Source organism: Notolepis coatsorum (genome assembly GCF_963971535.1).
Source record: "Notolepis coatsorum genome assembly, chromosome: 13".
NCBI classification, from domain to species: Eukaryota; Metazoa; Chordata; class Actinopteri; order Aulopiformes; family Paralepididae; genus Notolepis; species Notolepis coatsorum.
In genome coordinates, this window is record NC_140177.1 from 42,923,547 (window position 1) to 42,995,635 (window position 72,089).

General features: G+C 43.6%; 1 protein-coding gene across 1 annotated transcript; it reads left to right on the forward strand.

The window, feature by feature from the left end:
- Positions 1 to 1,096: 1,096 nt before the first annotated feature.
- On the forward strand, positions 1,097 to 27,360 carry LOC311239343 (V-type proton ATPase subunit d 1-like; the record flags this gene model as incomplete). The annotated part of the gene is made up of 8 exons (XM_084327649.1): positions 1,097 to 1,226; positions 3,936 to 4,107; positions 12,937 to 13,115; positions 19,235 to 19,314; positions 25,286 to 25,363; positions 26,416 to 26,592; positions 27,027 to 27,104; positions 27,199 to 27,360. 8 exons carry the CDS (start codon positions 1,097 to 1,099, stop codon positions 27,358 to 27,360), a joined length of 1,056 nt encoding a protein of 351 aa, XP_084183775.1.
- Between the last annotated feature and the right edge of the window lie 44,729 nt (positions 27,361 to 72,089).

Genomic DNA, 72,089 nt, shown 5'->3' on the forward strand with positions numbered 1-72,089 from the left:
CCACAATGCGTTTCCACAGATTTTCCATCTGAAACACAACTTTGTGCAAGACATTCCAAAAGGCGAAGGCATTCAGAACATTCTCCATCCGTGGTTTGGCACTTTTCAGAAAGGAAGTGGGATTATTTTAAATTAAATTATTTTATTTTATATGACATATTCTTTTTTACGCATGTCCCTGTGCAGGATGGGTGAATGACAAAATGTTACCATTTTACAAGTATATAGCAGACTAGTATATAGTATGATATATATATATATATATATATATATATATATATATATATATATATATATATATATATATATATATATATATATATATATATATATATATATATAGTGTGAGAGTAAGGATAGTGCTCAAAGATAGCTTTCTCTAGCTCCAATCTCAATACATATCAAGGTCTTCATTCTCATTCAATCCACTCAGAAATTCAGAAACTATAGAATAAATTATTGAACAATATGTAATATAATAATAACATGATATAGAATGGAATTATGATATAATAATGTATTTTTGATTTGTATGTATACAATAAGGGCGACAGTGGCTCGGTAGGTAGAGCAGTCGTCTGGTTATCCAGAGGTTCCCAGTTAGATTCCCGCTCCTCCCGGGCAGTGTGTCAAAGTGTCCTTGAGCAAGACACTTAACCCATGCTCCCAATGAGCAGGTTGGCACCTTGCATGGTTGCCTCCGCCGTCAGTGTGTGAATGTGTGAGTGAATGGGTCAAATGTTAGGAACAAATTATAAAGCGCTTTGGATAAAAGCGCTATATAATTGCAGCCATTTACCATTTACAATATTTCCAGGGACATGAGGTAACAAGATAGAAAAGTAAAGTAAGTTCCACTTCACAGGATCTTTCATGCCCTTGACACCATGGATTAGGACCCAAACAACACCGTCCTTGATTTAACACATGCCATATATAAATAGCTACGAGCTATGGAATTTCTGAATTTGGTCTAAGAGGAAGGAGGACAATATCAGTCAGAAAATACAGAAGTTGAAACAGACTTCTTGAAGCACACTTGCACAGAGAGGCACAGCTGTATACAGCCTAGTGAATAACCTTGACATTTGGGATCATGTCTGTGTGTCCAGAGCTTGCTTTCAATGTGGACCATGGCTACCTGGAGGGCCTGGTTCGAGGGATGAAGGCTGGGATTCTGAATCGCACCGACTATCACAACCTGGCCCAGTGTGATACACTTGAGGGTAAGAGATTACAGCCCAGACACTGTATGTCACAAAGTGTCATTCTAAAATGAGCCTTTTTCAAGTTTTGCTCACCAACTTGTCTCAGTAATTCACTGTTGCTATGTGATATTTTAGGCCAACTGTAACTCACTACAACTGTAGCTCACTACAACTGTAACTCACTACAACTGTAACTCACTACAACTGTAACTCACTACAACTATAACTCACTACAACTTTAACTCACTACAACTGTAACTCACTATAACTGTAGCTCACTACAACTGTAACTCACTATAACTGTAGCTCATTACAACTGTAGCTCACTACAACTGTAACTCACTACAATGTAACTCACTACAACTTTAACTCACTACAACTGTAACTCACTACAACTGTAGCTCACTACAACTTTAACTCACTACAACTGTAACTCACTACAACTGTAGCTCACTACAACTGTAACTCACTACAACTATAACTCACTACAACTGTAGCTCACTACAACTTTAACTCACTACAACTTTAACTCACTACAACTGTAACTCACTACAACTGTAGCTCACTACAACTTTAACTCACTATAACTGTAACTCACTACAACTGTAACTCACTACAACTGTAACTCACTACAACTGTAGCTCACTACAACTGTAACTCACTACAACTGTAGCTCACTACAACTGTAACTCACTACAATGTAACTCACTACAACTGTAACTCACTACACTGACAGTAGTGATAATAATATTGTAGATATATAAAATGTACATATTTACTCAGTAGCTTTGTTATATATATTCCAATAATCACTTCCTCATTACCGGTGTGTGTGTGTGTGTGTGTGTGTGTGTGTGTGTGTGTGTGTGTGTGTGTGTGTGTGTGTGTGTGTGTGTGTGTGTGTGTGTGTGTGTGTGTGTGTGTGTGTGTGTGTGTGTGTGTGTGTGTGTGTGTGTGTGTGTGTGTGTGTGTGTGTGTGTGTGTGTGTGTGTGTGTGTGTGTGTGTGTGTGTGTGTGTGTGTGTGTGTGTGTGTGTGTGTGTGTGTGTGTGTGTGTGTTACTCATCATTAGCTGTTCTCTACAGTGGAGGCAGGCAGCTATGACCAGTTCATCAAAAAACAAGAATAGTAACTCACTTGAAGAGGGTAATAAATGCAGTAGGAAGAGGGATATCAGCCACGAAAATGAATAGGAGGCGATGTCCTGTCTGAAAACTCAACGCACTTCATTCACGTCATTAGAGAAATGTACTTGTGCAATAGTAATCAACTGCATATCCCAATTCCCAACGAACCCAATTTCATAAAATATGTTCTCAATTTGATGTAAAAACTAGCCAAATCGTTAGCCTAGCTTACCCTTGTTGTTTGTAATTAATCAAAAAGGTGAAATACATCATCAGTCTGCACCCAAAATATTACAAAAATCTCTTTTAAAATAAGATCCACTGAATGACATAACAAATTTAAAATGCCAATATGTTTCTAAGACCCTAAACATGGAAAATCTGTTGCTCAATCAAATAAGCCTCCTCTACCTTTACTGGTATAAGCAATTTTACATCTCACTCCATTAATTTCAAGCAGTCCAAGGTCTGCTTCTTTTACCAGAGCTGGTGACCAAAGTAGCGTCACGATTCCTCCCTGTCTCTGACTCACTGACCCTATGTATGTGATGTCCAGACAGGGCCGGCCCAAGGCATAAGTGGACTAAAGGCCTTCTTAGGGCCCCTGTGGCACAGACAGGGCCGTCCCAAGGCATAAGTGGACTAAATGCCTTCTTAGGTCACCTGTGGCCACCTGTTCTTTTTTTATTAGACATAAATCAATACAATTATACAGCTTTACAAAGACAACAGGATACAGGCAAAACAAGACACAAAGGAGATACAAAACACAGCAGCTTGGGAGCTTCCTATGCATTGTGTTAAATACAACTATTATTACCATGTTACCACCTACTATGCTAATATGTCTTTGTCTTTACTACTATGCACTCAAGACTGTAGCACCCAAGTTTCAACATTGTTACTCAGCTGAAAGAGTTGTACCCTTCCTGCTGACCTGTTGTACAGAACTATTAAGTCGCTTTGGATAAAAACTTCAGCTAAATGACAACATTTAAATGTTAGCAGGTTCCTTTCATCTGTGGCTTTATTATCTATGTTCTCTAAATACATTTTCATTGTGGATATAATCTTTTTATGTGAATTTATGCAAAAGAATTTATGAAAAATTGCAAAGGAGAGTAAGGGAGAGAGAGAGAGGCTGATTAAGAGGTAAAGTTAACAGCACAGCAAAACACAACGGATAAAAATAGTCAGCGGGGATCTGCAATCGTTTTGTTTGTGAGCTATTATTAAGTACAAGTTAATGTGAGGTAGTTTGGATGGTTGTAAATTTGGTATTTTGGTATTACAACCTATTAAGCAGTTTGATTTCTAACACGTGGCTTGTGAAAATCTCTGAGAATGCTTGGTGAGCTATTTCTCAAAAGCAGGCCAGGAGCTACTGGTTGAAGCTGGTCTCGAGGCAACATTTTAAGTATGCATGCTGCTACGAAAGTAATCTTGGCTTGATTTGAGTGGCCCAAAACCTCTCTGTCTCAGCATCCACTGCACTAAGGGCAACGCATGTTAGGTAGGCAACGAGTGGAGGACAAACCAGACGTAGAGGTACTCATGCTCTACTCTCTTCTTCTCCCCGTTTCTTCTTCCCCTCTGTGCAGACATGAAGCTGCACCTGCAAACCACAGACTGCGGCAGCCTCCTGTCCCCTGCTGGCGAGGACCTGACGGTGTCTCTGTTGGACAACAGGCTGAGGGAGAATCTGCAGGCGGAGTTCAGCTGCCTGCGCTCCGCTTCCCTGCCCCCTCTCTCCACCTTCCTCGATTACATCACGTATGTTATGTCGATCAAAACATCAGATTCTTCATTAGGAATTCCCTTTAACTGACACCATTGTGGCCACTGTGGTCTTCCTGGGGGTCCGACATATGCAACACAAAACTCAAGGAGTGGAGAGGGAATGCGTACTTAAGGAGGCTCAAAACTGGGACATCAGACCTAATCTACAACAGTAACACTGTGCCAAGAAGGAATAACCCTCTTAGCAAGGCAGTTAGTGGTCTCTAGCAGTCACCACAATAGCCTCACCATACAAGAGAGTTTGTCCTCAATCTCAGCGATGCCCAAGCAGCTACGATCAGACTGCAGGCAAAAGTGACCCGAATTAGATTTAATTTTGGCTCATACATGACTCAGATTTATATGATTTATTTTCTTTCATAACAGTGTGAACAACACAATTTGATTTGGGCCACTTTCATATGTGGTCCTAAATCAGATACAGGTCTGATATGTAGGCAATGTATGGTATGTAGTGCAATTGTTTCTGTTTTTGTAAATAGAAAAACGACGAAATCCTACTGTGTCCACAGATAAACTCAGTGCTCAAAGCTAGCTTTCTCTAGCTCCAATCTCAATAGGCCTACATATCAAGGTCTTGATCCTCATTCAATCCACTCCATTCAGAAACTTCACTTTATCCATTCTTACTCTCAATTGTACAGTTTTTAAAAAGAATGATGGAACATGAGGCCATATTTGTTACATCCCACCTATCCATTGACTGTTCTGCCCTGCTCTACCTCTCCCCCGTCCCTTATATGTGTTTCTCATCTCTCTGTCCCTTAGTGTTCTTTCTCTTCTCTTGCTCTCTCTCCCCTTCTCTCTCTCTCGCTCTTCTTCATGTCCACCTGTTAGTCTAGTCTAGTGTTACTGTCTTGAATTGGTTCTTCTGTTTGGTGTTTGTAGTCTGCTTGTTTTGTCCCAGTGTCTAGTGTTTGTGTTCTGATGACAACAGCAGAGAGGGTAGGATCTTTTAACTGAATAATACTGTGTACATCATTTTGAAGTGTGTGACTAAATTGTGTTGTGGAAATTGTTTGTAATTAGTTTCACCCAGCTGACAGAAACTGGAGGTGTGGCCTTTGTGCATGTGGCATTTTGCTGCAGGTGTCACTCATCAGTAATTAGTGATAGTGATTTAAAGACTTGCTGGCTTAGCGTCAGCGAAGCGTCGAGAAACGAAGAGGGACAAAGAGGAGGAGTTTTCCTGGAGTTCTCCACCGAGTGCTAAGTACACCATAATCCTATATTTCCCTCCCACTCTGCTATTTCCCTACTATCTCGCTTCCTCCCTACAACCTTCTCCCTGCCACTCTTGACACCACAATCTGCTCCTACAGAACAGATTCAACCCATCCACGCCAGTTTGCTAGCAACCCGGCTAATCTCTCCTACCCTCCTACAGCCACTAATACACCTGTCACAGTACGGGGAGGCTTATGGAATTGTCAATCAGCAGTCAAGAAAGCTGACTTCATTACTGCCTACGCCCATAGTCAAAATCTGCAGCCCCTGGCTCTAACTGAGACCTGGATAACCCCCAATAACTCATCAACACCTGCAGCATTATCTACAAACTATAACTTCACTCACACACCTCGACCCTCCAGACGGGGTGGAGGCACTGGCCTCATGACATCTCCTTCATGGGCTACAAACCTAACACAACTCCCAGAACTGTCACTCTCCCTCGAATATCACGCAGTATATGTCTCTAATCCTTTCAATCTCACCATTGTTACACTCTATCGCCCTCCAGGTCCCCTCGATCACTTCACAGATGAGCTGGACATGCTTCTAAACTCCTTACCGGAAGATGGTAACCCTCTCCTTCTATTGGGCGACTTCAACCTGCCTGACTCATCTCAGTCGGTCCCAGTGGTCTCCCTCCTACAACAATTTGACCTGACTCCCACTGACATGCCTCCCACCCACAAAGCAGGCAACTCCTTGGATCTCATATTTTCCAGTAACTCCAGCATCATTAACACCACGGTAACTCCCCTACATGTATCTGACCATTCCTTCATATCCTTCTCACTAACGCTCATGCTTAACCGAAAGGTCTTCACCCCAACTCAAACCGTCTCACTCAGACGCAACCTGCCCTCCCTATCCCCCTCCACCCTCTCCTCTGACATAATATCCGCTCTACCTTTGAGTGACACCTTCTCTGCTCTCCCCACAGAGATGGCAACCTCCACCCTCCTCTCAGCCCTTGCAACCTCCTTCGACAAGCTCTGTCCCCTCGTTGAGAAACCTGCCCGCCATTCCCCACCCAGTCCATGGCTGACGGATGCAGTGAGAGAACAAAGACAGGTCCTGAGAGCGGCTGAGAGGAAGTATAGAAAGTCACGCCTCACTGCTGACATCGACACATATCACAACCTCTTGTTAACATTCTCCAAAACCATTACTAATGCCAAAGCTTCTTTCTTTCACCATAGGATCGAGGCCTCTGCCAAGAATCTTCGCAAACTGCATGCTACCATGTCCTCACTCCTCACTCCCCCCCACCCCCTCCTTCCTCATCTTTTTCTGCCGAAGACTTTGCGATCTTCTTTGAGGAAAAAGTGGAGAACATCCGCAGCTCCTTCTCCCAACCCCCACCCATTCCAAACACTGAACCGAGAACCTCATCCTTCACTCTGTCATCTTTCTCTCCCATTACAGAAGCGAAGACCCTGACACTGGTAACGTCGAACCGTCCGACTACATGCCAGCTGGACCAGCTACCCTCCCCACTCCTCCAGACCATAGCACCGGACATCCTCCCATTCCTAACTGCAACCATCAACTCCTCACTCAACTCGGGGGTGGTCCCCACCTCCCTAAAACAAGCCAGAGTTACGCCCCTCATAAAAAAAAAAACCTGAACCCCACCATCATAGGCAACTATCGTCCTGTCTCTCTTCTCTCCTTCCTTTCTAAAACACTTGAACGTGCTGTATCCAACCAACTTACTGCTTATCTCTTACAGAATGACCTCCTAGACCCCAATCAGTCTGGCTTCCGGACTGGCCACTCCACAGAAACGGCCCTCATTGCGGTCACAGAGGCACTTCACTTAGCAAAAGCGAAAGGCCTCTCCTCTGTCCTGATTCTCCTAGATCTATCTGCAGCCTTCGACACAGTCAACCATCAGATCCTCCTCGCGGCCCTCGCAGGAATGGGAGTGGCTGGATCTGCGCTGACATGGCTGACATCATACCTCAACGACCGCTCCTACCAAGTGTCATGGAGAGGGACTCCCCCAGGGCTCGGTCCTAGGACCCCTTCTCTTCTCCATCTACACTAAATCACTGGGTAACATTATCACGTCTCATGGCTTCTCATATCATTGTTATGCCGATGATACTCAACTCTTCCTCTCCTTCCCTCCCTCAGATATCCACGTCTCTGAGCGGATCTCGGCCTGTCTGTCCGACATCTCCGCCTGGATGACGACCAACCACCTCAAACTGAACCTAAGCAAAACAGAATTGCTCCACCTGCCGGCCAAATCCTCCCCCCTGACCGACCTCTCCATCACAGTCGAGAATGCAGCTGTGACCGCGTCCCAGACCGCCAAGAACCTTGGTGTTGTCCTCGACGACCAGTTGAACTTCTCTGCTCACATCGCAGCGACAACCAGAACCTGCAGATTCCTCCTGAGCAATGTCAGAAGGATACGCCCCTTCCTGACAAAAGAAGCCACCCAACTCCTCGTCCAATCAACAGTCATCTCCCGCCTCGACTACTGCAACGCACTGCTAGCTGGCCTCCCGGCCACTGCCACCAAGCCTCTTCAACTCATTCAAAACGCAGCGGCCCGCCTGATCTCAAACCTACCGAAGTCGGCCCATGTGACCCCACTTCTTACGGACCTGCACTGGCTCCCCATTGCTGCACGTATCCGCTTCAAGGCCCTCGACCTAGCATACCGTGCGGCAAAGGGAACCGCTCCCGCCTACCTCCGGTCAATGGTTTCTAACTACACACCCTCAAGACCCCTACGCTCTGCATCTTCTGGCCGCCTCAGACCTACTCCTATCCAAGCTCCCGGAGGGTCATCAAAGAGAAGCCGCGTATTCTCAGTCCTTGCCCCACAATGGTGGAATGAACTACCCATCCCAGTTAGGACAGCCGAATCCCGTCCAATCTTTCGCCGTCGACTAAAGACTCACTTCTTCAACCATTATCTGAAATGATAAAAAAAAAAAAATCGAACCATGACTAACCTTACTGTCATGCAGTGGCGTCCTTTCACTAAAAGGCAAGGTATGGCGGGGGGGGGGGGGGGGGGGGTGAAGGGTGAGTTGTTTCTATACAATTCAGTTATATGACATTTAGGTATGACACAGGACTACACAAGCATTTTTAGTATAGAAATGTGTCAACAGACTAAAGCAGGGAACCACAATATTTTGCATACGAATTATGCAGAATGTAATATCATAACTGTCTATTACTTTTCTTGCAATTGAGCCAATTTTCCTTAGGTACGGTTTTGAGGTGTGTGTTCAACAGAATGTAGTGTCAAAAACACATTCACAAAAAGTATGTTACTATGTTACTGAATGCTGAACTGCACTATTATAATCACTAAGCCATTGTAAGACCTTACCTGTGTCCCTGTATCACTTGTCTCTGCTGCCCTTTGATTAAAAAACGTCCCTATGTCCATTTTCCTTTTTTTTGGGCATATTTCAGTTAGTCACAGCAAAAGTCACCTAGTAAAAGTGAGATAATTGACAATATCAAAACATCCTAGGGCTGTACCAAATAGTTTGAAGCTTCGTTCATAATGTTGACATTCGAATTCTAAATCAACATAAAAAAATTTAAATCTTTTTTTCTTTTTTTTACATTTTTATTTGCCAAGGTATGGCGAGTGCCATACCTTGCCATACCAAATGGACGCCTCTGCTGTCATGCACTTGTCCTAATAAACTAACCTACACTGTAACACGCAACACTTTGATAAACATTGTTACTCAACTGATAGAGTTGTACCCTTCTTGCTGTCTTGTCGTACAGAACTTGTAAGTCGCTTTGGATAAAAGCGTCAGCTAAATGACTAAATGTAAATGTAAATGTTCGTCTTGTCGTCCATAGTTGTAGTTTCTTGTGTTGTTTCTTGTAGTTCTTTGTCAGTCTGTTTCCCCTCCCAGGTGTCTCCAGTTGTAATCATCCCAGGTGTTTCTCATTTGTTTATGTGTATTTGAGTTCCTTGTTTCCTGTTCTCTGTGTCGGTCCATTGTCGATGTCGAAATAATTGTCGAAATAAATGATGATGATGATGATGATGAAGTAAGTGTTTCCTGTTTTAGATGTTCTGGTTAGTGTTTAGAGATAATTGTTTCGTTTTCCATTTTTTTCCCTCTTCCAGTGTTTACTGAGAGGTTTTGTTTTGTTGTTAGTTATGTACCCTCGTTTCTGTTTGAGATTATATGCTATTAAAAACCCTTGGACATCACATTGTACCAGAATCGACCGACCCAGAGAGGACCCAGCAGACAGGATGGGTGAGGCATTGCACTTTATCTGGGACTTTTTGGTTGATTACCACCCAGCCTACAGTTTGGACAACTTCAGTTGGTCTACTCAATAATGGAGTAGAGTCCTGAACTAGCCCCACAGCTAGAGGAACAGGATATGAGGAGTATGATCAAGGTACTTTTCCAGGATCCCCAATCTCCAGTCCCCTTCCTAGCCTCTATAGCTAAAATGACCTCTACTGCTAACACAGCCTGGGAGCATGTCTATGTTCCCCGGGTTCTATATACCCCGCTCCCGAAAAAGCGACAGAGATGTGTGAGGGCCGACCATGTCAGCTTGCTTCATTTCTCCGTCATTACGGTAGTGTTCTCAAACGTACACGTCGCGACTAAAAAAAGGTCCTATGTTCCCCGCTACTCCCGAAAAAGCGACAGAGTTGTGTGAGGAGGGTGTAGATAGATGGTGCAACATGTGTAATTGTGTGTGTTCTGGATGTAACAGTACTGTATATCTACTCCAGTGCCGTCTGACAGATTCTGCCATCAGACGCTGCATGCTTGCGTGTAACAGAGATGTATGTTATTTAGTTAGGCCTACTGGACATTTTCGTTGACATAAGTAGATTTTTCATTTTTGTTTATTTATTAAGTTAATATAAAGCATGTTTCGAACGTTTTTGAGGTTGTTAAATACACGCTTTTGATTTCTTTAAGTGGCGAGTGATGACTTTTTCGTTGTCCATTGGAGAATATTACTTTACTATTTCTCTAATATATAACAGACCGACTATAGCTAGGCTATATATTTCAGCTATAATGTCATAACAGAGAAACTACCACCACCTAAAACATCCTTATTATACCTTGTTTTATCCATAGGCAGTAGCGCTTTGAAGGTATAATAACTTCGGTGGACAGCGCCTTGGTGCTGAAGTGTCATTCAAACTATCCTTACTTAAATATGACTGACGGGCGACGACGGCACCACACATGTGAACAGGAACAATGCAATTAATTAATGTCTTGTTGTAATTAGTATATACCCAATGTCATGTGTCTTCTTGAAGCGGATTCAGCTTGTTTTGCTCCGATTTGACATCAGTTTAAAACCCTTCTACTCCTATGGCATATTTAATTCCGCCTGGATCTTTTATTTTTATTGTGCGCTGTAGCATTCTCAAAGAGTAATTGCTTTTGCCCTTTTCCCGTTGTAACTTCATCCTTTATCTTTCAATATCTTATTTGACGTTACTGTACGATATAAGTGTGTATTAAAAGACGGAACTGTTTATGCGTATTGAAGGTTTGTGTCCCCGGGCAAGCTGTATTCACATAACTCGCATAATATATCCTCAACTATCCTTTATCTTTCAATATCTTATTTGACGTTACTATACGATATAAGTGTGTATTAAAAGACGGAGCTGTTAATGCGTATTGAAGGTTTGTGTCCCCGGTCAAGCTATATTCACGTAACTCTCATATATCCTCAACTATCCACAACATCACGTAACTCTCATGCGGGGAACAACATAGGACCCTTATTTCAGCGGGGAACATAGGACCCTTTTTTTGTTCGGGAGTGGGCAGGACTGGGGAGCATAGAACCTTTATTTCGGGAAGGGGGAACATAGGACCCCCTTTTTTTTAAGCGGGGAACATAGAACCCGGGGACCATAGGGATGACCCCCACAGCCTCTACAGCTAGCACAGCCTCTACAGCTAGCACAGCCTCTACAGCTAGCACGGGCTCTACTGCTAGCACAGCCTCTACAGTTAGCACAGCCTCTACAGCATGGAACTGCTGAGAGGTTACCCTAGTGTCCAGTCGTTGCCTTTTGAAGGTTCTCGTCTGGCCATTTTCAGGGCTTGCCGTGGAGCCTCCAAGAAGAGACGGGGTTCCCGACGCCGCAGGCTCTCTCAGCAACCCAGTGCTATGGACTCTTCACTGCCCAGTGCTACATACTCTCTCCACTGCCCACTGTGCCCAGTGCTACAGACTCTCCACTGCCCAGTGCTCTGGATTCCCCACTGCCCAGTGCTATGGATTCCCCAGTGCTACAGACTCCCCAGTGCTACAGACTCCCCACTGCCCAGTGCTACGGACTCCCCAGTGCTACAGATTCCCCACTACCCAGTGCTACAGATTTCCTGTCTCTGTGGAACTCCCAGATCCTGTCTCTGTGGAGATTCCAGATCCCGTCTCTGTGGAGCTTCCCGCCCCGGTTCCTGTGGAGCTCCCTGCTCCCTGTTCCTCTCTCTGTGGAGCTCCCCACTCCTGTCCCAGAGGAGTTCCCAGCTCCTGTCCCTGAGGAGCTTCCTGTTACTGTGGAGCTTCCTACCCCTGTTCCTGTGGAGATCCCTGCTCCAGTTCCTGAGGAACTTTCCACTCCTGTCCCTGGGGAGCTTCCCATTCCTCCTTCTGGGGAGCACCTGGCTTCTGCCCCTGGTCCCGGAGAGCCACCAGAACCTCTGGCTTTTCCTCCCGTTACAGAGAGACCCCCTGCTATTGTCTTAGCCTCCGGGAGTCTCCCGTTTCTGCCCCGGCTCCCAGAGAGCCCCTTGAACATCCGGCTCATCCTGCCCCCAGGAGCACGCCTCTTCCTCCTGGTTCCTTTCCACCACCCTTCCATCGGCAGTCCCCTTCCTGGTTCCTTTCCCCAGCCTTCGTTCTACAGTTCCGCTGTCCCTGGTATTTTTCCCCAGTCTTCCGTCTCCAGTCCCCTTCCTGGTTCCTTTCCCCAGCCTTCTGTCTCCTGTTCCTTTCCCCTGACTTCCTTCTCCAGTTCCCTTCCTGGTTCTATTCCCCAACCTTCCATCTCCAGTCCCCTTCTCCCTGGTCGTTTTCCCCAGCCCTCTGTTTTTTCAACAAGATGGATTTATTAAGACTAATATTGAGACAAAGAGATGCAGAACTGCTGTGTCACTGTGTTGACAGAAACCTGGCTCAACAGCAACATGCCTGTTTTGAAGCCACAGAATGGCAGATGTTCAGGGAAGCAGCAACAGAGGGGGACACTGTGAACCTAGAGGAATATACATCAGTCCTGGCCTGTTTACTGAGAGGTTTTGTTTTGTTGTTAGTTTTATGTACCCTTGTTTCTGCTCAAGATTATATGCTATTAAAAACCCTTGGACTTGCTGCCCGCCTTCGTCTGCTCCTGGGTCCTGTTGCACCACCACACCACATTGTAACAATATTTAGCCTAAGGAAGGCTCAAATACAACAGAACATGTCATATTAAAGAGGAATTACATTACTGGTTGAATTACTTATTAAAAAGGAATTAAACTAGTTGAATTACACTGATTATTTCCCACTGTACATCTTTTGTCATAGCTACAGTTACATGATTGACAACGTTGTGATGCTGATCACCGGAGCCCTGAAGCAAAGGGATGTGGCAGAACTGCTCCCACGGTGCCACCCGTTAGGGGCCTTTGATCAGATGGCAGCCGTGGGCATCGCCCGCACCCCTGCAGAGCTCTACTCTGCCATCCTGGTGGACACACCTCTAGGTAAGACAACTCTGCCATCCTGGTGGACACACCGCTATAAGACAACCATCAGCTCTTGTCATCCTGGTGGACACAGGGGCGGACCTAGCACATTTGGCGCCCTAGGCGAGCTTCACCACTGCGCCCACCCCCAAAATTCAAAACATCTTAACCCTTTCACTGCCGCGCTACCAAACTGTTAACCCTTTTCCCTGCAACAATACACAGAAGGTTAACCCTTTCACGACCGTCGGTTGTGTGATAGTAAAGGGTTAACCCTCTGTCGTGTGGCAGTGAAAGGGTTAACAGTTATGCAGTAAAGTACTGCACCTTAATTTTTTACAAGTAAGAACAAGAGCTAAGAATAAATGTAAAGTGCACACTAAAGAATTAAAACAAATAAACAACTTAGCTAACACACAATAATAATAATAACAATAACAAACCATTAAAAGAATGTGCAAATTTGCTTTCAAAGAAAATTAAGAAGAAATGTAAAGTGCACACTAAAGAATTAAAACAAACAACTTAGCTAACAATCAATAATAACAATAACAAACAATAAAATAACGTGCACAGTTGCTTTAAAAGAAAATTATGTATTGTAAAATATGTTACACATATATAATCAAAATATAATATGCTAAATAATCAAAATATAATATGCTAAATAAACAAACAAATAAATAAAAATTACAAATTCACTTTGTCTGAAGAACTATTTACATTCCACTCCCTATCATCACACTTCAAGGTTAGCCTGTAGCTCCTACTGGTTTCCATTTACAGTGCAATCCTTCTGGCCTTCCTCGCTGCAAAGTCATCAATCACATCATCATATGAAATCTGACCACCAACCTCATGGTTAATACTGATTACAGTCAGACCACTGAGGCGTTATTGAGCCATGGTTGACCTCAGGTATGTTTTCAAGAGTTTTAATTTGGAAAAACTCCTCTTGGCTGAAGCTACTGTTACTGGTAGCGTTGCACTGATCCGCAGAGCAATACACAAGTTGGGATATATTTCTGTGAGCTGCTTTGTGTGTATGAATTTCAACAAATTTCAAAAAGAGTCGGGGCGGCTAGGTGGTGTAGTGGGCAAGGCGCTCGCCATCAACGCTGGAGTCGCTGGGTTCGAATCCAGCTCTCGGCGTTGCTATCAGCTTGGCTGGTTGTTCACACTAACACAATTGGCAGTGTTAGGGGTGGGAAAGCTGATGGGTGGGTCCTGGGCGTTGTGGACAGCGACCCCTACAGTTCGGTCGGGGCGCCTGCACAGCGAGGGTAGGATCTGGAGGGAGATAGTGTGACCTTCCACACGTTACACTCTCCCGGTGAGAATCTGCGCTGCCAGGCTGGCTGCCGGCTGGCTGCACATGCGTCGGAGGAAAGCATGTGACAGTCTCCGGCCTCCCGGACCAACAGTAGGGGGGAGTGTGCAACAACCAGGAAGGGGGTTGGGAATTGGCATAACGACTAACAGTGGGATGGGAGAAAAATCGGAAAAAAGGAGGGGGGGAAAAGATAATAAAAAAATTAAAACTCAAGAGTCGTCATGCTCTTTGATGGCAAGTCAGGTACATTTTCCTTCTCATCCAAATCAGATTGCCCTCCATGGTTTGAGGTGTATAAGTGCCTCTGCTTGCTTCATCAGCTTTTGGTGTGGCAGGTCTTGGAAGTTGTACAAAATTGCATACCTTTTACCTTGGCACGTTTCTCTTCTTCTTTTCTTCTTTTTTTATACTGTGACCCGGATGGCTTTTGTCTCTTCATAGTTCTCTAACATTAGTCTTTCTTTCCTCGACGCTCAATTCTTTTTTTTTTATCCACTTTTTCTCCTCATTTTTCAATTGTTCTCCCATCCCAATTTAGCCGTGCCAATTCTCCCCTGTCTTGAACGTTGCTCGCATGTGCCCCCCACTGGCCGATTGTAGGGAGGATAGAAGCCTGTCACATGTCCCCATCGATACATGTGGAGGCAGCCTGTCACATCTTTTCACCTGCCAGCGCGGACTCTCCTTTTGGCGAGGAGTAACGTGTAGGAGGCTCACACTGCCCCCGCCATTTTCCTGTCTCTGCTGTGCAACGTCCAGATTACCACCCATCGACTATACCCACCCGCTAACTCTGCCAATTGAGTTAGTATGACGGCCGGTCCAAGCCGGAGGAAACGCCAACAGCCGGATTCGAACCCGGTGTATCTTGCGTTGGTGACGAGCGCAAAGTCCGCTGCGCCACCCAGCCGCTCTCTACGCTCAATTCTATAAACACTTGACCGATACCCATCAATGCACAGCGCTCTAGCATGTTCTAACTGTGAACACCTAAAGCTGAGGCTCAGACCGACCGACCGTTTTAGATTTTTGGCTAATTTCCCCTTATGTTAGAATTTTTTTTTATGTAAAAATAATGGTTGCAGATATAGAGGGGGGCACCAAAACTGGGGCAAGCAACAACAAAAAAATTTAAACCCTAGGCAACCGCCTATATCGCCTGTAGGAAGCTCCGCCCCTGGGTGGACACACCGCTAGGTAAGACAACCATCAGCTCTGTCATCCTGGTGGACACACCGCTAGGTAAGACAACCATCAGCTCTGTCATCCTGGTGGACACACTGCTAGGTAAGACAACTATCGGCTCCGTCATCCTGGTGGACACACTGCTAGGTAAGACAACCATCAGCTCTGTCATCCTGGTGGACACACTGCTAGGTAAGACAACCATCAGCTCTGTCATCTTGGTGGACACACTGCTAGGTAAGACAACCATCAGCTCTGTCATCCTGGTGGACACACTGCTAGGTAAGACAACCATCAGCTCTGTCATCCTGGTGGACACACTGCTAGGTAAGACAACCATCAGCTCTGTCATTCTGGTGGACACACTGCTAGGTAAGACAACCATCAGCTCTATCATCCTGGTGGACACACTGCTAGGTAAGACAACTATCAGCTCTGTCATTCTGGTGGACACACTGCTAGGTAAGACAACTATCAGCTCTGTCATCCTGGTGGACACACTGCTAGGTAAGACAACTATCAGCTCTGTCATCCTGGTGGACACACTGCTTTCTGGTGGACACACTGCTAGGTAAGACAACTATCAGCTCTGTCATCCTGGTGGACACACTGCTAGGTAAGACAACTATCAGCTCTGTCATCCTGGTGGACACACTGCTTTCTGGTGGACACACTGCTAGGTAAGACAACTATCAGCTCTGTCATTCTGGTGGACACACTGCTAGGTAAGACAACTATCAGCTCTGTCATTCTGGTGGACACACTGCTACAACTATCTCTAGACCGACCGTAGGGGGTAGGTGCGCAGCGACCAGGAAGGGGATTGGGAATTGGCATAACGACTAACATTGGGATGGGAGAAAACGGAGGGGGAAAAAGATCAAAAAAAGAAAAAGAAAAAAATTAGAGGTATTCAGGATAAGCCCCTTGAAATGCAGCATCTTATTTTCGAGTGGATCATAAAAACACAATACTGAGACAACTGACAACAGTAAACGACAACAATACAAACAACCTCAACAAGACAAACGATGAGTACATCAGGTGCACTATGTAGTTTTGTGAGTTTCTATGGTATATATGATCCCTGGACACCTGAAGTTAAAAAGCTCCCTGAAAGGTTACTCTTTAATTGCTGTTGTTTACAAAGACGGGCCCTCAATTTAGTTAAAGGAACACGCCAACATTATGGGAGATGGATACCAATTTCCTCTGTGCGTTCAGTAGAAGCAGGATACGGATCAGTTAGCCCAGGGGTTCCCAAACCTTTCAGGCCGCGACCCCCAAATAACGGTGTCAGAGAGCCGTGACCCCCACTATTATAGGAGGTAATAAAAAAATATATAATCTTTTTTTTATTATTATTTTTTTTTATAAATGGAAATGTATGGTTGAAACATGCAAACGTTCAAACGCACACACACTAATAAGCATTGGAGGCTTTTAACCAGGGCCGGACTGGGGAAATCATTCAGGCCAGGAAATATAGCCCCAGTCAGGCCACTTTTTAAGCAGGGGGTCTGGGGGTCCCCCACCAGGAATTTTGTTACAAAGACTTAATTTCCTGTATTCTGGTGCAGGAATTTTTTAATTTGTACCCTTTAAATGCCAGTGTTTGTGATGGCATCACAAATTATTGTTAAAAAACAAGCTAACATATGTATGATTAGCAAGAACACTGATTTTGATGGATTTTCAGTTTTTTTGTAATGTCAGATGGAAAGAAATACAATCTTTTCAACTTCAGCCCTGATCATAAAACCACATATTCATTTTATAATTCTAACCCTTTAAATGCCAGTGTGTGTGATGGCATATATTTGCAATATATCAAATGCAAAGTATGCAATTCAAACTGATGTATAAGGAAATGATGTTCACAAGGTACAGGGATGAGGAAGGGACTTGATATTCACGGGTGTTTACATTTTTATTTTATTTCTTTCATGTTTTACATATATAGTTTTTGTTTTTTTGTTTTGCATATATATATATATATTTTTCTTTTTTTTTATGTTTTAAAATAGTACACTCATTTGAGTAGTGGAAAAGGGGTAGGATTAAATAAGTGTATACTTCTTCCTACTCTTTTTCGAACATGTAGATTGAGTTGTGTTTTGCTTTTGTTATTGTTTGTTTGTATTCATTGCATGTTCGAAATAAAGATTTCAAATAAAAAAATAAAAATAAAAAAAAATCTGGGGGGGGGTTATTACAGGCTAGCATGTGTCAATGATTAGCAACAACAGTTTTTTGTAAGGGTCCCGCCTCCACCAATCACATGTGGCTCCCTTTGTGTGTGTGTGTGTGTGAGAGCGAGAGAGAGAAAGAGAGATAGTTCTCCAACTTGTGTGAGTTGCAGTGATCTCCTGGTTGTTCCCCATCTAGGTTATCTAACTATTGCGCTGCTGCAACTAGAAATACTGGCCTGGCCTGCTTCTAAGTTCAGTGGCCTGACTGCATTAAAAAAAATTATGTTTTTTTTGGAATATATATATTAATCATCTGGCGACCCCCCCCCCCTTAAGTCTGGAGAGGTATTTTTGGCCAACAGCTAGGCTAGCTGATCCGTCTGACTCTGGAGAATAAATTGAACAGCTGCTTCAGATAACAGTGGTAATTGAAGTAAATACACTTAAAGATGAATAGAAGCCAATGAATGTGTCTCCTAGTATAAGGACGTTCAGTTTAGTGCATATAACATAACAGCAATATCAGCATAGTCCGAAATAGGCAATAGTAATTGTGTTTTTTTTCTTAACTTGCCATTCAAAGTAAAGCGATTTTGAAAGTCAAATGGATAGTTCTTATTTCAACATGTCACTGGGAAGCAAAGTAGAAGCCATTCTGGAAGGATTTCCCTGCACTGAAACTAATGGTTAATCAATGTTTTAATATATATACATAGTTCCTAGGTACTTAATCGCCATGTGCCTCCAGAGGTTACCGCAAACTCTGACGTCCAATCAGGGCGGCTACGTGACGTAGTGGGCAAGGCGCTCGCCACGAAATCTGGAGACGCTGGGCTTGCCTGTTCGAGCCCAGCGCTCCACATTTGCTTTCAGTTTAGCTGGTCGTCCGTACTAATACACATTGGCCGTATTAGGGGGTGGGAAACTGATGGGTGGGGATCGGGCGTTGTGGACAGCAACTCCTACAGGTCGGTTGGTGCGCCTGCGCAGTAGAATCAGGAAGTGTCGGGGGCAGCGTGAGCCTCCCACGCGTTACTCCTCGCCACTGAGAGATCGAGCTGCGCAGGTGAAAAGATGCGACTGCTGCTACCTCAAGTACCGGAGGGGACTTGTGCTATGTATGACTTAGTCCACATTGCAGCCGGCCTGTGGGAGGCAAGAAACAGCGTTCGTGACAGGGGAGGGTTGAATTGGATGATACGAAATTGGGATGGGAGAAAATATAGAAAATGGGAGAAAAAGTGGATTTAAAAAAAAAAAAAAAAAACTCTGACGTCCAATCAAAGCCTTGACTGGCGTTTGGATGTAACAAAAACATACAAACCACACAAGTCTAACCCAGCACTGAATGTTATTTAATTGGCTTACGGTGACGAGAGCAAAATCGTCATATTGCTGCACGTTCACTAATATACTTTATGTGGCAGCTCCGTTTTTCCAGGATGCTGTCTCGGAGTCCAACCTGGACGAGATGGGAGTCGAGATCTTGAGAAACAAACTGTATAAGGTGAAGTATACTGTATGTGCTATACTATATAAGATGAGGTATACTGTATGTGCTATACTGTATGTGCTATACTGTATAAGGTGAAGTATACTGTATGTGCTATACTGTATAAGGTGAAGTATACTGTATGTGCTATACTGTATAAGGTGAAGTATACTGTATGTGCTATACTGTATAAGGTGAGGTATACTGTATGTGCTATACTGTATAAGGTGAAGTATACTACATGTGCTATACTGTATAAAGTGAGGTATACTGCATGTGCTATACTGTAAGGTGGTAGAATAGGAAAACTGCAACAGACGGAATAATCTTTCATGCATTAGTGTTTCAACACTGCCGTGTTGTGTATGACTCATAATTCATTATAGTTCATTCTAAAATGGAGACATGAGTTTAATTGTTGTCATTTAATTGTTGCATCCTCTTAGCAGTTGTTTGTATTGAGCCGTACTGTATTGTACCCATTCTGCAATCTGTTAAAGTTTTCAATCAATCAATCAAATCAAACTCTATGAATAGCATTTGGAATAGGTCTTTCAGAATTAATGCAGCATGGCTTATCTTGCGTTATCGGAAGAGTTGTCACATGGTGCACTCTGCGCTGAGCGTGTTTTCAGAGATAGGGCAGATATACAGTATTTGCAGAGATCACGGAGAGGCTCATAAGTAGATTCTGCTACCTGAGACACATTCTCCTTGATTTGTACCGCAATTTGGGACCAAAATTGGAGCATGAAACAACGTGCACAAATGCCATCCCCGTGCACATTCAAGTCCTCTACACCCTGGGATTCTTCTCAGCGTGAGATTGGAGATCGCTCTGGCATTTCCCAACCCTCCATGAGCAGGATTATGCCCGCAGTGTTGGGTGTCATCATTTCCCCAACCCCCAACTACATACAATACCCATATCAATAACAACAGCAGGGGTGCTCCAGTAGCACACCATGTTACCGCGCTGCGTCGCGGAACTCCGTGCTGCGTCACGGATCTGGTTGACTCCGAGTTCGATTCCCGGACTTGCCGTCATTTGCCGAATGTCTCCCCCTGCTCTCTCTCCCGTTTCACCCTACAACTGTCGGTCATGCTTGACCAGGAAAGCGATAAACGCTAAAAAATAAAGTTAAAAAAAAAAAAAAAAAAAAAAACAACAGCAGGCCGGGGTCAAGAGAGAATTTCACGCTATCACCGAGTTTCCCAACATCATCGGAGCAATAGACTGTACCCATGTAGCTGTCAAAGCTCCATCAATCAACAAATTCAGTTACAGTATGTGAATAGAAAGGGATTCTACTCTGTCAATGTACAGATCATCTGCAATGCGCATTTGGCTGATCTCATTTAGTAATTCAGTATTGACATTACTAAATGAACACATAGTAGCTTACTACAAAAACCTAGGGGTCCGCAAAGACGACTTCAAACTGGAAATGGTAACAACAGATGAGGTACTCAAAAAACTGAGCGCCCTCAAACCTAACAAGGCCACTGGCCATGACAACATCCCCTCCAAATTCCTCAGAGACTCAGCAGCCACCATCACCCCAGTCATCACACACATAATAAACCTCTCCATAAAACAGGGACACGTCCCCAAGGACTTCAAAATTGCGAGAGTGACCCCTCTGCACAAAAAGGGCAGTAAATTAGACCCAGGCAACTACCGCCCTGTTTCTATTCTTATCTCCATCTCGAAAGTCATGGAAAGAATAGTCTACGAACAGGTTGAAAAGTACCTAGCGGAAAAAAATCAAATCTACGAATTCCAATCTGGCTTCAGAACATCCCACTCCACTGACACATGCCTTCTCTATTTGAACGACCACATCAAACAAGAGGTGGACGCGGGCAAATACTGCGGCATGGTCATGCTGGACCTACAAAAAGCCTTCGACACTGTCAATCACTCCATTCTGATTGACAAGCTAAAAGCAATGGGTTTTGATTAGAGCTGGGCCGTTAACGGCGTTAACGTGCTGCGTTAACGCGATACTAGTATCGCGCGATAATATAATTGATGCAGTTAATTAAAAAAATTATAAAAAAAAACATTTTTTTTTCTTTACATTTTTTTTTTTAACCCAGGGTAGGTTCGTTGAGCACAGATGCTCTTTTTCAGGAACGCCCTGCTTCACATTCACACAGTTCCATTCACACCTGGGAGCTGCCCAGTACAACCACAGTTGACACCATTGGCCACTGAGCAACTCCACTGGAGCAGTTGATTTGCATTGGCAGGGTTTGGCCCTGTCTGGCACCCAACGGGAAAAATATTATAGGCACTATAAGTAGACACCGCTACATAAAACAAGCTGGTCTGCCTGAGTGACTGGTGGGAGAAGGAGAAATAGAGATTGGACTGATTGAGTCAAGCCATGTCACATAGTTCAAGTTTGAAATGCTTCTTTCTGTTTTGCTCCTGAGAGTGTGCTAGATACTGTACTGTACTGGTAATATTATTTATTTGTGTTAACTTCTGAATAAAACAACTTATTAAACACAAGTACATCTTATTGAACATTATTTTGATATTTCATTACCAATTATCATAGCAAAACAGCTTTTTCAAACAGTCTGTAATGCATTTTGGAAACGGGAGATGGGCTCATGGTGTAATGGGCCACCTGGCCTGAGAAACATAAGGAGGAAAGAAAAAGTAAGGACTTACTTCTGGTCATTATTTGGGTAGAACACACATATTTTGAATGCCTTCGGCAGATTTTTTTTTTTTTGGGCCATTTTAATCTAGATTAAATCCAGGATTGCAGATAGATTAATCTAGATTAAAAAAATTAACTCAGCCCTGCTGGTCTCGGAGAAGAACAAGTTACAGGTTGAAAAAACCCTCAGCTCGGAACTAGGCAAAATCTGCATAACAAACTATCATTACACATGGGCAAAACAGAGTCCATTCTCTTCGGTTCAAATAACAAACTCAGCAAGACCGACGGCTTCTCAGTTACAGTGGGTGACAATATTGTCACAAGGAAAGATGAAATTACCTACCTGGGCTCCATCCTAGAGGCTAATCTTTCCTGTGACAAAATGGCATCCAATGTAATAAAAAAAGTCAACCAACGAACTCGATTCTTGTACCGGATCTCCTCTCTGGTAAACAAGAACACCCTGAAGACTCTGGCAGGAGCACTCATACAAGGGTACTACGACTATGCTTGCACCTCATGGTACCAAAGCACCTCAAAGGCGCTAAAAACTAAATGACAAACATCTCAAAACAAACTGGTCAGACTACTGCTTGACCTTACTCCTAGAACCCACCTCACCCCTGCCCACTTTGACAACCTAGGATGGCTTAGAGTAGACGACAGAGTACAGCAACTTGCAATGGGCCTGGTCTACAAGATGCACTACACGACCAAGGTACCCATGTACATGTCAAAATACTTCCCAAAGGTCAGTGAATACCACGATCACAACACCAGAGGGAGCTCCACAAATCATATTAAACCCAGATTTGGCTCAAACAAGGGACTAAACGCGTTTCGCAATTATGCCACATCAATGTGGAACGCCCTACCCAAAGCTGTAAAGGAATGTGAATCACTACCCACTTTCAAAAACACTCTCAAAGAACACCTACGGGAGACTGCAATTCGAAACTGGCCCATGTAAGTGTCCTAACCCAACCCCCTCCAATGTACAGTAAATGACCAAGTATGGTTGTCAATATTCCAATGTACAGTTTTGCTTGTACAGTTGTACAGTGTCCCCCCCCCCCCCCCCCCACCCCTCCTGCCCATGGATGTCTGTAGTATCGGCAATCCCCAATGTTGTCCCAGAGAAAGCTGTCCGACTTACGACTGCCTTTTTGAGTTCGTAATTCCTACATAAATCCTACGACGCATTTACAACACGAAGCCGTTCGAGAATGGCGAATAAGTATGTAAATCGAGTTACGAAGGAATTCCTTGGAAACTTTTACGTTTATCCGTTCAAGAATGAGGACCAATGACTGTAACACAAGATCTTTCATGATAGCAAGTGCAGAACAACCTATCTGAAATTATTATTGCTATTAATATACTCATTCTCGATATGATCCTGATTAATGGAAACCAAATAATGCTCCGCTTCTTCATTACCTCCACCAAGGTGAAGCCAGGGTGGAGGTTATGCCATGAAATTGACTGTGAACATTCAGACCTCTAAGAGGAAGAAATCCCCTGATTGGTGACCCCATGACCTACAGTATGCTGTTAAGCCACCATCAGGCCAACATTTGTTTTTCTGTTAACACATTGGGTGCCATGCAGTATGCCCATCTTTACCACTCTCTGCCAGTGCTGTAAGCCTATGGAGTGGCTCACCTTCTTTGCAGGGCTATAACTTTTTAAATATTATAGCTATATCGACATTACTATGGCCCATTCAACATCGGGTATCTATCGTTCCGGATGTGGGAACGTTATATTTTTCCATTCATACATTGTCGTGTTAGTACCGTCGAGAATATAAGTATGTTTTTAGACTGTATAGCAGTCATTCCTAGAACGCGCGCTATAGGCCCCGACGCGTATTATACATTATCGATTGGCGTTTCGTCCCTATACACGCTATATTAAAAAAATCGTTTATGATTCCTTGATTGTCACTAACTGCTTTCTTTAGTAAGACACCATACGTTGATCGGACAGATTGCAATGAAATAAATGGACAATCGAGCTGGAAATAACGTTAGATTCCTCTTACCTCTGGCCGATGCGTCTGGAGCAAAAAAAATCCAATTATTTGACGTCGATCTGCTAGATCCATTTTCCGTTTGTATGACGCAATAAACGCCGAAAGCATATTGATTCTTGCATCTCGAAAGCGATCCAATGCACTTGAGGTGTGTATATTGATCCACGTTACAAGATATCTCTGGCGGAGCTTTTTCCCCGATGCACCGAGCGCCACTTCCGGTTTAGAGTGGAGTGTAACTCGCCCGAAATCCACCAGGGGGCGGTATTGAGGCGTTGCAATATCAGACAGGGTCCAGCTGGCTCCCGGAGGCTTCCTGGATGAATTATGAATGCCAATAGCAAATAAAAGAAATAACGATCATAAAAATGAGTTTACTCGTTAGCACTCAATGCATGGCGGCCAATAACGAGTATACTCATTATTGGCAATTAATGTGTTAATGAACATCTTTAACCCTTTGTCGTGTGGCAGTGAAAGGGTTAACCTCAGTGGTGCAGTCGTAATATGGGAACTGGTGACACACCACGTGCACGCGCATACATGTTCCCTCAGTTGCGCACAGAACAGATGATTATTATGCATAACAATGGAGATCAAGCAGCCCCCCACCTTCTCGTAGGTATCCTATTATTATGCAAAGTCTAGGTGAGAAGTGCCGGCCGCCGGCCGTGTAGCTTTCTACAACGGCTGGGTACTTATCATTGCGCACACTTCTGCCCTGAGTGACCTACTAATAACACGCCGTGTAACCGCGTGTGTGCACGACTGCATGCCTGGTTAACCTTCTGTATTGTCGCAGTGATAGGGTTAAAAGTATGGCCGGACTGCCAGGACATTTGCTGTGCACATTCATGAATCTAAGAGGAAAAAACCTATTGATTTTCGTGACCCCATGATCTCTCCTCTAGTGCCTAGGCCAAACTCACCATTTTAAAATCTCTTGACCATTTGTTCAGTCACAATAAATTGCTGTGGACATTCAGGTCCCCTAGAGGGGAAAACCCTCGGTTGTTTTTGGTGACCCTGTGACCTTTCTTCTAGTGCCACCATATCGACCCACCATATACTATAAAATCTGGGTCTGTTGAAACTGGTAATATCGGCAACTCTTGTTTATGGCATCTATACAGTCAAACATTGCATGTGAAAGTAACAGAGTGGGAAGAGTGTTGGGCCTTGGTGGGAGTCTACTCTGCATTCTACTGAGTGCACTCTTTTAGTTAGATTAGAAATAATACTTTTGCTTCTTTCCTTTTTTAACCAGGCTTATCTGGAATCATTCTACTCGTTCTGCCGGGCCACTGGTGGCGCCACAGGGGAAACCATGTGTCCTATCCTGGAGGTAATCTAATCATTTCCCCCACGTTGCATTAACCAACCGTCTGTAGTGTGGTAGTGAACCTTCTGTAGTGTGGTTGTGAAAGGGTTAACCCCTATGTTGTGTGGCAGTGAAAGGGTTAACATTTTGGTAGTGAAAGGGTTAAAACATGATAATAGTTTGAATTAATTTGGCAGGATTTGTTCAGTTCGCATGCGCTATGTGAGCCTCCTGCGTGAACGGAAGTCCAGTATACTGTGCGTGTGTGTGATGTACAGGCATGCGTTGCTCATGGGATGACTGGTTGCACTATGTTTTAATGACCTGGCCACATGCATGCACGCTCCTGGGCGCGTGCGCGCGCTCCCGCGAATAAATGTTCCCTTGCATACACAGACTAAAGACGGTGCCTAGTTTCCTCTATGAATGGAATGTAACACATTTCATTGACAAGTTTTGTGTGAATGTATCTGAGAACGTATTTGAACACACCTGATGACCGGCCGTATTGTTATGCAAAGTAGTACTTAGCGAGTTGGGGCATCAGTCGAGTGCAGCGCATTCCTGTGTGCACGCGCGTGCTTCTGCTCACAGACTGGTTGTATGGCGTGCAACCCCGTCCCATGAGCAATGCATGCCTGGTGATGTACTGCTCTGTGGAAGTCCAGTATACTGTGTGTGTGTGTGTGATGTACTGCTCTGTGGAAGTCCAGTATACTGTGTGTGTGTGATGTACTGCTCTGTGGAAGTCCAGTATACTGTGTGTGATGTACTGCTCTGTGGAAGTCCAGTATACTGTGTGTGTGATGTACTGCTCTGTGGAAGTCCAGTATACTGTGTGTGATGTACTGCTCTGTGGAAGTCCAGTATACTGTGTGTGTGTGATGTACTGCTCTGTGGAAGTCCAGTATAGTGCGTGTGTGTGTGTGTGATGTACTGCTCTGTGGAAGTCCAGCATACTGTGTGTGTGTGTGATGTACTGCTCTGTGGAAGTCCAGTATACTGTGTGTGATGTACTACTCTGTGGAAGTCCAGTATACTGTGTGTGTGTGTGATGTACTGCTCTGATCATGCAGTTTGAGGCGGACAGGCGGGCCTTCGTTATTACAGTCAACTCGTTTGGCACTGACCTAAGTGGGGCGGAGAGGAGTGCTCTGTACCCGTCCTGTGGCCGACTGTACCCAGAGGGACTGCGGCTTCTGGCCAGGGCCGAGGAGCACGAACAAGTCAAAGCTGTGGCTGAACATTACCCTGTGAGTCTGAATCCGAGAGTTCTAATACGGTCTGGATGTCCTCGTGAGAGGTGCTCTGTTGTGACTGTAAATATCTAGGCTGATTGTACCATTAGGGCATTGCATTGTAGTTTGTGGGGTATCACTCTGGAATGGTCTGGATGTGAGTATAAAATTAAGCAATTATATCAATACATTTAAAGGTAGTTATAAACAAGCACTTATGGACACATATAAGAGAGAGGCGCTTGAGCAGTAATGTAACTAATGTATATAAAAAACTAGTTTTCTTTTTATTTGTTATATTATTTGTATTAAATTATAATGTAAAATATCGTAAGGAAGGGGCAGTTTTTTTTTCTTTTCCCCCTGTTCCTTCAAAATCAAATAATAATAATAACACAATATAACACTGTGTGGCAACTTTAGATCTTAACACACGCTCCCTCCTCCAGGACTATAAAGTTATTTTTGATGACCCTGAGCCTGGATTGAATCCCGTCACTCTGGAGGACAGATTCTTCGAGCGAGAGGTAAACTGAACCACACAGGCCATCATTTCATCAATCTGAAATATGAGGGATCTCTCCACGTTATCAATCCCTTTGGCTGTCATGTCTCGTTAAGGTGAAGCTGAACATGCTGGCATTCCTGCAACAATTCCACTTTGGAGTGTTCTATTCCTACATCAAACTGAGGGAGCAGGAGAACCGGAATGTCATCTGGATTGCGGAGTGTGTCACGCAGAGACAGAAGTCCAGGATAAACAACTACATACCCATCCTCTAGAGCGGCCTTTCTCCAACCTTTTCTTGTCAGGGATCTCTAAATACACACTAGGCTGCAGACCCCCATTTGATAAAAGTTAATCTCCTGTCTGAGCAGATCCTTGTTTTAGTCCAGATGTACATAGCTGTCTTTTCTGTAGTTGAGGAGATAACAATTATATATATTCTCTCATTGGACCAACTTCTAGTTGATTACATATTAGTGAAATTAAACTACTACTCGTTTGTCTGGTTTGGGGACCCCCTGGAACCCCTTCAAGGACGCCTGGATGCCACTTTGAGAACCACTGCTCTAGAGCAGATAAACTACATACCATCCTCTAGAGCAGGGCAGATAAACTACATACCATCCTCTAGAGCAGGGCAGATAAACTACATACCATCCTCTAGAGCAGGGCAGATAAACTACATACCCATCCTCTAGAGCAGGGCAGATAAACTACATACCATCCTCTAGAGCAGAGCAGATAAACTACATACCATCCTCTAGAGCAGGGCAGGGCAGATAAACTACATACCATCCTCTATAGCAGAGCAGATAAACTACATACCATCCTCTAGAGCAGGGCAGGGCAGATAAACTACATACCATCCTCTAGAGCAGGGCAGATAAACTACATACCATCCTCTAGAGCAGGGCAGGGCAGATAAACTACATACCATCCTCTAGAGCAGGGCAGGGCAGATAAACTACATACCATCCTCTAGAGCAGAGCAGATAAACTACATACCATCCTCTAGAGCAGGGCAGGGCAGATAAACTACATACCATCCTCTAGAGCAGGGCAGATAAACTACATACCATCCTCTAGAGCAGGGCAGGGCAGATAAACTACATACCATCCTCTAGAGCAGGGCAGGGCAGATAAACTACATACCATCCTCTAGAGCAGGGCAGGGCAGATAAACTACATACCATCCTCTAGAGCAGGGCAGGGCAGATAAACTACATACCATCCTCTAGAGCAGGGCAGATAAACTACATACCATCCTATAGAGCAGTGTTTCCAAACCGGGGGTACGCATACCCCTAGGGATACGTGGGTGGTCCCCAGGGGGTACATGAAAAGATTTAAAAAATGTAAAAAAAAAAAAAGATAAAACATTTTTATGTATAGGAAAACTCTACCCAAATAAAGAATAATGCATGCCAAAATTGCAGGAATCCAAATTAAGTAATAATTTGCTGGCTATAATATTATTATTGGCTGTACTTGTTCTATCGCGCAACGTTCAGCTTCCCGCCGGACTGTCAGGTGTTACCAGGGGTGCAGTCGTAATATGGGCGGAGGCCAAACGGTATCCTATTATTATGCAAAGTCTAGGCACTTATCACCTAGACTTTGCATAATAATAGGATGCGCGCACTTCAAAGCCCAAACGCCGTTTGACCGCGGTTGCCCAGCACTGCACCACTGGGTGTTACACCGAGCATCATCATTGTAGTGTAGCTAGCTAGCAAAATGTCAAGCCTCTTTCATCCAGCAACAACAGCACAGCTGAATCAGGAGAACCCATTCAGAAGAAAAATAAAACTGAGAAAGTGAAGAATCGTCAGTTTGGTGAACATTATGTGCTCTCTGGATTTACTGTCACAACTACAGAGCAACCACAGCCAATGTGTTTCCTCTGTGGCGACATGCTTTCGAATAATAGCATGAAACCATCCCATTTACATATTTTTATATTTAGATCTAATTCTATTGCCTATATTTATGTCTTTCTGCTATTACCCTGCCCATACCTATACCTCCCCTCCCCCATGCTGCTATGACACCCACATTTACCCAAGGGGATCAATAAAGGAATATCTCATCTGATTGTATCATATCGTATCTCATCTCATCTTATCTTATGTTATCTTAGTTTTGAGTCTTCAGTGCTTTGTTAACTTAATGTTACAATGGGAATGAGGTGATGATGTCAGACCTCAGAACTAAAACTTTACTTCAATAAACTGCCAACCTGTGTGACCATGTGACTTTATCCAGGTCATCCACTCACACACACACAGCCGGTCTGCCACAATATATAGACTATTAATTATATATCCTGGGGATCACCACGATTGATTGCGTAGTAGGGGGTACTTTAGGTTGGCTTGAAATGCTTTGGGGGGTACAGTACTCAAAAAAGGTTGGGGACCACTGCTCTAGAGCAGGGCAGATAAAGAATGACATACCCATCCTCTAGAGCAGATATCACTAAAAGCACAAAAATTAACCCTTTAGAGGGCCAGAAATTATGTTATGGAGGGCCAGATTTGGTCCTGCTCTAGAGAGAAGACGGGATGTTTGAGAGATAAAGTAATTTGTGTCCAAATGAAACAAGCATAATACAATATGTAATAAATGCATTAAAGCTGCAATAACTCATATTTTCTTTAGTTTTTGTTTTGTTTTTGTATTCTTATCACCACCTGCCATCAAAAGGTCTCACTGAGTCATGGTGTCCTACTTGATCAACCCTGTGCTAACAGCAGTCTGTTGTTATTCCATCATTTCCATCTTTTCATTGTGCTTTAGCTCTGCCTATTTTATAAACCTATGCATTTAAAAGGTATGTTTTTCAGCTAATCTCTTAATTACATCAACATTGTGCCGTCAGAACTGTATTATGTTTTGTAGTTGACATTTATTTGTTAACCGTCTGTAGTGTGGCAGTGAAAGGGTTAACCTTCTGTATTGTCGCAGTGAAAGGGTTAACCCTTTGGTAGTGTGGCAGTGAAAGGGTTAGGATTGTGCCAGTAAGTTAGTTTTATGTTTATGATGAGGCTTTTGTTTTAGGAGAAATTATTTTGTTTACTTGCCCCTTGCTGCCCTCTAGTGGTCAGAAAATAAGTATTGCAGCTTTAAAGATCCCCTATTATGTTTAAAATGTTCAACAAACTACTGAAAACACTTCAGAAATGTTCAATAAACTACTGAAAATGGCTTAGCAGCATCGCTATACCTTTGACCTAATTGAGATTTGAGAATGCAAGGATCTATGAATGCGCCCCCCCCCCCCCCCCTTTCCCCCAAGCTGGTTAACACTTTCACTGCCACACACAAGATATCTCGGGTTTCCGATAGTTATGTTGAAAGCCACTCACGAGATTTCTCTGATTTTTTTTTTTTTTAGCTATCTGAAATCATATTGCATCACGCAAGCCTACCCGAGTATACCCGAGCGCCGCCGGCAATCATATGTGGAAAAAAGCGCCCCTATCGTCTCCCAGATGACATAAGGGATTTTGGAATGGACTCAATGAAAATGGATGGGGAAAAAAATCTGGTACTCCACATTTTCCAGTCCACTGATCCAGCCGGGGTTACCACAGTTCATTCTGGAGCCTCTCAGCCCCGCGGAATCATGTGTACTACTGTATCACGTTGGATCCATACACTTATCGATTTTTTCGAATGGTGATCAGGAATTGGAATATACCAGTTGGATACCATCTGATATCAGGTAAGGAATCTATGTTATCAGTGTTAGGATAATCAGACTAATTTTGATGAAGATATAGGCTGTTATGTGAAATGGGCTCTTTCGGTTTTATTGAAAAAATCCATGAGGAAATGAACACGCCGATTATCCGTGCGCGCCTCGAATGGGCGTGCGTGTATGTATAATATTGATCATCTAGCGTTTATTTGAAAACGATTCATAAATAGGCCGACAAATATCAACGTTCTGGAATATTCCAGTAAAAGACGATTATCATAGAATGCCCCAGAATGGAAGGTTTTTTACCTCAAAACGGGTGCTTTTCAAAATGCTCTGAAACGGAAATGAAGCGATAAAAAACCAATCTGCCTTGACAGCACTGACTGGAAAAGTATTCTTTGATAAGCGACGGGCAGATTAGACACATTTAAAACATAGATTAGGCGATATTAACGTTAACATTGAAGTGGACCGTGGCATCAAGGGGGTAAAAAGGAAAACCCGGCGTGGCACTCAAAGTGTTAAAGTGCAGCTGAACCAGCATTTTGGATATTAAGAATAATGTTGCCATATTATTGAGTGAAATTGGTTTATGCAAGCCTACGTAAGCACATGTCATATTTTGTTTCACAGGAAGAAAACATGATTGGATTTTGATATAAGAATATGAATAACCTTTCCAGTTAAACAATGCACCAAAAATGTATTGGTGCAACACTTACACAATCTTGTTATAACTAATATTTTAGTAACTGTTATAACTCGTTTTTAAGCATAGATCAACTTACAATACAAGTTTCACATTATCAGTTAGCATTTCCTGGATGACAGCTGAGCAACAAACAGCGACCATGATCGGTTTGCAGGATAAATTGTGTCACACAGAGATTTTGAGGAAGTACAGAGAAGCCCCCCCCCCCCCCTGAATGTGAAAGGGGCGTTCTGGTGACAAGTCCCGCACAAATAACAATCTGTATAGTCAAAGTCATGCCTCCCAGATGAGTTAACTGTAGAAAAAACAAATGTTCTAGTGTACTGTAACAGTACTTGTGTGATTGTCTACAAAAATATTGATTCCTATTACAGTATGATATAAAGTTACAGCAAGGGTTGGCCAGTTACACTAAAGCCATTGATCACTATTTTCAGTGTTTGAATCCAATGAATGATATGATAAAAAAAAAGACAAGTAATTGAAAACCCATTTTTACATATTCACAGATCATACTAGAAAACAAATAACAATTCTGATTAACAATAATCTACTGTATGAATAGGTGTTAAACTCTGTATGGTTCAGATTACTGACAAACATCTAAACAGGACTATACTATGCATATACATTACAGGATGTATGAAAATACATAATCAGTTATACAAAACATATTAAAATGAAATCAGAAACATAAGTGCATAAGTGAAATGATGAAATACAAGAAGTGGTATAAGATACATAGCATTAGCAGCTAGCGGGTGTGAACAAGGCTCCTCCTCGTTAAGGCGTTTCCCTCATCGTATTCCCACTGAAAGAAAAAGAGACAAAAACAAAAGAAGTAAAACAACCTTTTGGTGCCCAGCTCCTGATAAAACAGAACTGTACACACTCTTGTAAAAGAGGTTTCTAACTTCAATGAGACTAACCTGGTTAAATAAAGTACAAATAAAGATGAATTAGACATGAGAAAAAGAAATCATAGTCCTAAAACAGAGGAGACCCAGGGCTTTCAATTGGCATCTAGATTTCATAAAACTACACTACCGAGCTCTGTGAACATCTAGAAAAAAGTAAGTTTTAACATTCTCAGAGACCACAGTCTGCACTGCACTGCACCTTAAGATGCACATACACTTCTATTCTCTATTCTACTTTATTCTTCTATGCAACGGCTTAACAGGTTAAGCTTGTATAACAGCATTTCTCACAGCCATGACTGTGACAGCACTTACTGACAGCTCACAGTATGTTAATGATATTAAATTGAGGGGAGCAAAAAAAAGCAAACAGAAATAAAAACTGTTTTACAAGATTCAAATTAACACAATTTTCACCATTTTCAGATGTCAACGTATGACACATCATTTGAAAGCTTACGTTCTGTACTTTCACAATCTGTACAAATCTGTAAAATGACAATGGAGACATGTGGCCACAATCGCTGGTCGCGGTCACATACCAATGAGTGGGAACATCATATGTCAGATACTGGCTAATATCCCAGGTTAAGGCCTCAGACTGTGTTATGTATGTGTTACATGTGTATATGTATATGTTATATGTGGCATGGTGAGTACGCATTTAGTTTTTTATTATTTCTTTTTTTATTGTGTTTTTGGTAGATTTTTATTTGTTTGTACAACCGGGCAGTCCGGTAGAGAGAGAGAGAGAGGAAGAACGGGAGACAGAGCGGGGGGAAGACATTCGGCAAAGGACGCCGGGTCCCAGAATCGAACCCGGGTCGGCCACTTCGCGACGCAGCACGTTACATGGGTCGCCACTTGGGTGCCCACGCATTTTTTTTATTTTTATTATCTTTTTCCCCCTTCTTTTTCCATTTTTCTCCCCTCCCAATGTTAGTCGTTATGCCAATTCCCAATCCCCTTCCTGGTCGTTGCGCACTCTACCCCCTACCGTCGGTCTGGGAGGGCGGAGACTATCACATGCTTCCTCCGACACATGTGTACCCAGCCCACCACTTCTTTTCACCTGGCAGCGCGGACTCTCACTGGGAGAGTGTAATGTGTGGAAGGTCACACTACCTCCCTCCAGATCCTTCCCTCGCTGTGCAGGCGCCCCGACCTATCTGTAAGAGTCGCTGTTTACAACGACCCGGACCCACCCACCGGCTTCCCTCCCGCTGACTCTGCCAATCGAGCCAGTATGACGGCCGGCCAAGCCGGAGGCACCGCTGACAGCCGGATTCGATACCAGTGTGTCTTGCGTTGGTGACGAGCGCTTAGTCCGCTGCGCCACCCAGCCACCTACGCATTTAGTTTTTGATGAAAAATGTAACTCTATCTTAGGTTAGGGTTAGTGGTGATGGTGAGGTTAAGGTTAGAGTTAAGAGGAAGATTACTTTATTGTCACTGTACACAAGACAATTGAAATGTGTCTTTTTGCATACTGGTATCCCTCATAGTTACACGTACACCCAGTTCCCTACACTTGTGTATTTCTTCAGAGAGGTCAGAACACAGGGTCACCTGCAGTGCAGTGCCCCAATAGCAGTTTGGGGGTTCAGTGCCTTGGTCAAGGGCACATAGGTAGAGATGGTGGGCACCGTAGATGTATAGATGTAATACCAGCCACCCTTCAGTCACAGGCTCACAGCTGGAATACACTCTATCGTCCCAGGGATCGAACCAGATCGTGTGAGTGCTTTACACTTGAAAATTAAAGATGATATACTTTCCTGATTACAACATAATTCATTTCATTACTGTCCTCCATTAGGCCCCCAAGTACCATTTGCAAATCTAGACTGAATTGTCATTGTGGATGGATACAGGATATTGTCCTGTGTAATATGGGAACATCAATGTAAAAACACCCATTGTTAAAGGTACAATATACAGATACGGGGATGACCTTTTCTCAGCAGTAGAAAATAATGTTCAACTTCTGAACATTACAGAAACCACGTGTTCAGAATAACAGACTAGTGAAGGTGTTGAAAACAGCAGCCTACACTCAATCTCAACATTCTGAATACTAGTCCTGGCAACAGAATACGATGCTGCTTCCAGTGAATAGCTGGAGACTATGGCAGAGCCAAATAGAATAGTGCATACAGTGTATAGAGTCACGTTGTTGTGTGCAAACCAAGGTGAGCTTTGACTTACAGCATGGGCCAGGGAGCTCCAGTGGGACGTGGTTTCGTTGACAGAGGTGAATGAAAGCAGCAGCGAGCCTGCAGGGGGTCCTAGACGGGCCAGAACCACAGTGGCTCCTCTCACACACCAACTGGAACTGGCCAGGGTCCACCTGACGGAGACGGGGGAGGACATTATGAGGTCAAAGAATCACAACATTGACATATAAACCATATAGGGCTGATAGACAACCCCCCCTGGGGTGGATGACATGATGACAAAGGAACCCTTTCAGGTGTTTTATGTTTATGTTCTACATTCTATCTTACAGTAGCAGTAATACAGTAGCTTTCTGTGGCTGGCCAGCTGTGAATGTTTAGTGGTCTAAATTCTAACTTTGCTTTTGAGAATGCGCCACACTTGGATGGGTTAATGGGTTATGGTCCATGAAGTGAAAAATTACCTTTTCATCTTGTTACTGTATAGCTATGTACCAATGCATGACAAATAACAGACAAAAAAAAGTACTTTTTCTTGTATTTTTATGTTCAAATGTATGGTAAAATGTTGCCACTGTTGGTGAAATAATAATAATAATAATAATAATAATAATAATAATAATAATAATAATAATAATAATAATAATAATAATAATAATAATAATAATAATAATAATAATAATAATAATTGTAACTGAGGGGTACAATTCCCTGACTGTATTGAGAGTATGGTATTATTAAACCACTACTTAGTTATGTACTTTAATTACTGGCCATACAGTACATGAATATATCTGATGAACACCCACACAAGAATACGGCAATGACACATAAAGTTCTAGTTAGAGGGATTTATTATTATTAGAGCAAGCAACGGTAGGTTACAGATTGAGAATTATACATGCGCTTGTAAGGCGAAGAACACTTAAAGTAGGTCAAGAGCGTAAGTCCATGAGAATAGTAAGATGGGTATAACTGACGCCACCTGTAGCATAGTAATTACATAAGGCACACTCGTAGTCAGCTGGAGACACTGGGGGGTTCCCTCCGGTTGTAAGCCGGCAGGGGTAGAGGAATGTTCGGGAGCAAAGTCTGGGTCAACGAGGAATAAAGAAGCTCCAGCTACGGGAGTCGGTACATGTACTCCCCTTGATCGGCAGACAAAGCAGCAGCTATAATCCAGTATGCTCGACAGCATGGATGAAAGCTAGCCAGCCTCTGGTCCTAGAGGCGGGCTCGAGGGATGCTCCTCACAGGGTAGATCCCACACGATAGTGGGGTAGACGGTTCTCTGCTCCAGCAGTCACGATACCAAAGCAATATAATCCAGCCAGAAAATGGTTCTGCATTCGCCGGTGTAGATTCTCCTGTGCACTATCCTTCACATTAAACTAGGTTGAACTTGACGTTACTTCACCAAACTATGACACTTTACTATCCTATTCGCACATGTTCTAAGTGCTCTATTTAGACGCAAGGTTGCTCACTTCACTTGGTCGTTGACTCGTGGTGAAGGCTTTACTAGTAATGAACGAAACTGCTGCTGTTTACACCTGCGCCGTATTTATACGTAAGGTGAATTATCTAGTGCCAACCTCAGTTCTGTCTCGTATTACTGCGCAAACCTGGACATGTTGAGACATGCCTTGGCGTTGCCTTTGAACTTGCCATTGGGGGTATGGTCGTTGGCGCCTAGGGGTCGCTGTCCAATAGGAGAGCGAGTATTATGGTCTGGTTTGTACCCAGGTAAAGGGATATTCCGTGTATATATACAAAGAATATACAAGGGATATCAAACGATATACAAATATTATACAAGGGATCTCAAGCAGTAAATATATATATTCGGTTTAATCTGACCCTTTGTAACAATAATAATACATTGCATTTGTAAAGCACATTTCATTGGGGACCAATCTCAAGGTGCTACAGCACCTTGCACTACAGGATAAACTTAAGAAGAATAAATACATAAATAAGGATATATACAAGGGGAGGAAATATATATATATATTTTTTATCCACTTCTCCTTATTTTTCAATTTTTTCTCCCATCCCAATTTCGTGTTTCCAATTCTCCCCTCCCCTGTCTTGAACGTTGCTCGACTATGCCTCCCACTGGTCGGTTGCGTGTATATTTTCCCTAACGGAGTTGCACTTCCGTGTTCGGTTTGCGCGATCTGATTGGCCACTGACTCTACACCCAAACAGCGCGTTACGCTAGTTCTGCTAACAGCCTGCAGCCAGCATTATCCAATTCATATCAATCGAAATAACGTATATTATCGTTTTCATCTCTATATTAACGTGATTCCATCAACACAACATAAATGTTCAAAACACGACAAGACAGTTTGCATCACTTCCCACGGTTCTCGGCACTTATTCTACCGGTAGTGCGGTAGTTGTTGCCAGGGGCGTCATTTTGGTATGGCAAGGTATGGCAAAAATTACAATTTTTTATGTTGATTTAGAATTCGAATGTCAACATTATGAACGAAGCTTCGAACTATTCGGTACAGCCCTAGCATGTTTTGATATTGTCAATTATCTCACTTTTACTAGGTGACTTTTACTGTGACTAACTGAAATATGCCCAAAAAAAAGGATAATGGACATAGGGACGTTTTTTAATCAAAGGGCAGCAGAGACAAGTGATACAGGGACACAGGTAAGGTCTGACTTAGTGATTATAATAGTGCAGTTCAGCATTCAGTAACCCATACTTTTTTTGAATGTGTTTTTGATACTACGTTCTGTTGAACACACACCTCAAAACCATACCTAAGGAAAATTGGCTCAATTGCAAGAAAAGTAATAGACAGTTATGATATTCTGCATATGCAAAATATTGTGGTTCCCTGCTTTAGTCTGTTGACACATTTCTATACTAAAAATGCTTGTGTAGTCCTGTGTCATACCTAAATGTCATATAAAATCTACCAAGGGGGGGAAACCCCCTCTTTTATCGCTTCATTTCAGTTTGAGAGCATTTTGAAAAGCACCCGTTTTGAGGTAAAAAACAGTTCATTCTAGACCATTCTATGATAATCGTCTTTTACTGGAATATTCCAGAACGTTGATATTTGTCGGCCTATTTATGAATCGTTTTCAAATAAACGCTAGATGATCAATATTATACGTGCACGCAAGCACATTAGAGCCGCGCACGGATAATCGCCATGTTCATTTCCTCTTGGACTTTTACAGTGAAACCGAAAGAGCCCATTTCACAAAACAGCCTATATCTTCATCAAAATTAGTCTGATTATCCTAACACTGATAACATAGATTCCTTACCTGACATCAGATGGTATCCAACTGGTATATTCCAATTCCTGATCACCATTCGAAAAAATCGATAAGTGTATGGATGTGAGAGTGAATGGGTCAAATGTGAGGAACAAATTGTAAAGCGCTTTGGATAAAGAAGTTGCCTTTGAGAACCAATGGTTCTCGAGCCGTAACGGCACATGGGGCAGGAGCCTATCTCCTGTTTCCGTAGCGTGAGGCAGCTTGATGTACAAGTACACCCCTTGGACATGACACTAGTATGTCGCAAGGACTTCCCCCCCAAACCAACCCTTGATGCTGAGTGTCAAGCAGGGAGGCTATGGGTACCATTTTTTAAATAGTCTTTGGTATGACTCGGCCGGGGCTTGAACTCCCAGCCTCCCGAACTCAGGGCGGACACTCTACCCACGAGGCCACTGAGCCGGTGTATGCCGTTTGGATAAAAGCGCTATATAAATGCAGTCATTTACCATTTATGAACTATATGTATTGAATTGAAGACACTGTTGGACTGTAACAATTCCATGTACGAATAAATAAAGAATTAATGAAATAATAATAATAAAACATGGATAACACTACTGCGAAGGGTCTTCTATTGGAAGGCTTTCCTGTAGAGGAAGGTTTTTAGATCTGCTTTAAAACAGTTTCAAACTCAAGGACCGGAGGTCAAATAAGGCATGCCTGGGGCGTGGCTAGGTGAGCAATGGAGTAACACGCTGTTTGTTCTAGCTCCCGTCGAGCCTCTAGTTATTTTTATTTTATCTTAAAGGTGCTATGCATTATAAATGTCATTTTTCAGTCTCTAGCATTGTATTATAGTAATAGGAGTTCGTATCAATGTGTTTTTGGGCCTAAATACTATATTGGCGAATTCCTCAGCTACAGCCCATCCCCTCTTTGCCTCTAGTAAATCAGGTCATGTTGATTTGACGACCTGGTGCACGTCACAGGGCGCTGTTTATAGCGCACGGTGATGTGATTGGCTCTGTGGTTTTAGTAATGCCCGCCTCCATTCTTGCTACCTGCAGGGTGGAAGGTTTGTCCAGAAGATCACTAATCAGCTGAAGCCTGATGCGGTTCCCTCGGTCTTCGACAGACAGACCGGCGTTAGCTCTCGGGACTCGGGAGCGATCGCTAGCTACTTAGCACCAGCCGGGGCCGGCGTTAGCAACCGGGAGCGTCGTTGAGCATTCAGCCTGCTGGCTACCTAGATCCACTTCAACCAGCGTCGCGGAGCATTCAGCCTGCTGGCTACACAGCTTGTCGGTGTGCTAATAGCCTCTGCAAGCTAACGGTAGCTGGCTACACAGCTTGTCGGTGTGCTGGAGCCTCTGCAAGCTAACGGTAGCTGGCTCCAGGCTATTAGCACATCGACAAGCTGCTGGAGCTCCCGACGCTCGGCTGGTTGAAGTGGATCTAGGTAGCCAGCAGGCTGAATGCTCCGCGACGCTCCCGGTTGCTATCATGTGCAGGTCCTCTTCTCAGACCTGTGTGGCAAAGCACTGCACACGCATCATGCAAGCTACACATCGCTGCATGTTGATCAATGGTGGCCCACTCGGTGCATCACAGTGGGCTACTATTGTGCTAACAACAACCGCGGTGTCCGGCTTGTCGGCCGGCATGAGTGCTCGATTTGGGGTGGTTCTCTCCTCCTTGTGTGCCCCCGTTCTCGCGGGGTGTCCTGCCGGGGAGCTTGTGGACGCGACAACAGCGGCGGCCGTAGCGTTAGTTAGCTCATAGCTATTGTGTACCACTAGCGTTACGGCGGGCTCGAGCACCCTACGGCTGCCGCCGTTGTCGCGTCCATGGGCTCCCCGGCAGGGTACCCGTGGGGACGGGGGTGTACAGAGAGGAGAGAACCATTTTGTGTCGGGCGTGCATGCCGGCCAGCGAGCCGGACGTCGGGATATGTTGTTAGCACAATAGCTACCAAGCTAAGCTATGTTAGCTTCTAACGGTGTATACACAATATGTACAACGACACAATGATTTACATTATTACAAATATGGTAACGTGGTTGTGGCTTTTACAAATAGTGGTAACATATATATAGATAGACAGTACTGCTACATCTCTATATTTATGACATACCATATTTGTATTGCTACAGTACTGCTCAGTACTGCTATGATGGAGACCAGAGAAAGACTTTCGTCTTGTTTACATCAGGGTCCCCCAATTTCAATTCATGGTAACATATTATATATATATAGATAGACAGTACTGCTACATCTCTATATTTATGACATACCATATTTGTATGTAACCTGAAACCTAATCTCTGACGGGGAGATGGGCGGAGCTATTTGGTGGGTGGCTGTCACTCAAAGCATTCTGCCAGAATGGGTGGAGCCAAGCCAATAATAGCCTGCTTTCATGAGGCTGAAAAATGCTGGTTTTGAGTACAAGATTAGAAATATAAAACAATGATTATTTTTGTAATAAAAATTACAGATGTGTTACATAGACTCACAGGAAGTGTGTAAAGTTGCCCAAATAGTGCTAGGAATAGCAGTGCATAACCCCTTTAATTTAATAAGCTTACGGATTTACAAAACTTAGTGAATCTTACTCAGGGTACATTTGTTCAAACCGATGGTCATTTTTTACACGGACAGATGGCATCAAACCTACGCAAATACAGATACGTCCCGACTAGCGACTACAAGTAGGCCTGAAAAAGCCTCGACTTCCATTTCTGGGCCACCACCGTCCACACCGTCAAAGATGTCCGGCGTGGATACCACAGCCTTAAAGGCGGAGATTCTCCTCGCACTGAAATCGGAACTCGCAAAGATAATACAATCGGAATTGAAAGGTGCACTTTCCAAAGAGTTCGACCTTATCAGAAATGATTTGAAAGTGATGAATGAGGAAATGCGAAGCTGTGTAGCGACACTGCGTGTGGACATGAACAAAATGGAGGCTACAGTTGAAGATGTGAAGGGTGGTCTCTCGATGTGGTCGGACGAGGTGGGAACGCTACAAACCACAGTCGAAGACTTAAAGACGGAGGTGGCCGGTCTCAGGGGAAAGTGTGATGACATGGAAGGAAGAATGAGGAGGTGTAATGTAAGGATACTCGGAGTGGCTGAGACGGACGGCTCGTCTTCCACTGCGTCGGTCTCAAAACTACTGAAAGATGTGCTACAAATGGATGATGAAGTGCTGGTAGACCGCTCGCACAGAACACTGGGGCCGAAGAGGACAGACGGGAAGCCTCGTGCTATCGTGGCTAAACTCCATTACTACCAGGACTGTGTCGAGGTGTTGAGCCGGGCGCGCGCTCAGGCTCCATTACAGGTCAACGGAATGTCTATTGCAATCTTCCCCGACTATGCCACGGGTGTCGCAAAGGCCAGGGCTGCGTTTACGGAGGTGAGGAAGCTACTACGCGCCGTGAAGGCACCCGGTACGGCATTCTTTTTCCAGCCCGACTTCGCATCACGCACGGGGGAAAAGATAAAGAGTTCATCGATGCAGGTGAAGCAATGAGCTACGTCAGAAAGAACATTGTACACGCAGCAGCGGGTGAGACCACATATAAAGAGATATGTATCGGTGTGTACGTGCTGCTTATGATATGCAGGTGATGTGAACAATGTATCATATTAACTTCAACAGGACAATATATGTATAGAGGCTACTGTAATGTCTACTGTGTGATCATCTATGTGTAGAATCATCTGCCTAGCATTGAGAGGACACCGCTGGACACCATTTATCAAGCTAAGTGACTCACCAATCTCCAGCAAATTCATTGCCCTCTACTTATGATGTACAGGTGACGTGAACAGTGTATAATTTTGGCCCCAATAGGACAATGTGTGTATACACATACAGACATATAAATATGTACACACATGCTCACACCTATGATGACGCACGTGCTCGCACACCTAATGGATGCACTATCTAGAGCAGTGGTCACCAACCTTTTTAAGCCCAAGATCACTTTTTTTTTGGTGAAGGCAAGATCTACCTATTGAAGCGTTGAGAGAAAAAGACAGCCAAGATTGTACTTTAAACTAAATTACTTTTATTTGCCTGTATTCTAATTACATGCAATGCTTTGGTCCAACATTAAAACGTCAAAGTAGAACTGTAATATGTACTTTCTCAGTCAGTGCTAAGTGCAGTCATCTTATGCAGCATCACTTTTCACATCAAAACAAAAGTAGAACTGTAATGTGGACTTTCTCATATTATTAACATTGACAAACATATTTACAATTAGCATTTTATAAAGTAGAACTGTAATGTGTACTTTCTCAGTCAGTGCTAAGTGCAGTCCTCTTATGCAGCATCACTTTTCACATCAAAACAAAAGTAGAACTGTAATGTGGACCTTCTCCTATTAATTAACATTGCCAAACATATTTACAATTAGCATTTTATAAAGTAGAACTGTAATGTGTACTTTCTCAGTCAGTGCTAAGTGCAGTCCTCTTATGCAGCATCACTTCTCACATCAAAACAAAAGTAGAACTGTAATGTGGACTCTCATATTATTAAGAAAATGCTAATTGTAATATGTTTGTCAAAGTAGAACTGTAATATGTACTTTCTCAGTCAGTGCTAAGTGCAGTAATCTTATGCAGCATCACTTTTCACATCAAAACAAAAGTAGAACTGTAATATGGACTGAAGATTAACATTTTTATTTAATTTTTTATTTTTTTACATTTATTTCTTTCAGGGAAAGATCTACAGGGAAGGTCTCAAAAATCGGCCAGTCGATCAAGATCGACGGGTTGGTGACCACTGATCTAGAGATTCTAGGCGTACCACATACACGAGGGCGCATATTACGCGCATGCACAGACACACATTTAGACACACATACACGTTTACACATTATACAGATACGGGGGCATGGACCCACACACTCACGCCTACACACCCATACGCTTACACCTTGGCTGTGTCCGATACATCCATACACACACACACATAGGTTCACGTGCACGCAACTGCACGAACACTGAAGGGCATATGCCCAGGTACACACCCATTTGTAGATACATGGACACACGCACACTCCCACACCTCTTCCAATTTATTCTATATCACCCAATCAGGCACCCTTTTTTGTGTTTAACGGGGCATGTTGGTTGCCCTTGCTCGGGAGTAAGGTGTTTTGCCTTATTTCAGGGCCTGCTTGATGTGAGGTTGTTAATGTTAATATATTATTGTTATGCTTACCGTTTACCGTTGCCACCTATATTACCTTACCTGGTTTGGTGTATCCCACTGGACAGCTAAAGACCTTATATAATACCAAGATCTGAGTAAAAACGTTTACTCTTACTTTTCTTTTCTTTTCTTTCTCTTTATTATTTTCTTTTACCTAAGGGGCTCGACGGGGGCCTGGCGAGAGATATTGAACGTTGGGACCCCCTGTCGCTATCCCTGGGTGGGAGAATCAACACAATAAAGATGAATGTATTGCCGAAATTTCTATATGTATTTCAGAGTCTTCCAGTCTTTCTGACCAAGACATTCTTCTCCAAGATAAACAACCAGATATCTTCCTTTATCTGGAACAAAAAACCGCCCCGGATCAAAAGATCTATGCTGCAGAGACCCCGCGTAATGGGTGGGATGGCGCTTCCAAACTTAATTTACTACTACTGGGCAGCAAACATAAGATAGTTATTATACTGGGTAAAGGGGGAGGACACATCCCCCTGGTGGACAGTACTGTAGAGTGCGTCGGTTAAATCCACCTCCCTATCTGCCTTGTTATGTGCTACGCTCCCGTTCACACAGCCCATATCTAGCTTTACCTCGAGCCCAGTTGTCATCCACTCGATAAAAGTGTGGAACCAATTTAGAAGAACCTTCTCCCTCAGGGAACTATCACTGGCTGCTCCGATCACAAGAAATCACATGTTTGTCCCATCAACGATGGATAAGGCCTTTGACAGTTGGGTTGGGAGTGGAGTGATTACGCTGTCTGACCTCTATATAGACGGCTACTTTGCCTCCTTTGACCAGCTAGTACAGAAATACAAGATCCCTAGGTCACACTTCTATAGATACTTGCAACTCCGGAGCTTCGTAACTTCGAACTCGGACTGCTACCCAGTATGTCCTCCGGCCTCCCTGTTAGACTCAATCTTGAACTGTAAACTGATCCAGAAACAGGCTATAAGCAGAATTTATGAACTACTTAATAGAAGCAACTCGATACCTTTAGACCTCCTCAGGGGCAGATGGGAGACTGACTTAGGTGAACCAATCACAGAGGTCACATGGGACAAGATAATACAGGGGATTTTCTCTCTTCCATTTGCCTTAAACATGCGGTTATCCAATTTAAAATTGTACACCGACTGCATTGGTCTAAAGACAGGCTCTCTAAGATATATCCCGACATAGACCCTCTATGCGACCGCTGCAGACAGGCTCCAGCCACTCTGCTCCACATGTTCTGGACGTGCCCAAAGTTGCACACCTACTGGCAGACCATCTTTGACACCTTCTCTAAGATATTTGGAAAGGAAGTGGAGCCATCACCATATATTGCATTATTCGGAGTGGCCCCAGCGGACATCCACTTTAGATGGTGGGAATCTAGAATGCTGGCCTTCTGCTCACTTTTGGCCAGAAGGCTGATACTGTTCAAATGGAAGGACCCAGGTTCACCTGTCTACGGCCACTGGATGAGAGAGGTCGTGTATCATATTAAACTGGAGAAGATCAGGTATACTATCAGAGGTTGTACAGAAAAATTCCACAATATTTGGGATCCTTTCCTAACTTTCTTTGAGGGTATGGAAGCGGATAATGTGACAGAGGCGATCTGACTGGCCTTCCTGGTCTCTCAGCTTGTTATTGTTTATTTTTTCTATTATGTTCTTACTTATCTTCTTCTCTATCTGCAGAATGCAAGAGATATGTGACTGCTGTCAGGTGATTTAAAAGCTAAAAGGAAAAACAATGATTAATAAACGATCTAAGATATTGTAGAATGATTTTGTCTGGTATAGGGGTGGGGGGAGGGAGGGAGGGAGGGCCTTATTTTATTTTTATTTTCTTTTGGCCCATGTGGCCTGTAAAAAAAAAAAACGTTCAAATAAAAAAACCTTGCTCAAAAAAAATAAGGCCTGCCTGGCATTTTCAGCTGGGCCCCAGATTGAATTTGCTTATCAGTTCATGTCGACCCAATGCCTCCGGGCCTCAGTTGATCTGGCTGATAGAAATCAAATGTACCTCCATTTCACTGCACCGCAATACAAATATCTATTCTCCACTTCTCAAACACAGCGCTATCTGCACCTGCATCCTGTTTTTAGTGAATAGCCCAACGCTGCTTTCATAACCTTCAGTTGTACATAATTTCTATTTACTTTTGCTTTCATCATACCTACTCTGAAATGTGTGTGTGTGTGTGTGTGTGTGTGTGTGTGTGTGTGTGTGTGTGTGTGTGTGTGTGTGTGTGTGTGTGTGTGTGTGTGTGTGTGTGTGTGTGTGTGTGTGTGTGTGTGTGTGTGTGTGTGTGTGTGTGTGTGTGTGTGTGTGTGTGTGTGTGTGTGTGTGTGTGTGTGTGTGTGTGTGTGTGTGCGTGTGTGTGTGCGTGCGTGCGTGCGTGCGTGCGTGCGTGCGTGCGTGCGTGCGTGCGTGCGTGCGTGCGTGCGTGCGTGCGTGCGTGCGTGCGTGCGTGCGTGCGTGCGTGCGTGCGTGCGTGCGTGCGTGTTTCACTTTGTTTTCCAGGACCAGTTTAACCGAGAATTGCTAACAAAATCTTGTGGGTGAATAACACATTTAAATCTAATAAGTATTATTAGCTTGCAAATGCATCATTATTTTAAATTAATTTCACATACCTACTCTGAAATCAAAGCCATAGAAATAACTGGTTTTGCGCAACACCAGTGAAAGCTGAGGTCGAGAGATGTTTTGTGTGCGTGTGTATTCCACTTCATTCCAGGACCAGTTTAAAACAGTAGAATAATTAATTAAAACCGAATAGGTAATTAAAGTCTGTAAAAATAAATATATAATAAGCCAATATCCATTGATACCTCCTTACCCACCTTTTAAAAAAAATAGCCGTTGTTGTAGTCATTGAGACACCAGAGAATGAACAGAAGTGCATTTACAATAACATTGAGCTGGTAATTGAGTTTATTTGACAGCCCTGCCTTGGGTAGTTGTGCAGGAGTGCATTCCACAGACATGGGACTGAAAGCTCACATTGAGCAGAGCTTAGGCCTTGTCCAGACCTTTTTGACGGTTTTCATTTAAAAAAAGGTTTCTGTAAAAACGAAAATGTCTCAAGATAATAAGTGAGTGCCACAAATTTACAAAATAAATGTCTTTCCTGTTTTTCGCTCTTTTATTTTGAAAACCGACCGGAAGTGTTGTCGATCGTTGTTTTCGATAACTTGTGTGTCTGGTTCTGTGCTTTTGAGCCAACGCTAGTTTTCGACAGAGGAGAGACACACCGCGGCGCGAGTGCAGCTTCACAGGCAGCCGGTGATGAGGAGGAGGAAGAGCTGTGGATTTTAATTGGCAGGAGAAAGAGAGAGCTTAAAGGCGTGATTTTTTTCCGTAGACTATGTTTGCGAAGATGCTCTCTGATTGGCTAGCCGCGTACAGCGAAGACCCTCTCTGATTGGTTTAGCGCCGAAGGTTCTCTTCCGCCTTGTACATATATATTCTCTGCTTCAAAGTGGTTATGCTTTGGCCCTCTTTCAAAGTGGGTTATGCTTAGAGTTAGGGTTAGGGTTAAGGTTAAGGTTAAGGTTAGGGTTAAGGTTAGGGTTAGGGAACAACATATCAATTGTTGTTAAATATGCGGAAGAGACCCTTCGGCGCTAAACCAATCAGAGAGGGTCTTCGCTGTACGTGGCTAGCCAATCAGAGAGCGTCTTCGCAAACATAGGCTACGGAAAAAAAGCACGCAGCTCAAAGCCGTATATAATAATAGCCCGGTGGTGCGGTCGGAGGCAGCTCAAACTACCTGTTGTGCGGTCGGAGGCAGCTCAAACTACCTGTGGTGCGGTCGGAGGCAGCTCAAACTACCTGTGGTGCGGTCGGAGGCAGCTCAAACTACCTGTGGTGCGGTCGGAGGCAGCTCAAACTACCTGTGGTGTGGTCGGAGGCAGCTCAAACTACGTGTTGTAATAAATTAATTGATTGATGTTTAACTTGTCCGTGTGTGTGTCTAGTCATTTCGACTAGCAAACGTTGTCTGTATTTAACGTTACCTCATGATACCACTGTCTTATTGTATTTAGTTGGTTAGCTATTAGCTAATGTTGTTAGCATTGAATAGTAAGGCTGACCTTCGAATAATTTTTTGGAATTCGAAGCTTCGGGGCTGAGATTCGAAGCTTCGGGATAATTTTTTTTTTTTCTTTTTTTTTGGGACTTGTACAGCACTTTGTTCAACTTTGTCAGTGCTGTAAAGTTTAAACCTTTTTAAATCTTAGACAAACAAAACACTTTGCTTTCATGAAATATTGTAAGCCGTCATTTGAGGCTTTATAAAAGCAGCACAATGAACACAAATCTGTCAGTGCCGTGTCCGACCTCATCTTAAATAACAAACATTGCTTGTTGTAGTTAACAAAGAGAGGCAGAGTTGATTTTGCAAAAAATAAAAATAAAAAATCATATATATATATATATTTTTTTAAATAATCGATTTTATTTTTCATATTCGAATCCCATGCCCATCGAACGAAGCTTCGAAGTATTTAAGACAGCCCTATTGAATAGCATCAACGCTAGCTGGCTGGCTACAGCTCACCAGCCATGGGAATACTATTTACTAAATTATGGAGGCTTTTTAATCGTCAAGGTAAGAGAGTATTTGTCATGATCAACTGAAGGCATATGCTATGGAACAATATGTGCTTGGGTTTTCAGAAAAAGGCCAGCTATGTGACGCTAATCTCTAGTTAGTATCGTGTATTGCATCACAGTAGCCTCCCGATTAGCTCAATATAGCTTCTGTAACACGAATGCAACTACTCTGATGCCATTGTTGTTTAATAATAACTCCCAGTGTTTAATAAACACTTCTAGCCAGGACATATAAGACATATGTATCATGTTTATTTTTCTTTGTCTGGGTTTGCGCATGCGGATTAAGGGAGATGCGTCATCGGTTCAAGAGAAGACGCGTATCGCTTGTAAAGATGGTGGCGTCTTCAGGCCTCTTCAGAATTGCGCACTCTGAAAGCTGGTATCAGAAAGTACCGTCTTCAGGCTGTCAGGACGCAGTTCCGTGTGGCAGAACGGTGCAAACGAACAAATACTTTGCCTAAAACGACCAAAATCGTTTTAGTCTGGACATGGCCTTAGTCTGGTGGTGTGGAGGAACGGGGGGTGTTCCTGGACCTGAGGCTGCAGGAGGAGGAGTTAGGGCAGGGACACTCAACATTAGTCTGGTGGTGGAGGAACGGGGGGGTGTTCCTGGACCTGAGGCTGCAGGAGGAGGAGTTAGGGCAGGGATACTCAACATTAGTCTGGTGGTGGAGGAACAGGGGGTGTTCCTGGACCTGAGGCTGCAGGAGGAGGAGTTAGGGCAGGGATACTCAACATTAGTCTGGTGGTGGAGGAACGGGGGGTGTTCCTGGACCTGAGGCTGCAGGAGGAGGAGTTAGGGCAGGGATACTCAACATTAGTCTGGTGGTGGAGGAACGAGGGGGGTGATGTGATGGTGGTGCTTCTGCACTCTCATCAGGATCCTGGCAGCGCTGTTTTGAATGTTTAATTAAGTAGGCAAAATATGATCCTTTTAACGTTTTCAGGAAACCTTTGAACTCCCCTGCTGGGGAACAAACCCAGGGTGCTCACATGGGAGGCGGGTGCCTTTACCTCAAGACTACCGAGACACACTTTTCTGATAGCCTCGCCCCTAACCTTAACCACACTGTTAGCTTAAACTAACCATAACTGTTTAACCCTAACCTTATATCTTAACCATAACCGTTAAAGGTTCAAATAAACCATCATCAGAGTATTGCTGTATCTTCGTCTAGTGGTGAGAGCACTCACCAACGACATTCATTGTTGGTTCGTCTCCCAGTTACAGTGTTAGTTTTGGACTTTTGCTGATACAAAGCGTAAATATATTATTTATACAAGAAGTAAATATATTACTTATAGCCAGTGTTGGGACTAACGCGCTACAAAGTAACACGTTACAGTAACGCTGTTACTTTTGGTGGTAACTAGTATTCTAACGCATTACTTTTGAAATTCAGTAACGCCGTTAGCGTTACTGAATGGTTCGTTACTGCGTTATTATTATGTAGATTGATAGCGAGCGGTAGTGATCCAGCGCAGTCCTCCTGACTCCTGTCTGTGTGTCACTCACCTGCGGGGACACTGTAAGATTCTGCAAGGGAATCTCATCAATACTAATCAAACAATATAAATATAGTCCTTTCATGCACAATTGATATCCTAACAATTCTAACGTTGCAATGCACGATTGATATCAAACAACGTTGCAAGACGGTTATAATGAAACGCTCCAGCGACAGACATCATGGCTGTTCCTTCAAGCACTTATTTTCAACCTAAACGTGCATGCGCTCAACCTAAACATGCATGCGCTCAATCTAAACGTGCATGCGCTCAACCTAAATGTGCATGCTCCCCGAGCAATTAGGCACGGTGCATTTCTTATTACGTCGGGACTTCAACATTTGTGTTTGTGTCAGATTTGTGTTTGTATAGACCACATTGCTTAGCAGAGTTCAGTGATGTGAATGGAAACTGTCAAGTTGATCAACAACTTTTTTTTTTAAGTAACTAAATAGTTACTTTTCACAGTAACGCATTACTTTTGGGTGTAAGTAACTAGTAAAGTAACGGAGTTACTTTTGAAATGAAGTAACTAGTAAAGTAACTGAGTTACTATTTTTCAGTAACTAGCACAACACTGCTTATAGATATAATATAACATACATTATGTACCTTTTTTCGACCTGTCGTGGATTAGTACTTTATTTATGTTTTCTGATCAGACTGTGTTTAGCAGCCCTCTCCCACTCACCACTCTGAAACAGGAGCTCAGTGGAGAGTCGGGGGAAGAGAACAAGGATCGACAGCTCACTGGATCAGCAGCCATTTTAGAGCAGGGTTCCGTGGTGATGGGTGATCTAATACACTCAGGCCTCATCTGGAGAAACAAACAGGGATCGCTAGGCGTGAGTGTTTGATGCCATTGTGCCATTGTGCCAATACACCAGTCATCTCTCTCTCACACAGCCCCCCCTCTCTCTCTATATATCTCACACACACACACACACACACACACACACACACACACACACACACACACACACACACACACACACACACACACACACACACACACACACACACACACACACACACACACACACACACACACACACACACCACACACACACACACACACACACACACACACACACACACACACACACACACACCAAAGAGACTGGAATCACATCTGTATTTGCATTTGATAAACAAGCCCTGTGTTGAATGAATGAATGAATGAATGAATGAATGAATGAATGAATGAATGAATGAATGAATGAATGAATGAAAACTTTATTTAACAGATTGCAGAATGGGTACAATACAGTACGGCTCAATACATACAATTGTTAAGGGGATGCAGACCTGAGAAAGACGTTTGTCTTGTTTCCATCAGGGTCCCCCATTTTCAATTCATATAGACATTTATGACATACATAACATACATGACATTTATGGCATAGGGACATATAGGTATTTAGTACTGATACATTTGTGACATAGGCGGTATTCAAATATACAGTACTGTTACCCCTAGATCCTGACAGAGTATATACATATGATGGGGAGGGGACTGTACATTAGGAGGGGGTGGGTGGGTGGGAGGGGAATATACATACGGCGGGGAGGGAATATATACATGCGGTGGGGAGGAGACTGTCTATTAGGAGGTGGTGGGGGTTTTGGGCATTTACGGTGGCCAGTTTCGAATTGCAGCCTCCCGTAGGTGCTCTTTAAGGGCGGTTTGGTTTTGAATGTGGGCAGGGATTCACATTCCTTTACAGCTTTGGGTAGGGCGTTCCACATTGTTGTGGCATAATTGCGAAACGTGTTTAGTCCCTTGTTTGAGCCGAATCTGGGTTTAACATGATTTGTTGAGCTTCCTCTGGTGTAGTGGTTGTGGTATTCACTGACCTTTGGGAAGTATTTTGACATGTACATGGGCACCCCGGTCGTATAGTGTATCTTGTAGACCAGGCCCATGGCAAGTTGCTGTACTCTGTCGTCTACTCTAAGCCATCCTAGGTTGGCAAAGTGGGCAGGGGTGAGGTGGGTTCTGGGGTTCAGGTCAAGTAGTAGTCTGACCAGTTTGTTTTGTGATGTTTGTAATTTTGTTTTAAGCGCCTTTGAGGTGCTTTGGTACCATGAGGTGCACGCATAGTCATAGTACCCTTGAATGAGTGCTCCTGCCAGAGTCCTCAGGGTATTCTTGTTTACCAGAGAGGAGATCCGGTACAAGAATCTAGTTCGTTGGTTGACTTTTTTTATTACATTGGATGCCATTTTGTCACAGGAAAGATTTGCCTCTAGGATGGAACCCAGGTAGGTAATTTCGTCTTTCCTTGTGACAATATTGTCACCCACTGTAACTGAGAAGCCGTCGGTCTTGCTGAGTTTGTTATTTGAACCGAAGAGAATGGACTCTGTTTTGCCCATGTGTAATGATAGTTTGTTATCAGCGAGCCATATGCAGATTTTGCCTAGTTCCGTGCTGAGGGTTTTTTCAACCTGTATGTTCTCTGTCTTACCTGCCAGCTGTGTATGAAGTCGGCCATGTTGCGTGCTTGAGAACCATCGGGCAAAGGGAAGTCATTTCCAGCTTCATTGTCATTGGTTCCCATGAGACCAGTGGATACGCCTGCATACAGACACAGAGACGTGTTTTATTTAGTGTAAATGCAAATGTGTAAAAAATCATATGAAGCTTCAAGAATCAAGAGAATCAAGAATCAAGAGGTTTATTTGTCACATACATACCAGGGCATACAGTAAAATGCGGGTGGTCATGCCCGCATCGATTGTGCAATAATACAATAATAAAGTAGACATAGGAAAGAAAAAAACAGGTAATAAGAGACATAAGATGTGCATGATAAAAATAGACATGCTAAATTCCTGCGAAGGCACTGGTTCCTATGTACACTACTATACAATATACAATTTTAACTCCGTCATTATACTATACTTACTATATCTAAACTATACTATACAAACATCTGTTCTTTCCTTAAAGTTACTTTTATATTCATCCTTCCTTTAAAGTGGCTTTTCCATGTTTTTTTAAAGTGACATTTTGTTTAAAGTGATTGTTTAAGGTGGTTGCAGCCTGTGTATTGTGTGTGTATGTGTGTGCTCATATGTACTTGTGAGTGGAGAGTTCAGTGTTCATTGTTCTGATGGCCTGGGGGAAGAAGCTGAGCCGGAGTCTCTCTGTTCTCGTAGCGTGTGTTCGTAGGCGATTGCCTGACCGCAGCAGCTTGAACAGGGCTCTACAGTGCGACCATATTGCTCGCATATGCCCCTAAAAATATGTGTGTGCGAACCTGAAAAATCAATTACTCGCACGGCGTGCGAGTGCAGATTACAGCCTCATTCGTTCTTTTTTTCCTCCGCTGCGAGAATCGTTAAAAAACTACAAGTCCCACAGTTCACAGCCGCATAAACGTTCCAATCACAGTAGAGTTTCCTGTGGTCACGCGACTGGAAACTGAAAGTAATGATCAGCGTCTGTCTGAGTCAGACAATACAGCCATGTCGAAGCCCATTCATTTTTATTTTGCGCGAAAGATACCGGAGAATGAGAAGTCAGGCGAGGCAGCTCATGTTACAGAGGTGATAGTTAACGTTAACGTTAACCAAGATACTGACGCTAGCCAGCATGCTAGCGAAGTTGGCCAAGCTAGCGAGGCTACACCCACTACTACCCCCACTGTAGCACCCAATGTACCCACTGTAGCTAGCGAAGCTACACCCACTGGAGCCGGAGGGAAGACATACAAATTTAACGTGAATTGGCTAAACATTTTCCCATGGCTAGAGTTCGAAAACAATGTCATGTTTTGTAAATATTGCAAAGTAGGATCGATGCATTGCGATGCATTGTTACACCCCTACACCAAAGTAACTGGCCCACTGTGTATGTGTGTACAGCTAACTTGGCTAGCGTTATCAACCGCAGAGGTGGGAAATAGGGTCCAGCTGCAGCGCCGGACGGCCAGAGTGCAAGCAGCAGAGGTGGGCAATAGGGTCCAGCTGCAGCGCCGGACGGCCAGAGTGCAAGCGGTGTGACGTCGTAATTGGCAGAATCGACTGTCAATCAATGGTCTACCTGACACGCAAACTCATAAACAATGTTTCTGTACTGGAGGTGTACAGTATTTCAATAGGCAACCCTGAAAGGATTATTTTTCTAGAAGAGCAACACTAGCTCCCCCCTCTACTCATGGCCCTGGTGGTAATGCCAGTGTCTCCTTTTTGTTCAATGTCACTGCCTTTCTTATTAGGCCTAGTTGTTGGCTACAACTTTGCCACAGTAGGCATTAATCACTTAATTAATAGTTCAAATGTCTGTGTCCCATTCCCGTTTGCACACGCAGATGATACACACACACGCACACAGTGGGCCAGTGACTTTGGTGGTATGTGCTATTGCACAGATGTGTGTCCCGTTCCCGTTTGCACATGCACGCACAGTACAAATATACATTTATTTAAAAAAAAAAAAAAAAACTCTGTTACTTGAAATATTTTCACTGTGCTCCTAAATATTTTTGGGTGCTCCTAAATTTCTTTGTGTGCTCCTAAATTTTTTCATTTAGGAGCACCTGTGCCCCTAGTGAAAAAGGTTAGCGTAGAACCCTGTTGAACAGGCTGTTGTTGGGGTGGTGGGGGGTCTTTCATTATTCTGCAGGCTCTGGATTTGCACCTCCTGTTATATAAGTCATGCAGGGGTGGTAGTGCAATACCCGTAGTACGCTCTGCTGAGCGCACCACTCTCTGGAGGGCCTTCCTGTCCTGTGCCGTGCTGTTTCCAAACCAGGCAGTGATGTTTCCAGTCAGAATGCTCTCTACAGCCCCGGAATAGAAGGAGTGGAGTATCTTCCCCGATACTCTGAACTTCCTTAACATCTTCCACCCGGAGCCTATTTTCTGAAAATCTGCCTAAAATACATACCTAAGTAAATGGAATATTGCTCCACTTCTACAAGGTTCATTTGCATATTCTTGGTATCTAGGGACATCTATGGACCTCAGTGAATGTATTCCCAGTGTCAGAAATATTGTGTCTATTACTAGGCTTGCTTAAATTGTGATGAAACAAAGGAGAATATGAATTATGATTTTTCTTTGCATCTTTGACAGTGAATAACACCATGCTAATAATGACCAAACATTAAAAACTGCCACTGATCTCGTTCAGTACATTCTTGAGATCATGTGTACAAGAAATGTAAGTCAAGATAGACTGCGCTCACTGTTTTAATTTCCGTAGAAAATCGGAACACTGGATCTGAATTTAACTGGGTATACACCTCGATTTTCTACGGAAATTAAAACAGTCCTAAAAAGCCTCAGATTAGCTGAAGTAATCACTGAAAATGAATTAAAATTTATGTTTGTAGAGCACCCAATTACGCCTATCATTTACACCTTACCCAAGATCCACAAGGATCTAGTTAACCCTCCAGGTCGACCGATAGTCTCCGGCATAGGCTCTGCCACAGAGAAAATTTCGCAATATATAGACGCACATATTAAGGATCTGGCCTCTTCACAACGCGGGTATTTAAAAGACACTACTTCCTTCCTGAGTGGGCTTCTGGCCTGTAATATTAGTCCCACAGACTTTCTTGTTACCATGGATGTAGTCAGCCTGTACCCTAGCATTCCACATGCTGATGCGTTAGACGCACTGAGTTTTTATTTAAACTCGAGAGCAGAATCACTCCCCTCCACAGACGCGCTAGTTAGACTAGCCGATCTAGTGCTTACGAGGAATTACTTTAGATTTCAAGATACATATTATTTGCAGAACAGAGGACTCAGCATGGGCTCGCCAGCCGCAGTGAACCTAGCTAATCTTTTTATGTCCAAATTTGAACTAGAACATGTTTTTAAAAATAACCCGTTTGAGAAACACGTCAAATCCTACATGCGCTATATAGATGACCTATTTTTTATTTGGTCAGGTACATCGTCTGAGCTTCATGACTTCCTTGAATATCTCAACTCTTGTAGATTAACGATAAAATTTACTTTGAAGTTCGATTTGCAATCGCTACCCTTTTTGGACGTCTTAATCAACAAAGCCCCAAGTGGGACTTCATTACATACAGAGGTCTTCAAAAAAGAGACAGACAGAAATTAGTTTCTCCATTTTTCCAGCTACCATACCCCGGCTTTAAAAAATAGTCTACCTTTCAGCCAAATACTCCGTTACAAGAGAATCTGTGACACGGAGGTCAGATTCAAGGCCCAAGCCGAAACCCTACGGGAGAATTTTCACGACAGAGGATACAGTGATATTTTAACATCTAAGGCCCTGCACAAAACTCAGCATATTGACAGATCCTCGTTACTGGCCCCTAAGAAGAATAAGGTACACTCTGATAAAGTAGCCTTTGTGTCTACTTACAGCCCGATTACGAGAGACATACGTACCATTGTTAATAAATACTGGCATATTTTACAGTCTGATCCTCTAATCGGAACGGCGTTTCAACATTCGCCCAATTACTACTACAAAAGACAAGCGAATCTCTCAAATCTGCTTGTGAAAACGGATTTTCCCATAATAAAACCGACTCACTTTATGTCTAACATCCCAGATGGGAATTTTCCCTGTCAATCTTGTGTACATTGCCAAGGGATGATCAAAGACAAAAGTTATACACACCCCAAAAACGGGCAAACGGATATCGGTTAAAGGACGTATTACCTGCAATTCCTCCAACATAGTATACCTGCTGAAATGTCCTTGTGATTTTTCATATGTAGGCAAAACAATGAGACCATTCAAATTAAGAATCAGTGAACATAAGTGTTCAATCAGAAATTCAGATGTCAAATCTGCGGTAGCTAGACACTTCAAGACTTGCAAGCATGCTGTCAAAGATCTCCGTTATATGGGTCTAGAGTTAGTTCATAGGCCCGCCAGGGGAGGTGACAGGCATAAGCTACTTTTGCAAAGGGAGTGTTATTATATTCACCTCTTTAACTGTATAGAACCAAGAGGGATGAATGAAGAGAACGTTTTGACCCGCTTCCTTTAAATACCTTTCCCATTAAGGCCGATTATTAGTTCATGTTTTAGTATCTTTAGAATGATGTATGGAGGGTGAGCCTGGTTCAGTAAATATGAGTAAGATCCATTTAGCCCAACAAATAAGGGCATCTAGTTATTTAAGCAACAAGTATCTAAGTATACAAGGGAGTATTAATGATTAGACTATAGATCTATTTTAAAGAGCCATTCGTAAGACTAATAACCTTAGACACACCGAACAGGTGTAGTTTTTTCCTCTTTTTTCCTTTTTTCCTCTTTATTATGAGGCTCAAAAAAAGAGTTTGACTTTACGCCAAAGGGCGGACTTATTTACCCAAGGGTTTCTTTTTTCTTTTTTATATTTTATATTTTAAATGAATAAGGCATTAGAGTGTATCTACCTAGCCATACATACTAGATGTTATTTTTGTTTTTTGTTTCTAGTATAACGACAATTTTATGTTTATTTATTTTATATCTACATTTATTATTTCTATATTGTGGTAATTTCGACTTAAGAATGGACTCTTGGAATCAAAGTACTTCCTGGGTCAAATTCGACCTTATAGCAACTCTCAACACACCTGTGGATGACGTCACTTCCTGCTTTGCTTGGTATATAAACATTATTGTCGGTGAGAACATTTGCTAGCCATCAACACTGAGGAAGGAACATAAATTGTTCCGAAACATGTTTGTTTCAGGCTGCCATTAAATAACCAAAATCTGTGAGTGCTGGTCCAAGCGTCTTGCTTTCTTTTTCTACAAGAAATGTAAGGAAATTAATAAAGGGAAGATTAAACAGAAGGTTCTGTAGATACAGTACTGAATTCTCCCATCTGGACCAATGCAATTTGAAATATTATTATAGAATATAGAATAGCAGGCTTATAAATTACCTTATTATAGCCAATTCGCACATTTATATATATATATATATATATATATATATATATATATATATATATATATATATATATATATATATATATATATATATATATATATATATACATATATTATCTTTCAAATGCCTGAGTTCAATTTGGACTTAATATCACCAGGTGTGCATAAGAACAGATAATGAAATCTACTGTAATCTACTGTACTTTTTTATTTTCACCACAGTGCAACCGTTTTGAAACTAATTTCAGATCTAAATGTTGCTGCATGCTAACAATAGGGAAGAAAAACTAACTGCGTTTCAATATTTGTCAAAAATTTGGTGGTAGAATTATCCCGAATAATAAGAGTTATTGAAATAATTCATACAGAACTATGAACTTTGAACTCCATAGAACCTTACAGGAAGTGTAGTTTTGAAGAATTCCAACGCAGATCCAGAGCTCTGGATGTCCGCTACAAAATGGCAGCACGATAGCCCCATTTATCCACAGTGGCGTGTGTCCCCTGCTGTATTCTCCTAAAATCCACGATCAGCTCTTTGGTTTTACCAATGTTCAGGAGTAGGCTGTTATCCCGGGACCAGCATGCCAGTTCATCAACCTCCTCCCGATAGGCCTTCTCGTCATTGTTAGAGATCAGCCTCACCACCACTGTGTCGTCCGCAAACTTCACTATGGAGTTGGAGCTGAACCTGGCCACACAGTCATGTGTGTACAGCGAATACAGCAGGGGGCTCAGAATGCAGCCCTGGGGGGACCCGATACTCAGTGTGATTTTGCTGGAGGTATGATGCCCCACCCTGACCGCCTGGGGCCTGTCACTTAGAAAGTCCAGGATCCAGGCGCTCATGGTGGAGCTCAGACCCAGATCGATCAGCTTGTCAACCAGTCTGGTGGGGACTATTGTGTTGAAAGCTGAACTATAGTCAATGAACAGCAATCTCACATAGCCCCCCTTCTGTCTGTCAAGGTGAGATAGTGTGTTGTGTAGTACTTGGGAGACCGCGTCGTCAGTGGACCTGTTTGTCCTATATGTGAACTGCAGTGGATCCATGTTACTAGGGAGAGAGGCACAGATGTGGTCCTTGACCAGCCTCTCAAAGCATTTCATGACCACCGAGATGAGTGCCACCGGTCTGTAGTCATTTAGGCTTGCTGGGGAGGAGTTTTTTGGTACAGGGATTATAGTGGACACTTTGAAGCAGGCAGGGACCATGGACTCAGCCAGGGATAGATTGAATATGGTTGTAAACACTGGGGCCAGCTGATTTGCACAGGACTTGAGTATTCGTCCTGTTAACCCATCTGGGCCTGCTGTGTTCCGTCAAGCTTTTTGTATTCCTACCGTGCAACCATCCATCGAGAGTCAGACTGCACACGTCGAGCAGCAGATCACATGACACCGACACTCCATTGTGATTGGACACTTCCACAGCGTTTGAGTCTCTCTTGATAACCACTCCATCTTCACCGCGGGATGAGTGTGTTCTGTTACATCCGGCTCTCCTCACCTGAAACAGAACCGTTTTCTCCTTGGTAAATGTTCCCACAGTAGGGAATAATCTAAACAGTAGTGGTGTAGATAGCACAGGAGAGTAAAGGAAAGTTTGTGGAGAGAGAGAGAGAGGGAGGGGTGTGGGGGTTACGCAACTTTACAAGCACACGGCATGCAAGCCCAATGTCCCACTGAGACAGCAGGTGGAGGGGGGGTTGGGTAGGTGGGGTGGCGGGCGGGCGGGGGGATTGGGTAGGTGGGGTGGGGGGGGGGAACTGTACATTGGAGGTGGTTGGGTGGGTGGGGTTTGGGTAGGCGGGTGGGGGTGGGGGGTAACTGTACATTGGATTATCGACGAAACCTTACTTGGTCCCAAGAAGAGGGGCTCGTGTATTATTGGGTTAGGACATTTACTGTACATTGGAGGGGGTTGGGTTAGGACATTTACAGGGGCCAGTTTCGAAATGCAGTCTCCTGTAGGTGCTCTTTGAGAGTGGTTTTGAAAGTGGGTAGTGATTCACATTCCTTTACAACTGACACGAAAGCAGTGCAAAGTAAAGTAGCAAGAAGTTCCAGGAGGTGGAAAGCAGCACGACAGAAGAGCTCAGTAGGGTTTAAAATAAAAGGTACCTGTCCATTCTGGTGGATGTTGAAGGTACTGTTGTTCATCCCCACCACCAGAGAGTGTTTTGGCTGTGAATCCGTGCGGAGCAGCAATGTGAAGGAGGGGACCTGGCTGGTGTCTTGGGCTAAGAGGACTGGACACTGACCTTGGACCTCATACAGGTGGCCATCGAAAGACACTACAAACTGGTCTCCAACCAACAGAGCTTGGTCTGATGGAGAGAGGGGGGGGGGGGGGGGGGGGGGGCAGACAGACCGATAGACAGGTAAAGATAGAGTAACTTTGTTCCATAGTATTCTATTACAAGATACTGGGTATCAATCAAGTCTTTGAACAATGAAAACGGAGCAGCCCATACACAGTCCTTGGACTTGTACAGTCAATATACATCATTTGGTGTGAATGTAATGACATGACCTGAAAGGATGTAAAACCTATGCTATCTTTAACTGTCAATATATACAACACTCCAACTTTAAGTCGTAATATAATGAGATTATAAATATTACTCATCTGAGAATTTACAAACAGACTTGCATTATTCTTTTTAGATTTGATGTATGTACATGTGTATGTATGTGATTGATTGATTGATTGAAAACTTTATTAACAGATTGCAGAATGGGTACAATACAGTACAGCTCAATACACACAATTGTTAAGGGGATGCAGACCAGAGAAAGACTTTCGTCTTGTTTACATCAGGGTCCCCCATTTTCAATTCATCAGGACATATATGACATACATGACATACAGATAGACAGTACTGCTACATCTATACATTTATGACATACCAGATTTGCAAATACAGTACTGTTCTATGTCGTATAAGCTTCCGCTCAGCGTCTACTGCACATATTCTCACTCCAGTGCTGTACAAACTCACAAAATGTACCTTTACATACCAACATCCGTCTGGCCACACCCCCCGCTACCTATATAAGCAGGGGTGTGGCCACACACTCATCTCCTTCTCAAATTTCACCACAAGAGAGTGCCTGTATACCAATCACTTGACATGGAGAAAGTATTTAGCTGAAGAAAGGAAAACAGAAGAACAAGGAGATACGTTGACGTTATATCTTTATTTTCTCTCTCACTATTTTCGAGAAAATACGGCGATAATGTCTTCGTCACTGGGGTGTCTGGAAGATGATGATCATTCTGACCTCCACCGGCTTTTTCATATTAGGGGCTCGCATCGCTGATCTACTCCCCACCTGCAGTCCTCCTTGCTGCGGCTGGATAGGTATTGAACCTCCGGTTCTACAGCTGGACTGCAGGAGGCACCGGCTGTTGTGAGAAACTGGTTGCTTTCTGGGCTGGGTGAGTAATGTTTTGCTATGCGGGCGTCAGTTGTCTGCTAATGCTATGGGGGTTAGCTGACAATTTTACGAAGGCCGGCCCCAGATTGGGGTCCTCTGTTCGGCCTCTTAGGCGACGGACGGAGGGTCCTGGTCTGACGCCCATAATGGTCAAACTAGTGGGCCGCGACCGAGATCTGGTTAAAACCCGGTTCTCTGGACGAGCGGATGCTTCTCTGTCCCGTGAAGGCCCCTTCTTTCAAATGAATGAGAGATTACACCCTAAGCATGAGGAAATGTGGGTCTGGATCTTCTTTATCTGTAGTTCCATGCTCAAGTCGGCTGCAGCCCGTATGGGAATTGTGCCGACTCTGCCGTATGTCTGTTAAATCACCGTTGAAAACTGTGTTGACATTTCTTTTTCTCTTCTCTCTTAGGATGAGGAGGGATTCAGTCTGAAGTGTGGCTTGTTATGTCGTTGTGTACAGTTCAGGTGATAGCTGCTTAGCTTGCGTGCTAGTGTGTGGCCTACTGTTAGCCAGTCAGCTGTTAGCTGCGGCGCTAGCCCGTTGTGTTCACTAGGCTAGGAAACGTTAGCTTGTTGCTATCAGTCGGGAGCGGCTGTTAGCTTAATGCTACACTGTTGAACGTTACTGTGAGTATAACAAGCCTTAACACTCTGACTACAACGTCATCTTTGACAGAGGATGTTAGTCGACCCTACACCGGGTGCCCTGCCAGCGAGGACTTCGTCAACATGGAGAACGTAGCGGCTGGGTGGCGCAGCGGACATTACCCAAGTCACCAACGCAGGAGACGCCGGGTTCGACTTCGGCTGTCCCGTTAACCAGTGTTGCAGTCCTCTCGGCCTGCGCTCAGGGTGGAGGTAGGAGTCCTGCGGACTTAACACTTCTTCTTTCCTTCCCTTCTAAATGTTTTGTAATAACGATGTTTTCCAAAACGTGTGTTGCTGCAATACATTGAGGATACGACGCGTGTTGTGTGTGAATTGTCTTGTCACTGGTATAGCTTCTCTCTACCTAGAAAATCGGCGTTGTTTTTTACGTTTGTAAAAATGAACTGGTTTAGTTGTGATGGGAACATGTGTGTTCATGTAACGTTAGTAACGTGGTGGGTTAATTAACCTGTGAAGCTATGCTTAGTGACATGTGATTGGGGAATAAATTCTTCTCTCAGCCTGTGATGACAATGAACAGCATGTTCACATATTAACAGGGGTACCTGTTCAACCTGGTCGTATCAAGGGTAAGGTAGGGAGGGGCTTCCCCCCCTCCTCTCAAACATGTTTTGTTTACAATATATTGTGTCACTATGTTTGTGGGGATACGATGTAACCCTCAGCTTAAACTGCTGGGATTGTGCTTCTGCTTGAGAAAACGATTTTTTCCTAGGGAAAAGGTTGTTTGGTCACGGTCATATGTGCTTAGCAAGGCCTGTGGCCAATGCATAATCGAGGACTTATGTCTCCCTCGTTATGAAAAACGGCGTTCCTCTGTAGTAAGAGTGTACTTTTGCCCTTTTTTGTTGTGATGAAGGGTTGTGTGTGTCGTTGAGATCCACAACTGGGTTAGGTTTTGGCCCACAGAAGCACATGTGTAAGTCTGGTACCGGGGCTCTTAAAGGGGCCCTCTCTGTTCTGTGTTTTTCCTTAGTAAAAATCAGATAGCAGGTTCGCACATGAGCTATGTGAAGCTGTTAAACGCTTCATGTAGCATGCTATGACTGGTGTCATGGCTCTACTTTGTCATTACATCGTATCAGGGGTGAGGGGTCGTAAAGGGGTGAACTGGTAAACCCTTCCTCCCCCTTTTTCTGTTTGGGCAGGGGTTAAAACCCCCTGTCCTTCGGGCTTCCTGTCACGTTGCTGGTTTGGCACGTTACAGGGTAGGGGGGGGGGGGGGGGGTTTCCTGGTCCCACGCCCTGAAAGATTGGGCGTGTGCACCGCGGAAATCCCCCCGCCATAGAGTACGTCACTGGGCGCGTTTCTATTGGTAAGGCTTCCGTGAGTTGTTCAGGTTCCATGTTATGGTTCTGTTTCAGGGAGTTTTCAGAGCCTCCTCCTCACAGAGCTCTTCTTCAGGGAGAAGAGCCTTCTGTGAGTTCGGACCCTCCCTCCCAGTCAGGGAGCCTCCTCAGAGTTTCAGAGCCTCCTCCTCAGATTGTCAAGGTGAGTAGAACTTCGAAAAGGAGTTCTGCTCTGTTGTATGTGTATTCGATTCAATTCAATTTGATTATTGAGCTTGGTGGGTGATGCAACGCAGTAGAGACGTGGTTCTTCTGCGCTGCTCCCTACTGGTAGTGTGTGTATTGGGTCAGAGCCTCCTCCTCTGGTGTCGGAGTCTTCTCCTCGGGGAGTTCAGAGCTCCTCCTCGGAGAGTCCTAACCCAATTGTTGCATAGCTCAATGCTGCAATATGTCTTTTCAATCTATACAGCTCACGTGGGAAGTCTCTCTGGGGGTTCCCCGTCCTCTCCTTTTTGGAGTAGGTGGACGGGGTATTGTTTAGGGTTTCCCTGACTCCTCGCCTTACAGGTCTGTTGAGTCATGGGTTTCCCCCCGTCATAGGGGTACGTCGCTCACCATCCCCTCTTATGAAGTGTGGTTGACGGGGTGGTGTTTTCCCTCAGCCGCGTCGCATGGGACCCATGTCCGTATTATTTTTTCTTTTTTCTGAAAACATTTTTAATTAAAAAAGCGGCTTCTTGTCGTTCCCCCAGGCGGCTTGGAGGAACGGTATCTGGTGTCTTGTTAGACTATCCACTGATGTGTTTTGGGTCTTGACGTGTACATAGTGCTGGCCCTGGGTGTTTCTGATAGGAATCACGCATGAGGCTTGTGCACCTTGGTTGCTCATCATTAAAACAGCGTTTTTATGGGGCAACTGGGATGGAGTTTGTCTCTTCCGAGCGCCAGTTTACTAGGTTGTCTCGACGAATTCTCGTTCATATCTGGGGGATGTTAACAGAATAGATCAAAGCATAGGTAGAGGGGTCTGTCGCCCTTGGGGTGGGCCATTGAGCACGGTACGAACGGGACTGTCTGGGTGGCGCCCTCTATAATGTTTTAGATCGACACGCGTACCTACCCCCCCTCTTAGAGTTGGGGATGTCGGCGTGATTAGGGCACAGGACTGGTTCTGGTCACGCTGGTCCAGGTCAGTTAACCCGTTGTCCACCGGGGACGCAGATCTGCTGTTCTGGTACCCTGAGGGACTTGTGCTTTTTTCAGGGGGAAAAATGCCGGGTTGGCCCGGGTGTCACAAGGTTTGATATTATGGAGATGTTCGTTCTCCATTCTTTTCGCCCCTCTCTTCTCCCGCTTACGCATGGCTGAGAGGGGGCTGTTGAGGTGGTTTTTATAGTACTCCTCTGGCATCCCTGTGTACGTCCCGGTCCGCCGGGCCCAGTCCAAAGTTGTTTTCGTCGACCCGTAGGCCTGGGATAACCCCTTTTTGAAAACTAAAACACTTGTACTGCGGTATAGCCAGTGTATACCCGCAGGTGTGTTTTGGAGTTTTTTCCTGAGGGGTTATATAGGAACAACCACCGCATGTTTAACAAAGAGGGTGGTTGATTCAATGGTGTGTTGGAGCGGAGTCAACTCCCGGGTTACCTAGGTTGAATGTGCCCCTGCACGTTCCTGACGTCTGCCAATCGTGTCAGCCTTCTCTGCCTCTGCCCCTCTAGAGCGTCGGGGATTTTTTGGTGGAGGCTTTGACATGGTGCTCAACAATGCCAGCTTCCGCCCCTTCCGCCGGGGTGCTGTTTTCAGTTGACCCCTTTGGCGCCTGTCTCGTCCGCAGTGCTCCAGGCTCGGGTCAAGTGCCTGCTGCCTGGATTGAGGGATCGGCCTCTTCTGGAGGTCGTCTCCCCGGTGCGCTGCCTGCTCCCGCTGTAGTGTAGCCTCTTGAGTGCTTCGAGTTACAGCCATGCTGACTGCCTGAGTATGCCAGGGTCAGTTAGCCAGGCGGCGTGCTAGTGGGGAGAAGGGCCTGCTCTTGGATGGGCCTTGTCCGAATACACTGGCGATGTGGGGGGCGGTGTCACTAGTGACCGCCTGGTGAGGTCTTGATGCTGTGGCGTCATTGGCCTCTCTGGGCCCCCTTTTTCCGGGGGGATCCAGTCCCTTCTGGGTCTGGGTCTTCCTTCGCGCTCCGCTGCTACGGCCTTGGAGCGGTTGAGGGGGGGGAGAAACACTGTACAACTGTACAAGCAAAACTGTACATTGGAATATTGACAAAACCATACTTGGTCATTTACTGTACATTGGAGGGGGTTGGGTTAGGACATTTACATGGGCCAGTTTCGAATTGCAGTCTCCCGTAGGTGTTCTTTAAGTGTTTTGGAAAGTGGGTAGTGATTCACATTCCTTTACAGCTTTGTAGGGCGTTTCACATTGATGGCATAATTGCTAAACGTATTTAGTCCCTTGTTTGAGCTGAATCTGGGTTTAACATGATTTGTGGAGCTCCCTCTGGTGTTGTGATCGTGGTATTCACTGACCTTTGTGTGTGTGTGTGTGTGTGTGTGTGTGTGTGTGTGTGTGTGTGTGTGTGTGTGTGTGTGTGTGTGTGTGTGTGTGTGTGTGTGTGTGTGTGTGTGTGTGTGTGTGTGTGTGTGTGTGCGAGCGTAAGCGTGCGTGCGTGCGTGCGTGCGTGTGTGTGTGTGTGTGTGTCAAGCTGTGTGATTAACACTTTGAGTGCCACGCCGGGTTTTCCTTTTTACCCCCTTGATGCCACCATCCACTTCAATGTTAACGTTAATATCGCCTAATCTATGTTTTAAATTATGGCTATGTGTCTAATCTGCCCATCGCATTATCAAAGACTATTTTCCAGTCAGTGCTGTCAAGGCAGATTGGTTTTTTTATCGCGTCATTTCCGTTTCATAGCATTTAGAAAAGCACCCGTTTTGAGATAAAAAACAGCCCATTCTGAACCATTCTATGAAAATCGTCTTTTACTGGAATATTCCACAACGTTGATATTCGTCGGCCTTTTTATGAATCGTTTTCAAATAAACGCTAGATGATCAATATTATATGTGCACGCAAGCACATTCGGGCCGCGCACGGATAATCGCCGCGTTGATTTCCTCTTGGACTTTTACAGTGAAACCGAAAGAGCCCATTTCACAAAACAGCTTATAACTTCATCAAAATTTGTCTGATTATCCTAACACTGATAACATAGATTCCTTACCTGACATCAGATGGTATCCAACTGGTATATTCCAATTCCTGATCACCATTCGAAAAAATCGATAAGTGTATAGATCCAACGCGATACAGTAGAACTCCATGATCAGCAGGGCTCAGAGGCTCCAGAATGAACTGTGGTAACCCCGGCTGGATCAGTGGACTGGAAAATGTGGAGTACCGGATTTTTTTCCCCATCCATTTTCATTGAGTCCATTCCAAAATCCCTTATGTCATCTGGGAGACGATAGGGGGCGCTTTTTTCCACATATGATCTCCGGCGGTTCTCGTGTATACTCGGGTAGGCTCGCGTGATGCAATATGATTTCAGATAAAAAAAAAAAAAAAAAAAATCAGAGAAATCTCGTGAGTGGCTTTCAACCACATAAAAATAAACCCGAGATATCTCGTGTGTGGCAGTTAAAGTGTTAAAGGTGTTCTGGGGGATGTAACTAACTACAAGTGTCTCTTCAGGTACATCTTGTTCTTGATTTCCATTAAGGCTCAATCATAAGCAAACTAGAGTCTGCACGGACTGAAATTATGCAATAGTGGACCTCGGCATACGTCCACATGTCCATCTTCTTTGCACCACTTCTTTGCATGCCTGCTGATCAACAGATATTTGGTGAATCAAAGAGCTGGTACTGTACGCCTAGACTGTGAAAGAGAACGGGACTGCAGACTGTCCACCACATAGTGTATGTGCCCTGGTACTTCTAGACTGAGAGCTCTCAGCCAGATTATGTGTGAAGGGTCTTACGTTTGAAGAGGCTGTCCATCATTCTCCTCTTAAGGCGGTACAGCTCCGCCGTGGGGCTGAGCGAGGTGAGGGTCTGCAGGGGCCTCAGGAGGCACTCTTCCAGGAAGACCTCCACCAGCCCGGCCTCTGCTACCTTGGACCAGGTGGCAGCCGGCAGTGGCACCGACATAGACACAGAGCACTCACTGCAAGGCCAAGAACACTTTGTTCAGCAACGTTTGCTATTGTTGGCCATGTCATAACCTACTGAGTTAAAGTGTCTAGCTACTGAAACCTCAAGGAACACACGTTATAACCTACTGGGTTAAAGTGTCTAGCAGACCCCTGACTCAATATGGGGTTTCTATACTTTCTAAAGGTTTGTCTTTTGTTCCTTTTAAGAAAACTGATGTGAGGGTAGAACTATTAACTACTAACCTGCCACCTAATGCGTAACAGACTCTTTCTACACAATAACCTCCGCCTAAGAACTCTGAAACCCAGGAGTACCTTTGTTCCACACGCTGGGCGCAGTGATTTCATCACCTCAAAAACTGGGCTTTTGAGGTGATGAAATCACTGCGCCCAGGCCGCAGTGGTCCGGGAAAAAATTTGTTCAGAGTATATATCTGCTTAGAAAACGAAAATGTCAAAAATAATATATATATTTCTCCATGTGGTAAATACACAGGTCACAGCATGTTTACAGGAAAGTTTTGGAGTTGTATTTGGAGTGTATTTCGTGACTGTTGGGAACTGGGCCACACTGGCACACCTACTTCCAGTGAATGAAGCTAAGCTAGGCTAACTGTGCGGCTGTTCCCTAAGCCTAATGCATGCAAAGAGAAGAAAATGGTATGTATCTGCTTGTCTAACTAAGCAGATTTTCCAAAAGCGAATTTCCCAAAAAGTTGGCGTGTTCCTTTAAATGAACAATTATTGTACATGGGTTTTTCCTATAAATGCCAAGAGAGAGAGGTTGGGTATACTGTATGCCTACTCATGTATCTGCACGTTTTACATGCCACTTTGCAAATTACATTTCTTTACCTCTGTGGCTGTTTAATGTCATTGGGAGGGATACTTGAATGTTTGTGATATTGTGGAGATATATATTTTTTATTTTGTATTTCTATATGTATTTCCCTACTATACATTTTCTTATATCTTTCTATTTATATACAAACATATGCTACGTGATAAGGGTTCGTAAAACCCTTGTGTATTTATTGAACAAGTCTGATGGTGTGTCTATAAGGACTGTCTTACCTATGGACTTCTACAGTATATAAGAGGCACTTCCGCTTTTGTCCTGTATAACACAGAGGAAGGATGTTTGTCCTGTATAATGCTGAGGAAAGCTTTTGTCCAGTATAACACTGAGGAAGGCTTTTGTCCTATATAACGCTGAGGAAGGCTTTTGTCCTGTATAACACTGAGGAAGGCTTTTGTCCAGTATAACACTGAGGAAGGCTGTTTGCTGAAACACGTACATTTTGTTTGTTCACTGGCCGTGCTTAAATAAAAGTACCTACTTAAAGGACATTTCCGTAAGTGCTGGCAATTCCTTAGACTGTAAAATAACCTATTACCCTGCACCTGGTAAGAAACCATTAGAAGAAGTTTGAGCTGTGCTCAATTTACATTTTCTACAATCTGTCTATCAGCAAACAAACCTAGTACAGCTTCAATATACAGCAAATACAGTTAAAAACGTATGTACTTTCGTTAAACCATTTGTTTATGTTTGGATCACGGGTCAAGGCTTCATCAGAAAGCCTCTAGATTGTTAGGACAAACAAAGCATTAATAGAGCAAAACAGCATCCTTGACCTCATTTTCTGTCAATTACTACAAGGAGGACAGTAGAGCCATTTTAATAACCCAGTGCCCAGACACGGTACCTGGGGGAGAGTTTGTAGACAGACGCCAGGCGCTTCCTGACTCCTGACAGGGCTGTAGCCAACCTGGTCTCAACCCAGTGGACGGTCTGCTGACCTGCCTATTAGACACACAGGCGCGCACACACACACAGGCGCGCGCGCACACACACACACACACACACACACACACACACACACACACACACACACACACACACGGTCAAAATTATTATTTGATGGTCTCTGTTATACCAAACAAGATCACTTCTTACGTGATTATTGATTATGATCTACCTACTGCTGAAAAACACACAATTTGAACAGTCAGTGGCAGCTGGATGTCTGATGCAACACTGAACGGCACAGGAAGTCCTTCATTCCAACAGCCATCAGACTATATAACGCATCACTGTGCCTCACTGCCTCACTGAGCACACAGTGACAGTACAAACTCTGGTAATCTTCCTGGGCCCTCATTTATCAATTTTTCTTAGAAAGTATTCTATTTTCATACGTAAGCACAGAATTTAGAATATGTGCACGCACAAAAAAAACGGGATTTATCAACCGTGCGTACACAGGTCCTACGCTCCTCTGTGTTGATAAATACCTCTTTGTTCTACCGTCAATGCTCGTGCATGATTATCCATATATGGTCATGAAACACCCCCCATGGGATGTGAAATAATGGACTGACCCGAGCGGAACTCTGAGAAACTTCACGGGAGATTGTTCACTGAGGCGCTGCCGAACCAAGAAGACACAACCGGTGTTATGGGATAAATAAAAGGCTGACTTGTACACGGTGATGTCAGATATCAACGGCTCCCTAAGACCATTGCTGCAATTCTGCCTGGACAGCTCAAAATACTAATAAAGACCGTTCGTTGACCACTGTTTGGCGTTGGTGGTTTGATTGATTGATTGAAAAGTTTATTAACAGATTGCAGAATGGGTACAGTACAGTACAGCTCAATACATACAATTGTTAAGGGGATGCAGACCAGAGAAAGACTTTCATCTTGTTTACATCAGGGTCCCCCATTTTCAATTCATCATGTGTGTGTCATTATAACCGTGCTGTAATATGAATGCCTTTATTAGTTGTGTTCGATTGGCTATAATATGATTTTTAGAGGCATCTATTTTGAATGAATGAATGAATGAAAACTTTATTTAACAGATTGCAGAATGGGTACAATACAGTACGGCTCAATACACACAATTGTTAAGGGGTTGCAGACCAGAGAAAGACGTTTGTCTTGTTTACATCAGGGTCCCCCCCTGTTGTTGTCGGTATTAGCCTAATACCGACAACAAAATAGATGCCTCTAAAAATCATATACTATTAGGTAGCCTATATGAATGACATATAATAGCAGCCATAGCCTACATCAGGGAGGGGCAACTGGCGGCCCGCGGGCCGCATGCGGCCCTCACCGACGTTCCATGCGGCCCCAGGCCAATATATATATTAAAAAAAAATATATATATATATAATTTTTTATTTTTTTATTTTTTTGTATTGTATTCGACTAAGAAGAGTTGGCAATCGACTATGGCTCCTTTCGATCGATTAGTCGACTATTTGACTAATAGGGGTCAGCCCTAGTGTGGACATATGAAACGCTGTTGAAAGTGCCGTGCAGCAATATGGGGGTTTTGATAAACTGTCGGCTGTTGTTACCGATGGAGCACCGGCAATGAAAGGAAAACGCACAGGTTTCGCCGGGCTTCTAAGGCAGAGTGGCGTTGAGTGTCCAATGCTGCACTGCATTATACATCAGGTAAGTTCGCTAACATAATTTCCATCTATTGTGGGTCACTATAATGACCAATGCGAGTCGAGTGTAGTCAAATAATATGCGAGAGTCGTTAAATAGTTTTTCTTTTTTTTAATCTGATATAGGAGGCTCTCTGTGCCAAGAAGCTTGACAACTACAGCCATGTTATGGATTTGGTTACCAAGGTTACCAATCTAATTCGTGGAGGCAACAGGTCACTAAACCATAGAAAGTTTGTCTCCTTTTTGGAAGAGATGGACACTGATTATGGCGACTTGCAGCTACACACAGAAATCCGATGGCTGAGCCGTCGGAAAGTACAGGAGCGACATTGAAACACTGCAAATGCAATTCAATGATCGGTTTGAAGATTTCAACGGCATGCAGTCACGGATAGCGCTGTTTGCCGGCCCCCTCACCGCTACGGTGTCAGAGCAGCCCCCACCGTTGCAGCTTGAACTGTGCGAGCTACAGTCGGATCCTTTTTTTCAAGCAAAGAGAAATGAGAGGGGAATTTCGTTTTGGAAACTGCTACCTGAGCCCCGCTTCCCACTCCTCAGGGACTTTGCCCTCTCTATGGCCAGTATGTTTGGGAGCACATACATATGTGAGAGCAATTTCTCAAACATGAAGCACATCAAGTCAAAGGAGAGAAACAGGCTGTCGGATGAAACATTATTTCATCTGATGCAGATTGCATGCACAAACATTGAAGTTGACATTCCTGCTATTGTGCGCCAAATGGAGAGACCACAAGTGTCTCATTAAAGACAGGGGGGAGGAGGAGATGATGAAGAGGTGTAGAGGGGGGGAAGGAGCTGATGAAGAGGTGTAGAGAGGGGGGAAGAGATGATGAAGAGATGTAGAGAGGGGGGGGGGGATGATGGAGAGGTGTAGAGAGGGGACCATTATTATTATTATTATTATTATTATTATTATTATTATTATTATTATTATTATTATTATTATTATTATTATTATTATTATTATTATTATTATTATTATTATTATTATTATTGTAGTAGTAGTATTGCACTTTACTTTACTTGCACTTTACCTGTTTACTTTTGTAGTGTTCAGATAACACTAATAACACAAACACAAAGCAGCATTCCTGCTGCATTTCACTACAACAGTAAATCAAAAGTGCAATAATAAATGATTTTGTTAAATGTATACACTTTTATCCTGCTACTAAACAAAACATTCCTGAGTGCTTCATATCCATAACATGCATTCAGTGTTATAATGTTTTGTTTAGTAGCAGGATAAAAGTTTATACATTTAACAAAATCATTTATTATTGCACTTTTGATTTACTGTTGTAGTGAAATGCAGCAGGAATGCTGCTTTGTGTTTGTTGAGCAGTGGGCTTTAAGTTCATACATTTATTTTATTAGAAGCCTTAATTATAATTGATCATTTTTGTATATATTTGGGGTTACACAGCAATACTTTTAAATTCAGCTGTTTATAAATTCATAAAGTTGAGCTATTAGGGCTATTTGAGTGATGGGGTACTACTGACGGCCCCCCAGATTGATTGTGGACATTTTGTGGCCCTCACCATATACAAAGTTGCCCACCCCTGGCCTACATTATGCAACAGTAACTTGCGCATACCAGTGTATGCGACAGACCAGTGTATACCTTATATCATATCATATTTATATAATAGTTTACTCTATCAGCATACCAGCATGTAATACGTTCTGAGTGTGTATCTACCTTAACTCCTTATTATTTTGCGCATAGATTGCAGAAATACGGGAACGTTTTGATTTATATTAAAAGGCTTTGACATTGTAAAACTAAATACGTGGAATTCTGTAAGCATAATACAAGTCATATCACCCACACGATATATGCTCTGTGTCCAGAGCATGTATGCTTTTCATTCATTTAAGACACAT